Genomic DNA, 72089 nt, shown 5'->3' on the forward strand with positions numbered 1-72089 from the left:
GATGGGAGAGAATACTTCTCTTTTGTGAGGAATGTGGCATCCTAAGTTGGCCTCAGATTGTTGCAATACTGAGTTGAATCTGCTGAAATTGTTATCTCTTGTCCGTTATAAGGGAATTTAACACATTGGTGATATGTCAAAAGGACTGCCTGCATATCATGGATCCATGGTCTTCCCAAAAGAATGTTATAGGATAGATTCAAGTCCGGGACTTGACAAACTATATCTTTTTGAACTGGTCCTATTCTACGTGGTAATACCATTGTTCCTTTAGAGGATTGCTCTTTTTCATCATATGCTTTAGATGTTAATTTCTTTCTGGGATCCATTGCTTCTTCTGAAAAACCTAAGGCACATACTAAACTCAATGCACAAATAATTAAGCTTGCTCCTCCATCTATGAGAACATGTTTGACATGTGTTTTGTGAATAAACACTTCAATGTGTAGTGGAGCATTGAGGGGATGTTGCATTTACACATCGTCATGTCCTGTGAATGATAGGCAATGAAGAGTTATAAGGTATCCCACTAGGGTTTGGAATTGATCAACACCCAAATCTTTAGAGACTGTGGTTTCAACTAGAGCCTTCTCTAATATTTCCTTATGTGTTGGTGAAATTTTTAGGAGCTCTAGTATTGATATTTGTGCGAGGGTTTTTTGTAATTAATCCACTATGGTATACTGCCTTGAGTTAGATGTTACATTATTAATCACTCCTGGGAAGGTTACCTTATCCTTACTTTGAGTAACGATGTGTTTTTTCTCTACTGGTGTTTTCTCTTTGATGATAATGACGTTTACTACATTATCATTGGTGTGAGCATAGTTTAATTTTTCTTTCCCTTTGTTATTTTGAGTATTTGATGATTCACCTTTTTCATAATTGGGTAGTGGAGTTTTGAAGGCCATATGTGGTTCATTTGTTTTGTGCCCATCCACTGTGATGACCTCATTTTCAATCAAATCCTAAATGAAATCTTTAAGTCTGTGACAATCATTGGTGTGATGCCCTTTGTTCCGATAAAACTCACATAAATGATTATGATTCCACTAACTTGGTTTAATTTTGGGCTCAAAATCTCTTGCCTTCGGTAATGTGATTAATTTATTTGCAAGAAGAGTTTTTAAAGTTGATTGTAATGGTTCACCAATGTTGGTAAACTTTCTGTGAGCATTGGGAAAGAATGATTTTGATTTAGCATTATTGTCTTGATTATTCGTTGGTGCTCTACTTGATAAATTGAAAATAGGTTGTTGTGGTTTAACATTATTGGTATCGACTACTCCATCATTCATAATATTTTTAATTCTTGTCCAAAATTTTGGTTTATCATTATTGTGATTGTTGTTGTTGTTATTGTTGAAGGAGTTTGAGGAATTATTTCCTTCTTTATAGAGTTTCAGTTCTCCTTTCTTAACCATAGAATCCTCTATTTTGAGATCATTTTCAATCATCTTTGCAAAAATAGGAGTAAATTACAATTTGAGCCTATAACTCATTTCACTTGTGAGATTACCAATGAATATGTCCATCTTTTCGTGATCTGGCACTAGTCTAGGATATCTATTGAATACACGTCTCCATCTCTGTAAGAAGGTCATGAAAGACTCCCCACACTTTTGTTTAATATTGCACAAATACAACATACTTATCTCATGTTGTATCTTATAAGAGTATTGTGAAATGAATTTATTTACCAACTCTTCAAATGATATAATCCCAAGTGGTAATTTGGAAAACCACTCCATTGATTGTCCACTCAAACTTCTGGGGCATAATCACATGAGATATGTTTCATTATGATAAAATTCTATGCTCATTGTATAGGACTCTCTGATGTGATCTTTTGGATCAGTTTTTCCATCATATTTATCATAATTTGGGATCTCACAATGTTTTGGAAATGACACTATGTTCAAACTCTTGTCAAAAGGATATGGACAAATATCTTCTAATGAATATCTTTTGGCACTTGTTCCATTCTACATATCTTGAATCTGTTGTTGTAGAGTTTGTATTTATTGAGTGAGATTTAAAAGAGGGTCATTAACATGATTTCTTCTTTTATGATCATGAGTTTTTGTGTCATCATGAGTTATTCTCATGTCCTAATGAGTTTTTTTGTCGTGAGTTCTTCTTAAGTCCTCATGAGTTCTTGTGCCATCATGAGTTTTTGTGCCATCATTCATGCGATTGAGAGTTTAATCATTTTGTTCATTGTTATTACGAGTATCATTTGATCCTTCCTTTTGTCTTAAGTTGTTTATGTCAAAATCTTGGGGAAGTTTAGCACTAGATTTTTCTAACATTAGGAAGTATTTCTCTTTTTCACCCTCCAATATTTTCTCCATGAATTTATCAAATTTAAGAGCTTGTTGGATTTCTCTAATGTTTTCTTTAGTTATCTCTTCCTCTATTTCATTTCCTTATACCATTCCCTCGTCATCTTCTACCATTTCAGGTGTTTCTATTTTTGTTTCTTCAATTTTTGATCTCCAAGCCTTGGATGAAATGGGCATACACGTGATCTAAATGCTTTGTGAGGTTTCATTTTTCTAAAATGTGTCTCAATAAGTGATCATTTGTTGAGGTAAATATGATAAATTGATGTGACCACTTCTATTGAGAGATTGAGACAATTCTGATCTTTGTTGTAAGGCATCCGTTCTTAGAGGTTTGTTGTCAAACTCATTTCCACAACCATACAGATAATCATGATAGTGATGTAAGAATGTAATGTTTCAATAAGAGTTTGCAGATTATATAGAGAAATATTCTCTTTTTGACTAAGCTTCCTCTTTTTTAGATGTCACGAAATGGCCATTCAATTATTTGGGAGTTTGCAAGTTTTTCGATCCTAGTTTGGAGTGCAAATTTTTATGATTTTGATATGAACAAGTTCACTAGGAATGATATATCCTATGATAGAGAATGAGGTTAGTCTGATCAAGAGTTGTAGTTCTATGATAAAGGATGATAGATCCTGATGAGAAACTATGTTTGAGAGATCATTTTATCAAAGAAAATGTGATTATGTACTTTGAGATGTTAGATCTTAAACTTGTTGGAGATGGATACTTGAAAACCTTAGTGTGTCTAGTTTTGAATCTTATTTGACAAAAGATAACCTAACTGAGTGCCTCGAGAAGATGACCTAGTCACTATGTTTAACTATCTTAGAAATGGGTTTTTTTGTTTTCTGATTTTGATGTAGTTTACCAGAAACGCTAACAAAAGGACCAAAAATGCTGCTATACTGACCAGAAACGCTATGAAACTGACCAAGGATTTTGAGAAATAGACCAAAAAAGTTGTGAGACTGACCAAAAACATTGCCAAACAAACCAGGAACGTTGAGAAATAGACCAAGTACGATATGTTTCATACCAAAAGAGCTGTGAAACAAACCTAAAACATTGTGAAACAAACCTAAAGAGCTAAAATTTGGATTAGAAGAGATGCTATCTAGACTACAATAGTTGTTGATCGGACTAAAAGTGTTGTTCTATTGTTTGGACCAAGAACTCTAATGTTTAAACAAGGAACTCTTAAGTTTGGACCAAGAACTTTGATGTTTAAACTAGGAACTCTAAAGTTTGGACCAAGAACTATGAAGTTTAGACCAAGAACTCTAGTGTTTAAACCATGAACTCTAATGTTTAAATGAGGAAATCCAATGTTTAAACCAGGAACTCTAAAGTTTAAAATATTGATGTTGGAACTTAGACAATGGTTGTTCCAACTCCAAGAGTTGATGTGCAAACTCAGACAACTGATGTTTAGACTTAGAAAGTCAAAACTTAGAGAGTTGATGTTGAAATTGAGTACCTTCAAACTGAGAGAGTTGAAGTTCAGACTAAATGAGCTACTGTTTGGACCAAAATTGCTACTGTTTGGACTGAGAGAGCTATTGTTTGGACCAAGAGAGCTACTATTTGGACTAAGAAAGCTACTGTTTGGACTGAGAATGCTACTTTTTGGACTGAGAGAGCTACTGTTTGGACTGAGAAAGCTATTATTTGGCTAGACAGAGAGAGATAATAAATGTGTTGCTAAAATTAGTATCAATTATAATAAACAAGCACATAGATGAGAAAACAAATAAAATTAAGAAGCAAATGGAAAACTAAATAAAAAGAAACCAAAGGCCTCCTTTAAGATGTCCCATCCTCCTCTATTTTTGAGAACCTTGAAGGTGGTAGATAGTTGTCTCTTAGCAGGAAATGACCTCCAAAGTGATAACTCAAAAGTTGAGCAACTCTATGATCATGATAATGCAAATGCATGTGGCTAGGATGATTTGATGCATGATAAGCTAAAATGAGATTAAGCTACATGGTTGATAATGGAAACTACAATAACATGATTATTGCTATACTAAACATGTTATCATTTGATCTAATTGCCAATTATGCTAAATGATGAAAAATATAAATATCTATAGTACCTATGCAAAAAGATATGATAGAAGGTATTTTAGGAGGATTGATCAATGAAAATGAGGAGTATTTATAGGATTTCCAAGGTCAAAGATGAGGTGGTAGAAATCGATGGTCAAGATTCGATCTAGAGATATCAAAGGATATGATTGAGGAAGTTGGAGAAGAGGTTGGAGGGAGGGACACATGTCATCTCTGTGGTGACAAGTGTCAAGTAATCTCTAACAAATTGTCCGCAAGAAGGTAAGTGTCAAAGGGGAGAAGACATGCGACAAAGGTGTCATGTGTCTCCAAGAGGGAATATCTAGCCTATAGGAGGTTAGGATAAGGAAGTTAAGATGTGCAAGATAGGATAGGGTTAGCTAGAACCAAGATTAGATAGAATGGGTCAGGTTAGAAGGTAGTTAGGCTAGGTGGTTAGAAGTTAGGAGCCATGTGCTCAATTTGAATTTAGAAATTCAAATAATTAGAAAAATGATAATTAAACTCAACAAACTTGGAATGTTTTAATTTTAATTATGGGATTAGAAGAATTGAATTAAGTGGGGGGAATTAATTAATTAGTTTGGATTAATTAATAAAAGGGATATGCAAACTATATAAATAAATTATTTATATTTATTTATAAGTAGATGAATTAGGGAAATTAATTAAATTTATTGTGCATACAATTAATTGGGAAGGGGTTATTAATTAAATAACAACATATTTAATCAATTATCTAGACCATTTTCAGGTATATATAGTTCCCACATAAGTGTTTCAGTAATCATTTGTATACTGCATCATTTCATTGAACCTATGGGTGACTAGTCCTGCCATCATGTCATACATATTCTTTGTTCTTTGTTCTTCCTTTTTCTTCAATTTATTCTGCAGCTTCTCTACCTAATACCTCCAATAATTTGTGTCTTTCAGTTCTTCAGTAATTTGTCGCTTTTGTTCATAAGAAAATTCTTCTTTGTTAGGAATCAAACTCAACTCCTCCTCCAACTAATGAACTCGTTCCTCTACTTTCTCATATTTTGCCTTATAGGCATCTCTTTATTTTACTACATGTTTTAAATGGGCCTTGGTGAATTTTGCCACATTCACATAAATAGGTTTGTTGTTTCTAATGGATCCATTTCACCAACCTTTTGGACCATGAGATGACCAAATACTTTATTAGTCTCCACTAAGGTGGGCATTTTATTTAGTGGATATAAGGCTCACTACAACACCACCTTCTTGTCCAGGTCAAAACTAGAACCAAAGTACATTTTGTCAATACCTTGCAATGACATTTTATTTTGAGTGTCATTGTTTTTTACAAAGCTATCAAATAGTAGAGCAAAACTCATATCCCTTCTAGGTACAATGAGTAAATTAGCATTTGCAGGAGCTATCTTCCCCTAACAGGAGTCATGGTAGCAATTTCATTATCTACATCTTCTTGCAATTTTTCAAGTAATTCACCCTCATTTTCCTATGTAACTTCACCAGCTTCTTGCCTAAGCATTTTTCCTTTGTACTTATAAAGGAATGTCTTGAACTCTTGAGAATGAATAAACTCGTCATCATAAAGAAATTTTTCACCAACAAGATATCTAATACCCTCTCTTTCTGCTATAGCTTCTGCAATAACCTCCCCTCCTTTTGAGACATGAGATGGATCCCGCTCTCTGATTTCCTTTGTATCACTTTGTATTAAGGGGGTAGGCTATGGTGATATATGCAAAAGAGGTGTTACAACTTGTAAATTTCTTCCTAAGGTCCTTCTCATATCTCTATCCAAAACACTCAGGGGGACTCCTTCAATTACTTCATCCAAATGAGCAATTTTTTCATTGATGCGAGCGATGGGGTCTTGAATATCTAAATAAACATCAACCTTCAACTATTTGTGATTCTGTTTCCATTCTTTGGCCCTAGTCACCATGTCATAATCTTACAACTTATCCATAACTTGTGGCTCACTCAAGTCATCCTGTATAAGTGGAACATGCACATAAGAGTGTATCTTCTATGATTGTTTTGTTGAAATCATGAACCCTTTAGGATTGAAATTGACCCTAGGTTCATCTTGTGATAGGCCATAGTAGGACAACTTATTTTGTATGAGATCATAACCTTTGGTGGAGGAAACTATAAATTCGCCAAAGCATAGGTACCTAGGCATAAGGGACTATTTCGAATGAGCTCCTAAACAAGTGGAGCTTGCTTCAACAAGCTATCTTATAATATCCAAGTAAGCAATCCTTTTTGGCACCATTTTGGGGAGCAACAGAGGGCTACCTTTGAATCCATACACTCTATTTTTGTACAATCTTTAAGGGAATTACCAATATCCACAATTGTAATTGACCAGCTGCTGCTCATCATAGTCTTTAGGCCTAAGAAATTTCTAAGTTTCCAGAGTTATGGCATAATTGCATGGTCTACCAAGGAGATGACACAAAGGTTAAACAAACTACTCTTCAAAACACAAATATTGGGACCAAGAGCACCTTTGATCCCATACAGTTGTCCACATCTACACTGGCTTTCTCATGCCCTATCTGTCATACTGATTAACTTTGAAACTATCAGTCCACATATCCAGTCCTTGCCCAACATATAGGAGAATATGCATAAGCACATAATAATGTTTGAAGTGAATTTCATCAAGATTAGATTTTATTTTCTTGAATCCATGATTTATCTAGTCGGCTATCAATGACACATAATCAAAGGGTCGAGTATCCTGCATTTGCATATCCACAACCAACACCATATGAGATACATCCATAATAATTCTATCCGCAATACCCATTTTTTGACAAATTGAATAATATGTGTTCTTGAAGTATTCTTCAAATAAATATAACTCATATGGGGGATCTTCATTTTCACCAAACACCCAAAGATTATTTCATCTCTAGGCCTATTAGCCAAAAATCTCCACCTCTTGTACATGTCCTTAAGTCCGGAATACTCATTTGTCAACGGAGTAATATCAACAAGTTGTTGTAAGGTCAAGTCTACGTCAAATACTCTAGACATATAGTCCCTTTTATAGGAAACAATGGCTTCCCGGTATCATCATAAATCACTTTAGTTATAGGATCATAATTCTTGGGTAGCAGAATTATTAACACAAAATTAACAAAGACATTAGGAACTACTAATTTTATAACTTTAAATACCCATGGGTTACAAATAGGTTTTGCCCTGTTTAATTTTCTGAAATGATACAACATCAACTCATACCCTCTCATGGGCATCCAAACATCCCCTAGGATCTCACACTTGTCTCCTAAAATATCTGATTGAGATGATGTTTTTGACTTGGGGCCAGAATCAAGAAATTGATACATTAAATCTTGATTTAGGTGCTTTCCCTCCTTTTTATTTTAAGGTTTTGGTTCCAGGGGATTCTCTATTTCAGTTGCCTTTTCCTTTTGTTTCCTAACCCTAGGATTTTTAGATGGACCCTCCATTGTGACAAAAACTGAACAATTGAATTTAAAAATATGTTCTCTTGAATTGGGCACTTACTTGTGATGGAATTACCAACTCTGAATTTGTTGCTCGTTTCTTGTTTTGAATTTCTCTAGCCTTCGTTATCTAGATATCCCACAATGACATAATGAATGCAAAGTATACCTTTTAAATTTATTAATCGTCACTTTGAGTGATAGTTGCAGATTGGTCATTAAATGCCTGAATTCAAAATTTGTGTGGCATAAAGTCAAGTTGGTACATATTAATGTCAGAGGACTGTACACCTTGTTTCACCACCACTTAGGCTTTTCAGTGTAGGTAGTAGTTTTGAAGAGATCATTTTTTCTTTCTCTATTTCCTTAAACTATGTTGAAACAGAAACTCTTATCAGTGTAGCATCTTTCAACTCCTCTGGTATTTCAATATACAACCGGCTTTCGGTATAGTGTTTATACTTTTTATCAATTTACACAGTTACATCGAAAATGAATGTTTTTGCAATACAATTATTGGTCTTTATTGATAAGATATTTCGGCTTCATTTCATAGTTATTGATCCCACCTGGTTTCTAAGATAGCGTGCTATTTCAGTGAAACAATTTTGAGCTTGATAGACTTCAGTCACCACCAAAAACCAATGGTTTCGGTAAGAAGAGCAGGGAGCTTTCCTGATGTCTCATAGTCATGCTTTTATACTTTTGGTATAGCCTAGGTACCTTACCCTGATAAGATTCTTTTTTTGGTAGCATATGCTTTCGGCGGGACATTTTTCTATTTGGTAGAAACACTATGTTATACTGACATATGATCTTTTGATAAGACATCAAAGAAGTTATACTGATAAAGGGACCTTTTCGGTATAAATGGATTTTTCAGAGAAAATTATGTTTACTTTTCCAGTGCTACTTGCTACCTCAAAATGGTACTCTTTTTGCTGAGTTGCACACTAAGTCCTATCAAAAAATGGCTTTCTCACCAAGAACACCATAATGTTCTCCTTTGAAGCTATATGCTGAGCTCTACCCTTGTGGGAGCCCATTTTACCCCACATATAGAATTTTTTGTAGTATCATGTCTTTAATTAATGAACTTGTAACAATAAGAACCTTACCTGATAGACAAATAAACCATTCTTCTCAAACCAGTATCATGGATGCACAGAGCTGAGTGTCAGTAATATAGAGAATATTTTTCTAGGTTGATGGAATATAAGGACCTTAATGATGGTAGGTTTCAGGAAAATGGTTACTTGAGAATTTTAAGGAAGCCTGAATTTTGTCAAAATTTAGGGTTCCAACAGTGGCTCTCTCTAGGGATGTATACCCCTAGTTCGTATAATAAGAATCTATTTTTCTCTAGGGAAATAAACTAGGAAGGAATATTTTTTAAGAGAAAGGAATGGTATAATACACAGGGATAAATCCTAAACTATTGCACATGGATAATAATTAAGAGAAAAATCTCTTCAAGAATTGTCCATGTGCTTGCAATTTCAAGTTTTCACCTTCCATATTTTGTAAAAGATATGAGTATCATCTTAACATATAAGTACTTTTGCTTTCATTACATCCTTACATTCCACTTTTGTGCTTCTAGTCTGACCTCATCTAGTTTTGCAAGTTGCTCCATTATTTCTTCCATTTGTTCAAGGATATCCAAACCTTCCTCGATTATGAATTTGTGCATAGGAAAGAGATTATGCATAGGCATCATTTATTGTATTCCATAGATTAGTTTAAATGGAGACTTGCCTGTGGCCTTCTTAATTGTGATTTTGTCTACCCATAATGAAAGTCTGAGTTTTGATTCCCAAGATCTTTTATTTTATCCTAATATTTTCTTAATTATTTTAAATATGTTCTTACTACTGGATTCAACCTATCCATTTTCTTGGTTGTAATAAGGTGATGAATACAAAATATTAATTTCATAGCTACCACAAAATGAAGTGAACTCATCTAAACGAAAAATCATTGCATTGTCCATAGTAATCCTAGCAGGGACTCCAAATCTAGTTATTATATGATCGTCCATGAATTTTATTACTACCTTGCTTGTAGCATGTTTAGTAGGGATTTATTCAAACCACTTGGTGAAATAGTCAATAGCAACCAAAATCCATCAATGTCATCCACTAGACCTCTCTAAGATTTCTCCCATGAAATCCATTCCCCCTTGGATGAACAGTGCCTCTGTATGTACTGGTCTTAAGGGCAGCACTCCTTGGTAATTTATCGTTCCTAATAATTTTAGACAGGGTTCACATTTTCTCACATAATCATATGCATCATTGAAAACACTAGGACAATAATACCCTGATCTAAGTATCTTGTGAGAAGTGGTCTTGGCAAAGAAATGTTCTCCATAGACACTAGAATGTATCTCCTCCAAAACCCTTTTGGACTGATATTCATCTAAACATAGGAGTAAGATCCCATCCCTATTCTTCCAGTACAAATCTCCTTCTAGTATCACATACTTTGGAAACTTACAATATCCAATGCATATGCAGACCAAAAATAATTTTCCACACACTTCCTAGATGTCGGCTAAACATCCTAAATCCCAAAAAAAATACCAAAATTACTCCACCAATTCTGCACAATGATCAGCTAACCAAGATGTCCATACCACACTATTCAACCCAAAAACCTATACACCTGACCTTCTAACTCACACAACAATCATTACAGGAGGATAAGAATTTAGAATAAGGTACTCTAGACATCTAACTATCTTCCTCTAGCTCTACAACACAGGATCTTCAATTGAAATTAAATGCCAACCAAAATGTTGCATTTTGTTGGGTGTTTTGTTCTAACTCATCAGACTTAACCAAATATTTATTTTGACTTCCAATAAGATCAAATCACACACTATGGATAGCATATATGACTTCGGTTGCCATCAATGACAACGTCGGATGACCAGTATAATGTATCTTGCCAACAATCTCTCCCTTTGGCATTGATGTCAACACAGTGAAAAATGACTAAGTGTTGGAATCAGTGCCAACATATATACACTGCAAAACTTTAAAATTCCAAATTCAAAATTATGAATCTCCCCCTAAGATGAATACAACATTTTTGACTAGTCTACACTCCACCTTTGACATCAATGGAAAAGGTAGGGATCCAAAAACCAAAATTTTGCACAAAATTCTATACAGAGGCATATATACACATAGACCTAACTTATAAAAACTTAAAGATGTCTAACTTGGGATTATATAACTTTGAAGTTCACCAAATCTGCCAATAATCCTCTCCTTGTCATGGTTCAAACTCCTGATTTTTTTAAGTAGGGATATTACTTGATCTTCTTGACTGCTCATAGAAACTAACAAAGGATCAAGTGATAGAGATATTCCAGCTAATTGTCATTCATTCTCTTTAGGCTTCTCCTCAATATCCTTAGTGAAATTTGACAATGATAGGCATGATTTGTAAATGTTACCACCTTCGAATAATGCATCCTGAATGCTCTTAATACAAGTATATAATGTAACTCTGTTATCGACAATCATTCTCTTCAATGTCATCAGCCTCTTGGCATTAAATTCACTATGAACCTTCATTTCAAATGACTTCTCCAATGACTCAAAATGAGTATCCATCAAATTGATCAAACTCTTCAACTATCTGGACAAAGTGTTAGATGCATTCTTCTGAAATGTGGGCATTAACTTTTCAAGAACACCAGATGTTAGGGTAAGCAACTCATTGTCTTCTGTGTGAGATTTCAGCAAATACTCACTTGCCTTGGCTTGAGAAAATGAAGTTGATTGAATCTTCTAGATAGGGATAGAGTGACAAGGTTGATTGGGCCTTGGAAAATTTCTAGATTATGAATAATCTACTTCCCTTTCACTATCCCTGTAGTGTCTCTTGCTTCAGTACTTTTTCCCTCAATATCAACTTCAATTTTAACCTCAACCTTCTCCTTCTACTTCTCTTCTATCTCTCTACATCATCCTTAGGTGGGATTGCATCCTTCTCAAATGTTTCAATAGTGTCAACCAGAGGATTCTGAGATCCCATAGCCGCATCCACATGCATGGATTCATCATCTTTCTTCTTCTCTCCCTCTCCCTTATCCACTGCATCCTCATCTCTGGCATCTTTTGGATCACTCACTTCTACCTGATCAACTGTTTGGACTTCTGAAATAGGAGTATCATCCTTTGTCTGCTCACTTTGGGATGTCATGCTCTAAGTTTTTGGACCAAATTTAAGAGCATCATCCTGAGTTTTCTCAAGGATAATCTCATACTAATCCTTTACCAAAACTGATCTCAAAATATTCTTTGTATCCTCAATTACTTCTTTAGTCTTTCCAATCATGATCTTATTTACTCTAGTCTTTCTTGCAAACTCATTCTTGGCCTCCTTGAGGATTCTTCAATCTCCTCATTTACAATTATAGGGTAGAGTTCAACCAACACATATTCCCTTAATCTTTCTTTTTCCTTATTTGCAGTTTTCCTCTTCATCTCCAAAATATCATACAAGCTCTTAGGTATTTTAGACATTACATCTATTACAGATCTATTATACACATTAGAATACTTAACACTAGATTCCTCTAAACTCCTTTTTCCATTATCATCAAAATTGTCATATTATTTAGACATTGGCTTCAAATTTCCATTCTTTACAATCTTATCCACAATTTCATCTAATGACATAGGAGGTTTTACTATGAATCTTACTTTCTTAATTACCATGTCTATTCCTGAGGTTTTTGGTTTCTTTCTTGGCTTGTCTCCACCGGATAGCTTCTCCTGAGCAACTTTAGTGGCCTTAGTTGCTTTGGTCTTTACCTCCTTAACTGTATCATTAAATTGTATCTCCTCATCATCACGAGCTGCAACATATATTATAGATCCCATTTATTTCTTCCTCTTCCCTTCACCACTTAATGATTTGCCTTGAGGTTTTAAGACCTTATTGGATTTTGAGGACCAAAGGAGGGTACAGAGCTCCTTGACTGCCTTGGCTTTGGAGAAAAATCTTCTAGTTTAACTTTCTTTTCCTTAACAATCTTCTCTTCAGATATGATAACATACACTTCTACTTCCTTCCTCAATTTTGTCTAAATTTATGGTTTTTTGAACTGCTTGTGCAGCTTCAAGCTCTTCTCAACATAGGTGCTTAATCTCTCTTTAAAAGGATCTACCAACTTGATTAACAAGTGTTGAGCATTTAGATCCAATATTTTCTAATCAACCTCATACCCCAAGGGCATGATCCATACAATTCTAGGCTCAACTTCTTCCATTAGACATTGGTCAGTATCCACCATGAAGCAAATTGTATCTTGATACTTCTCAACTATAGTCTTGGGGAACCTCTCCCTACCATGCATCTCACTCTAAAATTTTTTTAAGTAACCCCAAAGAGTGGCATTCCAGACCTTAGCATCACCAATGTTGTATAAAATTTCTCTAATTTGTACTCATGCAGGTCTATCATACACCCATTAGACCTGACCTACTCTCGAAACTTCACTCATGAAGTAAAAGTACAGGCATATGATTAAGGTGCCATACTTGAATGTGTGCTTCTTGTCCTCCTTGATCTTCTTCAGGTTCTTCATTAGTTCACTCTGGAGTAGTTCACACAAGTCATACTTCTTATCTTCCTTTATCATCTCATATGCAACATAAATAGTTGTTCTAGACATAGAGTTATCCATGTTGAAGTAATATATCTTATACCATATCACCATAGAATAAAACTTAACATCATACTCTAGAATATCATTGATTGTCATGACTCTTTGGTCAAATTTTGATCCACTAGCATATGTAACCATTTGGTTATTCACATCCTTAAATGTAAGGAAGTCATTGGTTGAGCACAGACCAGTAACAACCATAATAGTATTCTTTGTGATCTTGAATGACTTGTTCAACAACATAAATTCATCATGCATTCTACTAAGTACATATCGGACCCACTCAAGTTCATCAAACATTAAAAATTTGACATACTGTGCAAAACCCTTTTCCTCCACAACTTTGAATTTGGGTTTCAAACTACCAGCCTCATTAGTCATTTGCTTGGTGTATAAACACAACATTTGTGCACTTCCAAGCTCCTCAATATTGGCATCGGTATAAACCCTAATCCTCTATATGAAAAACACCAATGTGGTGCTGATGAAAATGCACTCTTTGGATCACCTTCCATGGATATAAATGGGTGTTTCTTAAAGTCTGGCTGAGTTCTCTTAGTGGTATCTATGACTAGTCAGGTTTTAGTTCTAGAGGTAGCCATTTCAGAAATTTCAAACTTCAAACTTAAAAGGTTTCATCAAAAAATACCTTGACCACCGGATTAGGAAATTTGCATGGAAAATCTTCTTCACGCTTTGATCTCTGAAAATCCAGCTTTCACGACTCTCTTCTCTTCTTCTCTTCAAATGCACAGTGAGAAATAAATTGATTAAGTTGCTTTTTATCTTCACACACCTAACTTTTAGGTGTAATAAATGCACTTTTCCCTAATACTTCCAGTTACCCTACATACACAGATAGTTCTTTTATAAATCTTTTGTGGCTCTTCAATTTCATCAAACTCTTCTAGAAATCCTTCAAAAATATTTGCACCACCATAATTTAACTACTAACAATCTGTCAATCTTCTAGCACCAACATCTGGTAGGGGCGAAAAGATCTGCATGAAGACTCCCCTTAGGCTAGAGGCCTCAATCTAATTCTCAGAGGAATTTGCAGCACCAAAATCAGGCACAGGCCCATTTCCAATAACTAAATCACTCTTCTTCACCCATGTCTTCTTCATTTTATCTATGATCTCCTCCACTTTCTCTTTCCCCTTTTCATCTAGCTGCACATTCTTATTCTTGTATATCAGACCATTTCTATTCACATTTCTATTTCTACATAATCTTTCAATGTGACTGGGTTTGCCACAATTATAGCATACCATTTTTCCTTGTCTATGCCTAAAATTTACTCGATTTCCTCTTGATCTGCATTGGTTAGCAACATGTCCAAACCAGCCACATGCATAAGATCTGACATTTCTTCTATTTGGAAAGTTATTCATCATACTTCTGCATTTATTTTCCTTATGCCCATACTTGTTGCATTTAAAACATTGACCGGAGAAAGATGGGCCATTATGATTCATTCTATTTATGCATTGACTAGCCATATGACTCAATTTATTGAAAACAAAATAGTTACCATTTAACTTATGAGAATTAGGTTGTCTTACTAGAGACCATTTAGCTTTGTTCTTGTGATGTTGAGACTTGGGGTTCCCTTGACCAGATCCAGAGCTTTCACCTTTGTCAAATCCAATACCTCTTCTATCATCTGCATCTTTTTGGCTTTTAAGAATCTCATTAAGCTTGGCTAAACTGATCTGAAAATTCAACTTGTACTCATTTTCAGCCTAAAGATCATATCTAAGAAGAAGAATCTACTCTCCAAGTTCTTCTTTGGTTTCATGCAGATCATGCTCTAGTTGGCTAGCATCACAACCAAGTCTTCTACATTTATCAAATCTTTCTTTCAGGGATTGATTAAGAATATCTTCATTCTTCTTTCTTTCCTCAATTCCCTTTGTCAATTTCATCACAATAGATTCCATCTCATTCTTCTAAACTACATTATCTCTACCAAGTTTCTCACATTCTTTTGTCTTCTCTTTCAAGGCTTGGTTATCAATGCTTTGGATTTCTTTCCCCTTTAACTTATCAACGATTTCCTTCCTATTCTCTCTTGACTTGCTCTATTGATCTTTCAATGACTGCATGAAGTTATCAGCATCCTTAAGATTCTCTTTCATTTGTCGGACCTCTGCTTGGGATTCATCAAGATCCTCAAGTGCCACAATAAGCTAATGTTAAAGACTACCAAAATTCATTGATTCACCTTCCCATATCCTCCTCAAGATGTTAGCCTTCTTCCAAGGGACTAGGTTCTGATACCAATTGTTGGAATCAAGGAACACTGAGAGGGGCGGGTGAATCAGTGTTCTGCAATTTTTAACATTATTAATTTTTTCTTTCAACCACTTAATGCAAATGAACAAAAGAGACACGCAAAAACATAAACCAATCAGGAACAACACCATAACACCAAGATTTATACGTGGAAAACCTGATTAAGCGAAAACCGCAGTGGGGATGAGACCCACAATATAAATATACTCTACAAAGGTATAAAAATATTATTTTGGGAATGCACATGCATTTAGACATACTTCCTAGAGCTCACTACTCAAAAGAAAGAAGGGCAACAACCCTGAAAGGCTCACTGCCTTACAATATCTTTAAAAAAATATAATTGGATTGTTTGAACTAAAAAATAGCATCTACAAATGCCAAAGTATACTTCTAGTTAAGGATAAAACACTTATTCTCTCGCTGCTCTACTACATTGCTCTGTTCTATTGTTCTACTTTATTCCTGAGCAGAAATATTTCAGCTGCACGAGTGGAGCTACACACATTCAATCACAAAAAAATTTACACACCACTACTGATACCAAAATGATCATATCCATTGGTCTTATATATCCACAACATGAAATTAGGTCTTCTACATGTCGGCTTCAAGAACACTATCCAAAAAATGAAACGTGCATACATAGGCGGCTCAATTCAAACTCCAATGCATATGCAGACCAAAAATAATTGTCCACATGCTTCCCAAATGTCATCTGGACATCCTCGATTACAAAAACAATCACGAAAATTAATCCACCAATTCCGCACAATGATCAACTAACCAAGACATTCATACCACACTGTTCAACCCAAAACTTATGCACCAGACCTTCTAACTCACACAACAATCATCACCAGAGGTTAAGACTCTGGAATAAGGTACTCCAGACATCTAACTATATTTTTCTCGCTCCACAACACAAGATCTTCAACCAAATTTAAATGCCAGCCAAAATGTTGCATTGTATCGGGTGCTCTATTCTAACTCACCGGACTTAACCAAATCTTCATTCTGAATTCGAGTAGGATCAGATCACACACTGGAAATAGGATATTTGACTTTGGTTGCCATTAGTGATAACATTAGACAACCTCTATAATGTCTCTTGCCAACAAGTCAAAAGATGGTGTTTTCAATTCTGAGACCAAGTATATCAAGGAGATGTTGAAGAAGTAGAATTGTAAACCAATTGGAACTCCTATGGCTATTGGATGCAAGTTAAATAAGGATGATGGATCTTGAGAAGTTGATAAAAAATAATATGGCTTCAAGACCAAATATTGCACATGTTGTCTATTTGGTTGCTAGATATCAAGCTAATCCAAAGCAATTTCATGATCAAGCAATCAAAAGGATATTTAGATATTTAATAGGGACTTTGGATTTAGGTTTATGGTACAAGAAGAATGATAATTTCACTTTGAAAGAATACACAAATGTTTATTGGCTTGAATGTGTTAATGATAGAAGACTTGTACAAGTGGTGCTACATTTTTCTTTGGAGACAAATTGGTCTCTTGGTTGAAAAAGAAGTAGGATTTAGTATCAATATTTATAACAAAATTAGAATATATTGTAGCAACATCTTGTTGCACTCAGGTCATGTGGATGAAGAAAACTCTCAAAGATATCAAGTTGATATATGATGAAGCAATTCTTATTTTATGTGATAATACAAGTGTAATTAACATTTCAAAGAACCTGGTGATCCATTCAAGGACAACACATTTTTATCTGGTATCATTTCTAAAGAGAGAAGATTGTAGAGAAGGAAGCCAGATTGCAATATGTGTTTACAAATGATTAGATTGTAGACATATTTATGAAGGTACTAGTGAAGGAATCTTTTGAGTATCTCCAACAAAAGTTAGGGGTTATTTCATCCCTTTTTCAAAATAGATGCATAGAAGTGGTACATATTTCCAAAGAAAGATTAAAAGTTCATCTTTTCTCTACTAGATTGATGTGGTGGTTATTCTCAAGGGGAGTAGGCGAGGATTGTGATTTCTTAGTTGTTTGAAAATAGTTACAAAAAAGAGATATATGCATCAAAGGGAAGTGTTGTAGTTATTAGAGTCGTACTCGAAAAGGGGAGAGAGATTTATTGTTGGGGAGAGTTACTATTACAAAATTCAGTAAGGAGAATCATTTATTGCAGTATTGTGCCCTTTGTCCTTGATGTCAAAGGGGGAGAGAGATACAATAAGCAGAGAGATACATTTAGAAAGAGTTTATTGTTGATTGGTGGTACAAGCATTGCCATCAATGACAAAGGAGGAGATTGTTAGAAATTTCAGTTGTGTTGTTTGTGTTATTATTGATACCAAACTTGTCTAGTTTGTGTCATCTATGATTATGTGTTGAGGTAACAAAATAAATAAGGAATACTATTCAAAAAATCCATCAGCCATTTAGTCCACCCTAAAATAACCAAAAGTTTGTAAGATATCCTTAGGGACAATGTGAACATATCATAATATTTGAATGTGTCCAATTTGATAGGAATAGATTTATCCTTAGAGAACCCTATGGAATAAATGGGTTCCATAGAAATAACAATACTATTAGAAAAATTACTACCACTCTAAAAAAAAATCTGTAGGAGAGGAAAAGAAGCCCAATTGAAGGATTCCACCACTAATGAGGATACCAATGAAGACAATGAGAAAGACCAAGATGAGCCACTAAACCTTATCCCCAAGTATTCACTTTCCCACTCCACACACTATGAAACATAGTTCGATGAAGCCCAAGAGGGGCTTAGATTATGACAATGATGATGAGGAAGAACCTAAAGATAAAGGGACCACCAACAAAGAGAAAAATCCTCAAATTCAGCAAGTTCTAGTGGTGAAGTTTGAAGATCTTAAGGTCAGGAGAATTTAGAAACATCTCAAAATTTCCTTGGTTGTGAAAGGAACAATAAAAGAATTTTAAAACTTGAGAAAACTGAATTTCCCATAAGGCTATTAGCGTTTAATGCAAAATTAGTAGTCAACTATTATTTTTCTGGCACGCCCAGTGGGACCTAATTTTTAACAAGCCTAAGCAAGTTTATGAGTCGTAGACCTGTTACCAAGAGTCAAACAACATCAAATTCCAATTTTCTTCTATCACCCCTGGTAAACGTCCATTCGTCTACAATTACTTCTTCCCAGAATTCACCTATTACCCTTGCGGTACCTGTTCCCATACTAATGGCTCAAGTTCCTCCTAGAAATTTCATGACTTGGAATAGTGGTAGTCCCCTCATTCCTCATGTTCCACCCCCAGTATGGGGGCTAATTCCCACCTCTGCACTAAGAGTTGTCCCTAAATTCACCAGAGAATGTTCCAAGACGTCGAGTGAACATCTATAAGATATAGTTTATGTTTGCACCGTCCATAACATTACAGAGCAAAATGTAGCTCTAAGATTGCTTACAACTTCTTTTTAAGGAAGAGCTTTAGATTGGTATAGATCTCTTGCTTCTAATTCTATAACTGATTGGACTTTGAGATATTTTCCAAGAAGGCTAATAGATCATCTCTAAGGCAATAACTGATTACCATCAAAAGGGCTTGTCAGGAAGCAGTGACATAATTCAATATGAGGTTTCAAAGGACTTGGCAAAGGATACCGTTGTACATTCATCCTCCCGCAGATATGGCGTTTGTTTTTTATCCAAAATTCTTCAATTCATATATATCTGTGATGATTCAATCTCTCGGAGGAAATACTCTCTCGGATGTGTATGACTTGGCGGTCTGAGCAGAAAACAATCTAATTGATGCTGGAAAGCTTACATGACGACCGCTCATGTCGGTCTTCCCTGAAATATCAAATCAATTTCATGAGCTAGTTGTGCCTAGCACATCTACACCCCAATCCATGTATATGTATCATGGATCCCAACAAGCGAGTATGTCCTCCTGTTCGTCTCTGGCTGTAGAAGTCAATGATATGAAAAATTTGTTGAGATCTTTCTCAAATGAAATCATTAATTTGAAACGATCCCAAATCCCCTCTGCTAGACCTCCCTTCCAATAAAGTTTCCAAGAGAATAGACCCCCATATCATCAAAACCAATATGCAAATAACCAAGCTTCCTCAAGTCAACTGAATGGCTAGATAGTTCCAATGCCCAATCTGTTGAAAACTATCTATCCTAGCACCAATAAAGAGTTGACAGTAGGACAAAATAATCTAGAGGATGACACCAACTCTTGGTGTTTTCAATGTAACAATGTACATGCCCCAAGAAACTATCTGAAAGGCAATTTGCAACAAAAAATTACAGATAAATGCAGTCAAGGTGCTACCTCAAATGATTTAGTTTATACTTCCCTTGACATGGACAATGCAGCTCTCATTGCTCAGATGCAAGGTATGTCAATGGAGAAAGAAATGAAGATATCTCCACACCATGCTTTATTCTCTTGGATGGAAGACGAGGATGTCATACTCACAAACGGCTTGGGAGCTCCCCAAGTGCAGCTAGACTACAACCTTCGGTCAAAAAGACGGTTCATGGGAAAGCATGTAAGCACACAAGGGAGGTTCATCTCATAAAAATTCTCGAACAACCCACAGTTGCTACCACATATCAGAAGGAGTTTATCTCCTATAAGTCGAGAGAACCAAAAGCATATGTGCCATTAGTATTGGACATGGTGGAGCAAATAAAGAAAGCCCCAACTAACATCTCTTTATGGGATCTCTTTAGCATCCCAAAGCAGAAGACTTAGTTAAAAGAAGCTCTAGTAGAGGGGGAGAGACTTACTGACAGGAATGTTGTCATTTCTTTGCGGGCTAATGAGGAAAGATCTATGACCCCCGCAATGCAATCGCGCTTTCCAGTTGTGTTGATAAATGAGGCCGCACTACCTAGATCCCATGTGGAAGGTAAGCCTAAACAAAACCCTTTCTATTTGACCCTCATTATAGGGGACAAGCTGTTGCATAATTCTATGATAGATTTTGGTGCTAGCACTATCATCATGCCTAAGCAAATAGCTGAGGTTTTCAACATCAAATATGAGCCTCTAAGTAGGGGCGTTATACAACTAGATGAAAAATAAAGTTCAGACTATGGGTATTATTAAAAGTCTTCCACTGACAATGTTCACATGTCCTAGTGTCACTGTGTCCCAAGAGGTAGTAGTTATTGACATCCCCTTGTTTTCGGCCTCTGCCTCTACCAAGACTTTACCACCAAGATAGGAGGTTACCTATCTTTAGATTGGTCCCACCTAATCCTCCAAACCCAGCATGGTGCTAAGCTCAAAATTCTTTCAAAGCCCCTACACACCGAGCATGTAGCTAATCAGGCTATGCTCAACTTTGAGCCTACCCATACCTCCATCTCTAATGAGGAGAGAATAATTGTAGAACTTCTAGAGGATGAAGAGGTGACTAGCGATATTACACCAGAGCAAGAGGTTTTCCTCAATGAATTCATAAATTCTGATCCATATTCAAATTACCATGCTACGGGTCTTGGTACCTACTATATTTTTTATGAGGATCAGTGTAATTTCCCCTACTAGGATTTGGCCTATTTTAACCATAATTAATCCATCCCAACATCCTTATAATTTAAACTAAATTGATTAGGAGACAAAACTATCTTAACATGAATCCAAACAAGGATAATAGAGAAACATAAGCTTCTTTCTAGTATTAACTAAAGGATTCTATCTGATTTATATTCTAATATTTATTATTAATATACATAATTATATCTTTATATATATTTTATACGTTATTTATTCTCAGATGTTATATTATTGTAGACTCTCAAAATAACTTTTATTCTCAGATATATATATATATATATATATATATATATATATATATTAGTTGTTATATATTAATATATTATTATTATCACTATCAAATTCTGCATAAGAACATTATTGGGCTTCATATATTAAGCAGTCATAGCGAGCACATCATCGTGCATACCACCAAGAACACAAATGTTACTGCCTGTAACTCAATAACAGTTATGTTCTAATCTGATCAATGGCCCATTCAATGGTTGTAGATGATATAACTTTTTCCTCTTCCCATATTGAATTTATTTTACCTTGATCTGATACGAATTATCATGGTTCCTAAGATCAATTATGCCCTTGGTAACCCATCATTTGTGACAGTGAGGAAGATGTTCAATATATCGTACCCAAATTGACCATCTGTTGAACCCCACTTGGTGGATGAGTTTGATCTAATCCTTATCTCTCTCGAATTGAAGAGTCGCATCCTTTTGAGTGTGAGGAATCATGCCTCTCTTGATCGAACCTCTTAGATACATCTCTTATGTTGCCTCCTCATATCTGATCACAATAATAATAATATTATCGATTATGACTGTGCTGTTAGATGCCTTCGATGATCTTTAAAAGGTCATTACGATCGTTGTTGATTAGTCTCTTTACTTGACATCAATTAATTAGTCTTCCTTATGGCAGAGATAAAGATATCAGCGTATTGGAGGATAAGTCTTCAATATCTCAATATTATAGCAATAATAATGATTGCTCATATTACTCGCTCCTTTTTCATACCACAACGATATATACTTGTATGGTATCAACCATAGGGAGATCGGTAATCATATTTTTCGTTCTTCCCATATTGCTCTGCATTCATTTATATCTGCCACATTCGTTCTTCCCATATTGTTGTTGTGATCAACCTCCACTTATATCTGCCACATACCACAAGTTTTCATTGTGTTCAGTATGTTCTATACAAGAATCAATCTCAAATTGTTGTGCATCATAATGTACACCGTCTTATTAATATATGAATCGATGTTCATATACCAATCATAGTTGTTGTAGTAATCACGAACACTCATGAAATTGTTACCACCTTTTATTTGTCTTCGTAATCACTGCTTTACTCAAATGGATTGTTACCTTTAAACATGAGTCAACTCATTTGTGATGACTTTTACTTGTTTCTAATTACATTGTATTTGTTTATAATTTATAATATATTAATTATGTTTATAATATTATTAATAATAAATATTAATAAATAAATAAATTTCAAATAATCATTCATTGTTAACTATAATATTAATTAATAATAATAATTGTTTCATTTAGGATATATATAATGAACAATGAGGGGACATGACAATCAGATTATCTCAAAATTGACCAAGGAGCTACTAACCAAGGACGAGTTGTCTTCCACGTTCTGGACCTTGCACTTTGATGGTGCAAGATGCAAGGTAGGTTCAGGCACTAGAATTTGCCTTACTTTGTCTTCTAGTGAACATGTCCTGAGGTCTTTCTGCCTACAGTTTGCTTGCTCCAACAATGAAGTGAAATATGAAGGGCTAGTCCAAGGCCTAAGTTTAGCAACACAAATGGGAATAAAATAGCTGGAGGTTTTGGGAGATTCTGAGATGATAGTGTACCAGGTCCGAGGAATCTCAAGTGTCAAACAAGTCCGCATGAAGTTCTATCACCATAGGACATGGGATTTGATCGAAAGATTTAATGCTTTCAACATCTACAGGATTCCTCGAAAACCAAATGCAGTCGCTAATTGGATGGCCACTATTAGGTCACAATTCGACCCTGCTGCAGATTTGCTTACCAACCCTCAGGCGGTCTGCATGGTCATTCGACCAGCTATTCCAGACAATGACACTCATTGACAAGTTTTTGAGAGTGGTGAACAAATTTCTCTATTCATTCAAAACTCTAGAGAGTTTGCTAATCAAATGCAGTCCAATGTAAATGAAGCTTGCATGGATCAAATCATCCCACTAAAATCCAATAAACTCCCAAATGGATTGATCACCCTGGAGAATTTATTTCATCACGATGATGCTAAAAAAGATAAACAGAAATTCACAGCCGATAAGGGTGACTACACTAAATTGTCAATAGGGAATGGGAGAACACTTAAGGTTGGAAAGGGAGTTTCCCCAAAAGATCGAGAAAGGTTGGCTTGCTATTGTGATGAATACATGGGCATGATAGCATGGTCATATGAGGATTTGAAGGGTTACAACTCTAGCATCATCCAGCACACCATTCAGCTTGCCAATGGGGCCAAACCAGTTCGATGGAAGCCAAGACCAATCAATCCAAAAACTGAGACTCTCATGGCACAAGAGTTGAGGAAATTAATAGAGTCCAAGATTGTCTACCCCATCAAGCATAGTATATGGGTATCAAATTTGGTACCAGTCAGAAAGAAGAATGGGGATATACAGCTTTGTGTGGATTTTTGTGACTTAAATCAAGCTTCTCTAAAAGACCATTACCCCTGGCCACCAATGGAAAAATTATTAAGCACTGTGGCTAGGTCTGAGATGTTTTCGATATTGGATAGATTCTCAGGTTATAACCAAGTTTTGGTAAAGCCAGAAGACCAACATAACACCACTTTCACAACCAAATGGGGAACATTTATTTACCAAAAAATATCGTTTGGATTGTCAAACGCAAGTGCAAATTTTCAGAGGGTTATGGATCTGCCTTTTAAGGAGTTGATCAATAAAATTATCCTCATCTACTTGGATGACTTGACGGTGTTTTCAAAACATAAAGAAGATCATTTTGATCATCTTGAGCTATTCTTCTAGAAGTGTTTGGAATTTGGTATTTCATTGAACCTAAAGAAATGCATCTTTAGGGTCCCACAAGGGAAATTATTGTGAAACATAGTGTCAAAAGGAGTCTCAATTGATCCAGATCGGGTGAAGGCAATAAAAGAGCTCCCTCTTCCTCTCAACAAGAAGGACGTTCAGTCCTTCCTAGGCAAGGTCAACTTTGTTAGTCATTTCATCTCAGACTTTGCTGGAATGGTGAGGTCTATCATGCTAATGCTTAAAAGGGACACACAATTTAAATGGACTCCTAAAGAAAAAGAGGCATTTGAGAAAATTAAAGACGCAATCTCCTCCTCTCCAATACTCTCAAATCTCGATATGTCTAGAGATTTCATAATGTATGTTTTCTCTAGCAATTATAGCATTGTGGTGGTGTTAACCCAGAAAGATTCAGACTAAAAGGGTGAGCATCTGATAGCCTTCCATTCCAAAACTTTAAAGGAGTATGAAGCTAAATATAATTTTGTTGAAAAGAAAACAATGGCCATTGTCAAAGGCCTCAAAAAAATTTGGTATTTCATTGCCTGTAATAAGACTACTGTGTATGTCACTCACCCTTCAGTCAGAGAGTATATAATGGAAGGCGACATAATAGAGAAAAGGGAAAAATGGATTACCAAGATCTTAGAGTATGACATCGATGTCAGGCCCACTAAGGTAACCTTTGTGAATATATAGCTCAAGAATTTGGCCCTCAAGAAGCTGAGACTACCGTGGATGAAGTTGTGATGGTCACCTCTGAGAAAATGGAAGCATGCTAGATCAAGAACCGAAAACATTTCATGGAGACTGGAATCTTCCCAACTTACATCTCTCCTGAAAAAAAGAGATTCTATAGGATACACAATAGAAGGTTTTGCCTTGTTGAAGGAGTGTTGCATAGACCAAGACCAAGCTCGTAAGATCTTACATGAATTCCATAATGGACTCTCAGGGGGCTATTATTCAGTGCAAACCACTATCATCAAGATTACCTGTGCTGGGTATTTCTAGCCTTCAATATTTAAAGACACACATGCTCTAGTGAGAGAATGCAAGGAGTGCCAATACTACAATGGTAGGTGCAGAAAGGAAGCAATGCCACTTAGGCCAATAATGGTGGAAGAGCCCTTTGCTCAATGGGTTCTAGATTTCATAGGGATGATTAATCTACCAAGCTCAGTCAGACACAAGTGGATCCTTACTGCCACTTACTACTTCACCAAATGATCTGAGGCTATACCTCAAAGGAATTCATTTGCCAAAGACCATAATATCGGACAATGCGCGAGCATTCACAGGCTCCCATGTAAACCAATTTTCTCTCAACCAAGGTATATATCCGAAGACTTCCTCAAATTATTATCCACAAGGAAATGGCCTAGTTGAGTATACCAACAAGAACCTCATAAGACCCATTAAAAGGATTGGGTTTGAACACAAAAGGGAGTGGCATCACCACTTGAGAAGCGCATTATGGGAAGACTGGATCACACCTATGAAAGTTCTAAACAACTCTCCATACAAGCTGGTCTACGACAAGGATGCCCTATTCCCCGTATCTATGGAGATCCCCGCCTTGTAGCTCCTCAAGTCCATTGAGGTGGCTGAAAATGAGCCCATGGAGGTAAGGCTGGCAGAACTTATGGAGTTAGAAGAGGAAAGGGAAGCGGCATTTGAATCACTTCAAAACCATCAACAAACCGTCAAGAGGTGGTTTGACAACAAGAAGAGTTCTAAACCAGGGCTCAAATAGGGTGATCTTGTTTTAAAATATAATGAGAGGGTAGCCAAGACAGGTCAACACGCAAATTTTGATGGTTTATGGGAGGGACCCTTCTTCATCACCAATTGTAAGGGGTTTAATGCATTTTACCTTGAGAATATGCAAGAGGAGTCTCTTGAAATTTCGGTTAACGGGTTTCATCTGAAACCTTTCTTTTAAAGCTTAGCATTCCCAATGTAAATAATTATTTTTAGCGTGCCTTTATTTATTTAATTATGGTTCTCCATGCATTGTAAAGAAAAAGAAGTAAATCATAAGATATGCCATGAGCAAGAAGAAATGATATCATTATATTATATAATTGTAGCTTTGTACAATGCATAAAAAAATGGCTTGTAGCCTATAGATTTTTGAAGCAGGGTGTCATTCTTTCAGTTATCTTCCTCGTCCTCCTCCTTGTCCATGAGAAATTCAGAGTCATCATCTTCTTCATCATCTTCTCCCATCCACTCATGGCCAGAGTCACTATCAAATTCCTGAGATATCGACACAAGCACTAGGTTTGGAAGAATATGCAACGTTAGGATCCGAGGAAAGATATAGTCTCAAAACTTAGTATACCACGTTGTGTTGGCTGGAGCAGGTGCTATTAGATGGACTCTAAGGAGGAACTCCACAGCACGCTCTATGCGTAGGCCATGAGAAGACAATGACATAGTCTTTAAGCCACCTATAAAAGGATACCAGGTCACCTCCTCTCCAAGGGTGATGAAGCACTATAAGTTTGAGGCCAAGGGCAGACCTCTGAAAGGGACGAAGTATTCCATGACATCCTTAAGGCCACCTAGATACTCTGACCAGAAGAGTGTCTTAGTCAGCTCCATCATCAGATAGTTGTTTGTCCTAGCATCCAGCAATGAAGCCACGAAGCGGGAGCATATATCTATGTTGACACGATATCTATCAACATCGTCAATAAAATCTTCCTCGAGCACCCATTTAATGGTAGCAATTATCAAAGGATTTCTCCATTGTGTCATGCCTTGCAACCTCCAATATGAAATGTTTCCAAGGAAAACAACTTGTGCTTTCCTCCTAGTAAGCCTAATGGGAGTATCCATAACTCAAGAAACTTCGTCATTGAGCCGGCTTTTGTGAAAAGGAATGTCTAAAAATACATATTTATAGCTGATTTTTAGCTCTGAGTAATAAATAAAATTAAGAGCCAATGCCCTCAATCTTCGATATAGTTGTCTTTTCTCATTACTCGCACAAATGAATGGAGTCGAGCCTGAAGGTTGCATATGTCTTGTCTAGAGCCTTGAAAATAAAAATAGTGTACTCAGACGCCACACTTATTTTCAAGTATGTCATGCCTTAACCCAGTAGTCCGCAGGTCTGTCTTGGCTCATGTGAGCTTTGTTGGTTGTATATTTTCTCCTTAATAAGGATATCTATCTAGACAAGCAAATTATCTCTAGTAGATTGATATGACGGTGTAGTGGGCTAACATCTTTTCAAAAAATGCAAATGGTGGTGCTTCTTCCCATTCTAGCATTAATGTCGCCTGGATAATGAGGTGACATACATGCCGACAAATACCTATCATAAATGCCCCCTTTTCATGCACAAATCTAGGCATGCAATACATTTAAGGAAGAAAGCTTCAAAAGTGCATGTCATATTTTTCAATTTGCATTCCTAGTGCCAAAGCCTTTCAAAAGTGTCAAAAAAAGCTCACTTGCAGAAAAATGGAGATGGAAGCAACAACCTCAAATCCTTTCTAGGGTGAAATGTGGGCAGATGTATACAGGGAAAATTCATATGCGTCCCACGCCATGCCCCCAAGCCAGAATATCCCAGGACTAAATCCAAATAAAAGATGGTCACCTGTGATTCCATGGCGCTAATTGATTCATTAGAAGAGGTCATTGAGCCCGATCTGCACAGGTATCCAAGAGCCCTATGGAAGGCTACATGTGGAAGAATGATAAATCACATAAATGAGTCGCAGTCTACGACATTCAAATTTTTGAATAGAGGCACTCTTCAGTTCATGGTCCCTATGGTTCCACATTGTCAAAATTTATGGCCGCATGCACAAGCAAGTTTGTGCCAGACTCTTTTTCGATATAGGGCTCATCTTTGCGAGTCATTATAACCTCATAAGCTATTCAATACATGTTGTGTTGTCCCATAATTGACAGCACAAAGGTCTTTGATAAAGATGCTATGGAAGACTATTGGCACTCAAGGTAGGACATTGTCCCATTTTGTCAAGCTGCTCTGAATCAGAGTTCGGTGATCGAACCTCCAAAGCTCCCTTTCCCCTATAGTGATTTAAGGCAAGATGATCTCAAAGATATAACCTCTACCATTGTGTTCCTATGCGATCATGACAATGACCAAGAGATCACCTCTCCTATGATGGGTTTCTTGTTCAAATATCGGAAGAAGAAGGAACCATTCTATTTTAACTTCTCTCTTTTGATAGCCAGAGAAATGGTGAGGTAGTGAGCTGAATTTGAGAAATCACAGCGGTTCAGGTTTGCCTCATTCCTTGTTCATTTATTCATGCACCAAAATGTCACTTTATTTAGTCAATTCATGCAATTGGCTACTCGTGATGAGTTAGGAAACATAATGCCTATGTCTACCTAGACACCTATACTATTAGCCACTTATGATGTATACCAGTTTTCAGACTATTTCCTAGCTCCCGTCCTTCACGATTTTGGTGTCATCCCTAAGGAGCCTCTTGCTCATTTTTCTCAAATCGAAATAAATTGGATGTGTAATGAACGCCCCTGCTGCAACTAGTTCTTGGGTAAGGATTTTTATTTTATCCAAATACATGGCTTCTCTAAGGAGCCCTTCCACCTTCCTACCTACGTTATTGAGAGAACCCTAGCCCTCGATATGTTCTGGTAGCTAGTAGAGGTTGAAAAAGCTATAGGGTCGAGAAAACACGATACATCCATTACTGAGGACCACAAATTTATTAGCCCCATCATTCTCAAGTGAAGGAGCATCACTGAGAGGGCCCTGACCTCCAAGCTAGTGCAACTCGGCTTGGTAGTCATTGATGATGTATGGAGCTATGACCCTGATGGATATCTGTCTAGCAAAAACACAAAAAATGCTATTAAACATGTGTCACGTAGCTCATGGGAGGGACACATTAGCCCACTGGTGAATGACCCAAGACTTTTATGTGGGTCCTAGTGATTTTCCTGTCATTAAGCGCCCTTCATGGTTGAGTTTTTACCCTCTCTTTCAAAGGAACTATCCAGCTAGGCCTATTCCTCGGAACATGTTGCAAGCCATGAAAGATAATTTTTGGTTGAGGAAGAAGAGGGAGGATTTCTGGATCTACCGCTAAGAGACTAATCAACCTAGGGCTAATGTGGGGAATGCTCCTTTTGGTGAGCATTTTGAGGATGAATGGCACAAGCACAACAAATTAGAGGAAGAGACAAGTGACAAGTCCCCACATGACTACTCATCCCCCGAGGAGGCTCAACCCTAGGAGGTAGAGGTTATAAATGTAGAAGAGAAAGGTACCGAGGCTAACATTTCGATTCCTCTCACTAGCTCAGCATGGAGGCCTCGTTCCCCAACCACCAAGAGATTAGATGAAAGGCAGACACTCGATTCCCCTTCCAGGAAGAAACAATATTTGGGTTCTTCAAAGAAGGGTTCGTCTTCTCAAGTCCCTGTGGTTCCTCCAACCTCTTAGCAATCGGTGACTTCCATGGTTTAGTTACGCTCTAGTATTCCCTTCCTCTTTGCTCAATTTGTAGTTTCCTCAACACCCCAAGTTGCATCTATATCTACTCAGGTCCCTACTGCTCTTACATTAGCACCCGTCAGAACGTCAGTTGAGCCCCTGATGTCATTTTTCCTACAACATTTTTCCTGTAGATTTCTGCTACAACTTCTATTTCATGTAGGCTTGGTTTTGGAGAGTCCACTCCTCCCCCAAATATCGATATAACATCCGTTGATCCATCTTTTTCAGGAACCTCTCCTTTTGTACCATTATTCTTCCCAACCATGCTAGCACAACCCATTCAAACCACTTTGGGCGGCCTTGTTTCCCATTTCCCCTATGCTATCCCTCCTAGTGTACTATTTGCAGGTCAATCTATTTTGGCCCTAGATACTTATTATCAACAAGTTTCTTAATCCAAATCTATGCGGATTAGCCGGATACACAAGAGAAAGGAGAAGGATGGTGCCAAGCCAGCCCAGTCGCATGTGTAGACACATTTCAGTGAGGAGAATGATATTCTCCTCTTTGCAACTATGTTCCCAAAGTTCAACAAGTCGAAGGCCTAAATGAGGCCCAATGATTACACCCTACATGTTGTCGGGGTTAATCTCTCAAACGCTATGGCAATGGATAAAGTAGAAATAATGGAAGAAACTTTGAAGGCTGTGTCTTAGGATTTCATAAAGAAAAGTCATTGCCTAGACAAGATGCAAGAAGAGCTCATCCACCTTAGAGAATATTTGGATCATCAGAGGAAGGAGGACAAAGCTAGAAGTGCTGAAATAAACCACTTGCAGGGCCTGTTAACTCAAGCCAATCCTGAAAAGGGGAAGTTGCAATCTACCCTGAACAACATGAGTTCTCAGTTGAAAGGGCAAGAGGTGATGAGGAATGTGGCATTGAAAGAATTGTAGGAGAAGGAGAAAGAGATACAACAACTGAAAGAAGCTTCCAGAGATGCTACTTAGATTCAAGCTAAACTATGGGAAGAGGTCCACCTGAAGGAAGAATATGCTCGGTAGTTGAGCGAGGTGTAGGTCACACTTGCTGAGGAAAGAACAAAGTTAGAAACAAAAGTGTGTGAGATGCAGAGTAACCAAGAAGAGACCACGAAGAAATTATTGGATACAAAGGGATTATTATATCAGGAACAGAATTGCATAGCGCAGATTCAGGAAGATTTTCAAGATGGAGGTACCAAGATCCTTGCTTTGGAACATCAGGTTGCCCATGAGCATGATAGCTGCAAAAATATGCAAAACGAGATAAGAGAAAAGGACGATGAAATCACACACTTATCTTATCTTCCTCCCCCTTCGAAAGTTCCTCAGGGTCTCTCCCTGGTCATGGAAGAATTATATGTTTCTCATTGGGAGAAGATTAAGCAGTATTTCCCTTCATCGTAGCCTATACTGAGGTTCCTAGGTGAAGCACAATCTCTCTATGCTAGAGCAGGCGCTCTTATTGACAACATTACACTTTTCATTGGTCCTAAGCTCCCTATGGCCCAAAGTTTGATTCAGTTGTTGTATGCTACTTCAGATGAGGAATTTAGAGCAAAAGGATTTGCAGATTGCAAAAAATTGATCAAGAGAGCCAACATTTTCATTAATCAGCACAAGGCAACCATGTAAGCATCAACAACACTTGAGTCCTTGAGGATTTCAATTCAGACATCAAGCGACATGTAGAGAAGTTTGTGTTCCTAGGTCTGCCTTCACCTTTTCCCATAGATGGCTGTGTGCTAGGGATTGAGCAAGTTGTGAGCCAGATTGAGCAATTGCAGCAAGATCAAACTTTCTTACAATGCCTTAGCAGTCCTATTTTGGCAGAGGAAGTTGATCGGCTCCTACACCCCCTAACCCAGCTCTATGCCCTCCTGAGAATGGTCCATGATGAACCAGTGAGATTTCCATTTGATGAAGTGAATTGTTTGGACCAGAATTGCGAGAATCTGGAAGCTCAGGTGTTACCCTCCGTGGATGATTGGTTTCTATTGCATCAAGTCTTTGATCTTCTTTTCCCTATTCAAGCATAAAGTCTGGTCTCCGAACCAGCAATTTTAGGTCCTAGCATTTCGTAGGCAGAATTCCCCATTGAGTTGCCAAGAAATATTAATATTCATCTAGAGTTGTTTGTGAGTAGCATTTTGGTGAAGTATCGGCCCCTTCCTTTGTTTTTTGGCCCACTCTCCCATCACTCGTGCGCTTGCCAAGTTGTGTCCCAATGTTGCTCTAAGTGGATCACTTTTCTCGCCTAGTGTTGAGAGAACATGGAGCTTCCACGTGGCGCAGGTCTTTTCCTCGGTGCATGTTTCCTAGCCCCACCATCTTCTATGTGCTGGAAATGACACTTGGCGTCTCCATGTTCCATTTTTTGGTTCCCTTTTTGCATTCGACTTAGGGTCTCCCCCAAGTTTCTATGTGTCTTCTTTGATGGTTCATGAACCAGAATGCTATTTGCATCGCGATTTTCTTGTTCTGGCAGGTGTAGGGATCACCCTCATACAATTAAAGTAACAACATCAAAGATCATTTTTGCTTGCATGCGTCTCTGTGAGTGCCACGTGGGGAGATTCCTGATCAGGAGCGATTGCTGGGATTTTTCTAATGCTTTCTTGTTGTTTGTTGAGGGCCGATGACTATTTATATGCTTTGTTTTTGCTTTTTTAGGGGTTCAGAATTTTGAAAGAATTTATTAGACTTTGGCTAATTGAAGAAGTCTTTATGTTAATTAATTTTTTGTGAATGATAGACATATCAGATTCTGCCTATGGCCTTTATTGTTGTTTTATTTTAAGCTTAGTAGACTAACTTTTTTGCTATATTCGAATTCAGTAACTTCTATGATATATGTTGTGAGACTACAAATTAAATTATGTTTTAGGACTTGTTATATGTTGGATGAATGCTGAATAACATATTATGTTTAATAAGTTTTCTTTAGTTATCTTCTCAAATGGTGTTGAGCATGTAGATTGTTGAATAGGCCTTAAAACTGCATGTATCTGGGTTTTCTGTGTTGCAAATGTCCTAAAAATATTCTGGCGTATCGCCTAAGCAGCGTAGCTTTTTAATTTTTCTTCTTCCTCTTTTCTCCCCCAATTGTATGAAGAGCCAGCTTCTCAAATCCGGAGGTTATTCAGTGAATCTTACGCAAAGGTCCCCCATCACTGAATTTCCCATAAGGCTGTTAGCGTTTAATGCAAAATTAGTAGTCAACAAAAACCATTGAACAACTTGTTTGGATTAACAACAATTTGATGCGTAGGACTGCTATTGGCATTGTTACTGTGAGAAGTAAAATTGATAGGAAGACAAAGAGCAGTGGCCCTATGAGTAGAGATGAATACAATTGACTAAGACGAAGAATATGACTACTTCAATGGCTTGGGAGGCTACTCTGGACTAGATGGCCAAAGATAGTTATTCATCTTTTAGAGTTGTCATGTTTAATACGTTACTCTCATTTTTTGTTTCTACAATTTTAGTTATGTTGTCCCTAGACTCTATTTATGTATATCTATCAACACATTTAGTCAAAATAGACACAAAACAAAATGGAAAATTGGAAGGGTATGTGCAAACTTCTCCCTTATATTTTGCCACTTTGAGATGTATGAAAATCCTAGAATAACTATGCATTCCAATGTAATACTCACAAAATTGCATATAAGTAATAACTCAAGCATCACAAGATATGAAAGGGGTTCAATGTAAAGTAATGCACCCTATAAGATGCCATCAAGTAATTGTATCCTTTAGTATGTGCTCTCCATAGGAACCAAAAAAAGAAACAAAAGGTGTACAATTTATCATCTAATAAATAAAAATCTATTACAAAATAAGTTTTCCAATTATCTTTGAAATAGAAACAATAATAAAAATGAGAAATGATGAAATTTTGATTATTTAAAAAGGTGATAATGATATGATTTCCACTTGGTTCAATGCCCATAAGATGACAAGGTGAATGGAGCACAAGGCATGTCATGTAATAATAATCTATTTCAGCATGGTACTAAGTATTTGTAGCAACTGTTATTGCTTGAAAAATAAACATAGGAATTAGTGACAATATGCATTTGTGTTCAATTGGTTGTGTATGTAGGATGCAAATAATTAAAGGAGAGGAAAAATCACATATAGAAGTAAATGAAATCTATAAATAAGCATGTAATTATATGAGTCATGTAAAGGAATAACAATAATGAATACATTGTGACATAAGCATGTGTAGAATCCAAAATGATAAAGTGAGACATGAACATATATGTTCATTATAGATAGGATATCAAGGCATTATGTTATCCCTAACATGGGAAATGTGAAGTTGGATGCAACCATCAATGGCCAAACACAATTATGTACGTACAAAGGGCACTAGAGAAAGATTCAACTCTAATGTGGTAAGGAAGAGAATGATCACATGATAGTATACAAGAGGTATAAAGGCTATGTTGAATGCAAGTATGAACAAGGTAATTTGCAAGTTACCAATTAATTCCCCAAATGTTTAAGGAACATATGGTAAAGTATTTCATGTGAGGAGCATTTTGTCCTTAATGGGGAGGACACAATGCTCCTAAATATAAAGATGTAACTATGAAGTTGAAATATATAGAGAGGAAATGAATAATACCCTCTAATGTAAGGATAGATACCATGGATACAATAAGAGGAGCACACATGGTATAAATGATATACTCTAAAAGCATGGTACAATAAAGTAGGGTTAATAAGTATCTCTTCAAGTTTATTGAATTATCAATTTAGGCTCAAAATATAAGCTATCATATATGTTCCTTAGAATTCATTTATTATTTATCATCTACAATTATAATGAGGATTTAGGATTGTAAGTTAAATCAAACATATAATCATAACATATGGTTAGGTACAAAGGCTAGAAAAATTAGCCCTACTTAATATAAGATTACATTGTTTAATATGTACAAATATGAGGGTAAGTGCACCAAGATGGTGGACCAAAAAGGGGTCTTAAGATGTCACTTTTTTTTTTAAATCAACAAAGTCTAAACTTTGATGAGGAAATGAAGATACTTACACTCAAAAGTTGAAGATGCAATAAGAACAATTGTTGCAGTGCTCCAAGTCTACTTCCTAAATTACTAATTGGTTTTAAAAATGGTGGAGATTAAGGGTTTCAAAAAGAGGAAGCACACAAAGTGGTCCTATTTTTTTTAGAAAAATATAACATAGTGTGCTCCCCCTAAAATGTCAACTAGTTTTTGGAATTTCTAAATCTTCTCTAGTGAGAAATTAACCAACACTGTGTGTAGTTTATGCCATATTTTTTGGCTAATTTTTTAATTAAAGTATGATTTTTAACTAATTTTTGAAGTGGACACATCTTAAAAAATATATATTTGATCATGACCCCCTAAAATTTGTGAAAACTAATTAAAAATCATTTTTTACTTTGTTAAATTGTGTAGAATGGAGTCTAGTTTCTAAAAATTTAATTTGTTTCAAATTTTGATGAATGAATACAATTGTATTCCCAAAATATAACATGTTGGTTTTGACAAAAAATGGAGACACTACTAAAAATAAATTGGAGATGAAAACCTTAACATATTCAAAATGTGAAAAAAAATTATATGGTTGGATAGCTAAGAGAGAGCTTAATGGTGTCATTGTGTTTATTTTTGTTTGCGTTGAAACATGTGCAAACCTAATGGATAACACAAACAAAAATGGGAGAAATTTTTGCATGTTTTCAAAAAAACATGTCTCGAGCCTAAGAAGGTTGTCAAAGCCTTTGGGTTGGATGCCTAAGGCTTAGTGTCTCCCAAGGAAAATATTTAGCATGCACCAAATTCAAAAAATGCATTTTTTGAAGTTTGGTGCATGCCAAAAGTATTGCATTAACAATTCCTCCATCTCACTCCCTCTTTGTCCCTCTCTTTATTCGTTAGTGCAATATACACATAAAATATAAAGTATAAGTCACATTTTAATATAACTTTTCCCTTTATTATACTTTAAGTTATATTTTATGTATATATTGGTAGGATGTTTGAGAGTGGTTTGAAATCTCGAGGAGATATATTATAGATTATAGTTTTTAGATTATCATATAAATTTTAGATAGTCAAATTTTAGTAATAGGCAATGCTCATATCAACATTCTCTCTCTCTCTCTCTCTCTCTCTCTCTCTGGTATCTCTCTTTCCCTCCCTCCCTCTCTCTATCTTGGTCACTCACTCACTCTCTCTCTCTCTCTCTCTCTCTCTCTCTCTCTCTCTCTCTCTCTCTCTCTCTCTCTCTCTCTCTCTCTCTCTCTCATACACACACACACACAACCCCTCCTTTCCTTTGACCCTCTCAATCACTTGGTATCTCTCTCTCAACCCCTCACTTCCTTTGTCCTTCTCAATCACTTGGACTCTCTCTCTCTCTCTCTCTCTCTCTCTCTCTCTCTCTCTCTCTCTCTCTCTCTATATATATATATATATATATATATATATATATATATATATATATATATATATATATATATATATATATATATGGTATATCCTTCTATTTGCCTCCCTCCTTCTCACTTGGGTTCTCTCTTTCTAAAGGTGAGAGACCTAGATCTTAGGGAGAGATGAATTAGAAAATTAGGAAGGTAGATAGAGGTGAGAGAGATAGAGGGGTAGAGAGGTGGTTAATGAGATATGGAGGGAAAGGTAGAGAGAGGTATAGATGGTGAGAGGGAGAGAAATATGGATGGGGAGAGAGAGGTATTGAGGTAGGAATAGAGATGGGTGTAAGGAAGGAAGAAAAGGTAGAAAACAAGAGAGGGTAGGAGAGTCCTAGAGAGGGTAGATATAGAGAGGTGAGGGAGACAGTGAAGTTGAAAAAGAGATAAAGAGGTGTAAGGAGATAGGGACAGAGATGGAGAGGGATGTAAATAACTTGAGAGGGGAGAGATATAGAGATGAGAAACCTAGAGCCTAAGGAAAGAGGGGTGATAGACCTAGGGATGGGGAGAGATAGAGGGTGGATGAAGAGGTAGTGATCGAGTGAATAGAAAGGGAGAGGAGAGAAACAATAGGAGAGGAAGAGAGAAGAAGAGAGTGGGAGGGAGGGAGGGATAGAGATGGGGGTAACAAATGAATGTTGGTACAAAGGGAGTGTTGGTGGGAGATACCTAGAGAAATAAAGAGTGAGGGAGTGAGGGGGAGGTGTGTAAAGAGAGAGAGAGAGAGAGAGAGAGAGAGAGAGAGAGAGAGAGAGGAACCACCATATAGTAGAGAGTGAAGGATAGGAAAGAGAGGTAAAGATGTAGTGATAGATATTGGTGGAGAGAGTTAGAAATGGGATAGAGGAAGAGTGATAGAGAGAGATCTATGGGTTTAGAGTTTGGGGGAAATAAAAACATTGACATATAGAGAGAATGCTAATAGGAGCATGTTGATTACTAAAATTTGACTAAGTTTAAAAATGAAATGATCATCTAAAACCTAGAATCTATATTAAAACTCCTAGAGATCTAAAACCACTCTCAAACATTCTGCCAATATATACATGAAATATAACTTAAAGTATACTTATACTTAAATGTTATCTTTCATGTATATATTTTATAGGGAGAGAGAGAATGAAAGAGAAATACAATTTTTCAGTGCTAAACATTTGGCTAATGCCAAATTCGGCGCTCACCAAATCGGTTTGGCATGTCACCAAACCTTAAGCTCAACATACCAAATATGGCGAGTGCCCTATTTGGCATGTACCAAATGGCTTCACTTGGGCAAAAAGAATGCCAAATTTTTCGTCCCCCATCTTGGTGCACTCACTCATGAAGATAATTCCTTAAAATTGGCACAAAGTAAAAGGAAATGGAAAGGGTATATGCAAACTTTTCCCACAAGCTTGGTGGAACATGAACCCTAAAATAATCATATATCTCACTATATACAACAATCAAAACCATGAATGCAAAATATATATTCAATCTTTAAAAGATATGAAAGGGGGTCATTATAAAGTAAAAGATCCTACAAGCTTTCATCATGTAAGATTATCTTTTAGTATGTGCTCTTTATAAGAACCTACAAAACAAAGAAAAATTATATGAGTAGTTTTCATCTCACAAGTGAAAATTAGGTTTAAAATAGGAGGTTTTCAATTTTCTTTCAAAAAATGAATAAAAATGAGGACAATTAAGAAATTTTGGGTATTTAGAATGTGATAATGGTGTGCTTTCCACTTGGTTGAATGGTTGGATAAGGTGACAAGGTGAATTAAGCACAACATGTGTCATGTGATAATGCTTTCTTTGGTAATGGTAATGAGTATATGTAGTACTTGTTACTACTTGTAAACTAAACATAGGAATTAGTGAAAATATGTTCCCCCCTTTTAGTTAGTTATGGATGTAGGAAGCAAATCATTAAGGGAGAGAAAACATGATATATAAAATTAAATGAAATACACACATAAGCATGTAAGTATATGAATTCATGTGAAGGAATAATAATAATGAATACAAAGTGTGATAAGAATGTGTAATATCTAGAATTATCTTTTATGACATGAGAATATATGAATTAGTGATAAGATGCCATCATATGATGCTATTCTCAACATAGGAAAGTGCATGATGTGGCCCTCAATGGCCAAACAAAATTAGGTAGGTACAATGGGAACTAGAGAAACATTTTCCTCTAGTATGGTGTCGAAAAGCATGAGCACACAATGTTGTTGGTAAGGTAGTAAAATTTCATATTGAATGTAGGTAGGAACAAAGTAATGTGCAAGGGACTGAGTGATGCCCCTAATGTGTAAGGAAAACATGGTAAAAGATGCCATGTAAGATGCATGATGTCTCCAATGTGCAAAAAATATGGATATAAATCCATGCATGGAATAAAAGGGAAAACATGATGCCCCTAAATGTAAGGATGTAACCTTGAATATGAAACCTATGTAGAGGGAAGGTATGATTTTTCCCAAAAGTAAGGATTAATTTCAAGGATATATCAAGTGGAATGCAAATGGTATAAAGGATATACTATAGAATAATGATATAATGAAATAGGGCTAATAAGCGACTCTATGTAAAGACATCAATCTAGGATCTAACCCTAAACTACTCTTTATTCATAAATAAACTTAAAATTTCAATCTCTAAGCATATTTTATACAAGATATAAGCAAACATCGAATATATCATAATAATGCACATGAATAATACAATATCCAATACTAAGAAGTTCTTATTTCCTACTTAGGCTTCCAAATTGCCTTAAGAATATACAAGAAGATGCATCCGTCGATCTTTGGTCTGAGTCACTTCCTTCTATCTTTTGAACGCAAACGAGAACAAGAATCAGGCACTTTTTCCACCTAACCTTGAAGCTTACGCTTCCCCGGAATTCTTGGTCAATCAAGAATACTCGACCCTACACGAATTGGTTTAACCAAACAATTCAAAAGCAAGAGGGAATCTGGTGCATGCCTAGATAATATATGCATTTTCGTTTTTCCTACTTCAATCTAAGAAACAAGCATTCGCTATCATACTAGGATGTGGTAGAGAGTATAAATAAGGAATTTCCATCTTTTTCTATGGATAATCCAAACAATAACTCGGCCGAGTATATGCCATGCGTAGAAAAATAATAGTTGGAAAAATCAACTATTCTCCCTAAAACATCCACATTCAACACCCGTCCCGAAAGGCAAATTTTCTAACTCAAGCTTAACCCTAGCTTGATTCCCTCAAACACGAATTCTATTGAGAATACAATCTTTCTTTTAAAACAAAAATAGAGATATCATTTTTGCTTACTAATCATTACTTGTCTAATATATCTATCGAAGACAATCTTTCATATTTTGGAAAATGATAAACTTTTATAAGCAATTATCTTAAAATCAATCTTTCGTCTAAAATAAAGTACATACAAAAGAAGGTGTTAAACATGTATGAGATTAATCTCATATGTAACCAAAAGTACACAAACACATTCTAAAAATAGAATTAAAACTAATTATTTTTGTGCAAAATACGATATTAACAACATCTTTTCTCTAAATTGTTTTCTTCTATTCCACAATGGTTTACAAAGTATTTCAAATATGATATTAATAATTGATACCCATTTGGACGTACATATCTATTATCTAAACTTCCATTTCTACACATTTTATACCAAATTTAACAAATAAAATAAAACATAAACAAAGGATTCTAACCTCTTGGAAACTTAGAGTGGATTGTAAGCTTTTGACCTTGTCGTTCTTCGTCAAATGATTCCACGCCTTGATCGCAAGTCTCTCTTTCTCTCCAACTATTCTTATCTCTATCCAACTATCTCTCTATCGCTCAATCTCTACGATATTATCCAACTATCTCTCTATATCAAACTATTCTAACCCTCCCTTCAAGAAATTATCGCTCTTCTAATCTCGTGTGAGAAAGAATGCCCAAAGTGTGTGTGTATACGTCTATTTATTCTAATCTTTAGCTATGTTTGCTGCTATCCTTTGGGTCTTATTTACTGTTCCACTATTTCTGTTGTCATGTGGTTGTAACTATAATCTCCACGCAGTTCTATGAATTAAATATCACCCTCATTTTGTGGCAAGTTTGAGTCTTTTATTGTTAAAACTTCCAACCGTTTCAGTTGGAGCTTGATTGCTCCATGGAATCTGTCGACTTCTCAGCTTATCCACTAAAGAGTCACGTTGCATGCTAAGTCATGTTGCATGCCAAGTCACCCCAAGGGGTCATGGGAGTGTTTAAGTCTCCATCATGCTTTGGTCTGCGTAATTGCTTTATATATATATATATATATATATATATATATATATATATATATATATATATAATGCATATATATTTTTAATCTCAAATGATTACGTATATGTATAGACAAAATTCTTGATGATGTCAAATTCACAATAATTGGATATTGATATATGTATATGATTGAATAAATTTCCCATATATATATATAATTCAATTTACAAAATTAAACTCGTAAGTACAATTTTCATACATTTATACATATCTAAAAAGAACATTAAACCTAGGGTTAATATTCATTTTTGAATCGTTTATACATTTTATCTCTTTTAACAATAAAGCATAATATTTCACAATTACTCAGACAACTTAGATTTAATTCAAACACTACTCACATCATGCAATTAATGCACATGTATAAACATTTAAATCAATCTACTTCTCATTCCAAATTCATCATTTCAATTTGAACAAACACTCAAATAAGGTCATTTAAATCATCCATATTTTCAAGATGCAAATTATAAATGCTAATGTGGTGTGTGAGAGATTCCCTTTTCCATCGAAGTTGTTCAGTTAAAAGAAATTCTACCTGATTCATGTTCTCGCCTTCGACCTCCTTCTCCTCATCCTGCATTACTTGCACTCAAATTTTTATCAGTATTGACAAACCCAAAAGAATATTAAATGTCGAATTTCATATCAATTGCAGGAGTAAAAAGCATACTATATTTCCTCATACTAGATTATGAATGATCTAATCTATTTTAAATTTCAAAATCACATTACATCTTTAAATTGCACATTATTAAATAAAACGATTCGTGACATCCTTCCCCTCTAGGAAGAGACATCGTCTCGATGTCTTGCCACTCATTAATAATCACAAAACATAATATCTCACAAAATATCAATCTTACCTCAAATTCAAATAATAATACCAAGAGCACACAGGCTATCCAAGTTTACATCATAAAATATTAATAATTGTTTCAAAATATCCAAAATTAAATAGCAGTTATTTCCTAAGAAAGCAAATGAGGAAAATGACGGTCAATCATCTCAGCATCCTCCCATGTAGCACTATCCTCAGAATATTGGTCCCACTGAACCTTATACTGAGTGAAATCTTTGCTACGTAGCTTCACACTACGCTGATCTAGGATTCGGATGGGCTCCACTAGCACCACCCCTAGATCCTGAACTTGTAAGGATTGCCAATCAAGAATATGAGATGCACCAGCATTGTAAGGTTTCAATAAAGACACATGAAACACATTATGGATTCGAGCTAGAGCAGGGGGTAAAGCTAATCTATAAGCAACTGGATTGATAACCTCTAGTACATCAAAGGGTCCCACATATCTTGGAGCCAATTTTGATGATTTTCCAAATGAGATAGAGCTCTTATGAGGTTTGACTCTCAAAAAGACTTTATCTCCTGTAGTGAATTGTCTAAAAGTTCTATTTCGGTCTGCATAACTCTTCTATTGGTCAGCTACTTCCTTCAATCTACTCTTAATCAACACCATTTGTTCATCCATTTCTTTGAGTAAATCTGGACCAATAATGATCCTATCCTCTAGTATATCCCAACTGATAGGTGTGCGACATTTTCGCCCATAGAGTGCTTCAAAAGGTGCCATACCTAATTATGCATGAAAGGAGTTGTTATAAGCAAATTCAACTAAGTGCAAGTACTCCTCCCATTTGTACTCCTGATCCATGCAATACATTCTCAAAAGATCCTCCACTACCTGATTAACCCTTTCTGTTTGGTCATTAGTCTGAGGATGATATGTTGAGCTAAAATTTAGCCTTGTTCCCAATGTTGCATTCAATGTTGTCCAAAATCTGGAATTCATCCTAGTATCCCTATTAGATATAATAGTTTCTGGAACCCCATGTAACCGAAAAATTTCTTGCACAAATTTCTTGGCAAGAACAAATGATCCATCTTTTAGATTACCAGATATGAAATGTGAAACTTTAGTCAACTTGTCCACCACTACTAAGATAGTGTCATGCTTATTCTTACTCATCGGTAATCCTTAAATGAAATCCATACTGATTACCTGCCACTTGTATTCTGGTATAACATGTTGAAATAGAAGTCTTGTTGGATGAACATGTTCAGCTTTTACTCTTTGACATTCCAGACATTGTGCTACATACTCAACCACTTCTTTCCGGAGTTTAGGCTAGAAATACAATGTTTTCAAATCAGCTACCATCTTTGTTATTCCAGGGTGTCCTGAATAAGGTGTATTGTGCATCTCATGTAAGATCAACTTCCTCAACTCTCCTCCTTCAGGTATATACATCCTTCCTTGATATCTCAAAATACCCTCTGGCTCTATCTCATATCCATCATAGCGATGGTCTGAAGAGTCTCTTTCCAAGGCTTGTTTAACTCTTATATAATGTTCATCTTCGAAAAGATTCTGCAACACTTGTTGCTTCAAATTTGTCCTTGTTGTAACCATTGCAGATAGGTGTCTTCTTCTGCTAAGAGCATCTACTACTTTATTTTCCTTCCCTTGGATATATTCAATACCAAAGTCATACTCACTTAGAAATTCAAGCCACCTTCTCTGTCTTGCATTTAGGTTAGGTTGTGTAAAAATATACTTCAATCCTAAATGATCCATTTTAAGCTCAAAAAGCTTCCCTAAAAGGTAATGCCTCCACATTTGTAATGCATGCACAATAGCTAGTAGTTCTAAATCATGTGGAGAATAATTCATCTCATATTGCTTTAGCTTTCATGATTCATATGCAACCACCTTTCCTTCTTGCATCAATACTGCTCCCACACCTTCACCCAAGGCATCTGTAATTACTAAAAAATGTCCATTGGGATCTAGTATTTTTAATACTGGTGCTGTTGTCAATTTCTGCTTCAGGAGTTGAAATGATTCCTCGCATTTCTCAGTCCATTCAAACCTTTTTTCCTTTTTCTGAAGTGAGGTAATTGGTGCCGCTATCCTATAAAATCCTTCCACATATTTTCTATAATATCCTGCAAGTCCCATAAAACTTCGAACTTCTGAAACATTCTGGGGCGTTGGCCAATCTACTATTGCTTCTATCTTTGCAGGATCAACTGAAATTCCTTCGGCGGATATGACATGACCTAAGTATTGCACCTTTTCCTGAAAGAAGGCACACTTAGAGAATTTCCCATAAAGTTTATGATCTCTCAAACGTTGCAAAACTATCCTCAGGTGCTTCTTATGTTCTTCTTCATTCTTAGAATAGATCAATATGTCATCAATGAAGATTAAAACAAAGTCATCCAAGTATTCTCTGAAAATACTATTCATGAGGTTCATGAATGCTGCTGGGGCATTAGTTAAACCAAATGGTACAACTGTGAATTCATAGTGCCCATACCTTGTTTGGAATGCGGTTTTAGGAATATCTTCATCCTTAATCCTTAGCTGATGATATCCGAATCGAAGATCGATCTTGGAGAATACAGAAGCGCCTTTCATTTGATCAAATAATTCATCTATCCTTGGTAGAGGATATTTGTTTTTGATGGTTACTTTATTCAACATCCTATAATCAATGCATAACCTCAAAGTACCATCTTTCTTCTTTACAAAGATCACTGGTGCACCCCACAAGGATACGCTTGGTCTAATAAAACCTTGCCTAAGCAATTCTTGCAATTGAGCCTTAAGCTCATATAGTTCTGTTGTTGTCATTCTATATGGAGCCTTAGATTGCGGCTCCGTTCTAGGTAAGAGTTCTATAGAAAAATCGAACTCTCTCTTAGGTGGTAACTTGGTAAGATCTTCTGGAAAAATATCTAGAAACTCTGCAAGGACAGGATAATCTGTAGGACTTTTCTCTACACTATTCAAATCATTAACCATGATGGCAATGATGGAACATCCTTTTCTTTGGGCCTTCTTGAGTTGCATTGCTGAAATGTATCTCAATTCAAGAGGACTTTGAGATCCGAAAATTTCAACGGAATTCCCAAAATCATCCATGCAACTAATGACCTTATCTTCACAGTTCACTATGGTTTTATGTTCAGTCAACCAATTAATACCTAAGATCACATCATATGATCCTAGTGGTGCAACATAAAGGTTAACTTAGGTTCGGAAACTAGGAAGTTCTAATTCACTGCAAAATAGACAAGTATCTACCCTCTTTTCTGCTCGATTTCCATACTGAACCATCCATGAATTTGAAATATAACTAGGTTTAACAGATATTCTAGAAACTACATGTGGATCAATAAAACATTCAGTAGCTCCCGTATCCATTAAAATAGAAACTGATTGTCCAAAGAGCTTACCCGTGATCTGGATAGGTGCGGCTTGGAAATCAGCTTGACGATTGTCGACAGCAGCGTGAATTTGATGTTGAGGGGCTCCTTGCTAATATGATCCTCTTTGTGCTGGGGTACGTTGTGGACAATTGGAGGCGTAATGACTCCCTCCACAATTATAACACCCATCCCTAGGACCAGGATGGCCACCTGACCTTCCTCTGTCCATATTTTGTCGAGCATTGGTGTTATTGTTTGCTTTCTTATTTCCATCCTGATTTGCTCTTCCTTTTTCCTAGGTTTTGGGTCCCCTCTTAAGATTTCTTATCTATCGATTGTTGCTATTGTGATTCCTTTGGAAATTTCTATTCCCAAAATTCGGTCGGTTGTTCTCATTCTTTTGGAGGTTCCCCAACTGCTGTAACTTCTGCTCTTGCTTAGTCGCCTTTTCAAATACCTCCACCATAGCTAATGGATTATGGATATCCACCTCCACTCCTATATGGGTTCTTAGTCCCAAAATGAACTTCCGAATGCGGAACCTTTCATCCATCTGGTATTGCGGAACATACTTAAGGAGATTAGTAAATTTCTCCGAATATTGTGTTACCGACATACTACCTTGAGTAAGGTTTTGAAATTCTATCATCTTTTTGTCGAAGGATAATTGTGGAAGCCACCTTTTCCTGGAGGATTGTAAAAACAAATTCCAAGTGATCTCTCTTGGTTGTAGTTTCCTTTCTGACTTTTCATTGTCCCACCAAGTAGCAGCTTCACCAGACAACTGATAAGCAGCCCAAACTACCTTGGTTTCATTTGACATGTTGCGGAGACCAAAATATTTCTCCATTTCAATTACCCATGCCTCTACAACATCGCCAATTGTTTTTCCATCAAACTTTGGCGGGGCTATCCGTTTTAAATCCTTTGCTAGCTCTTCTTTTATTCTGGCTTGGTTGTTGGGTTGCTCCTCAACCCTTGGGGCTTCCTGTCGAACTTCTCCGACCCTTCGAACCTCTTATTCGAGATCATTCATCGTTGCACTTTGGTGATTGAGCAGATCAAGAATTTGATCTAACCTTTCATTCCCATTACTTGACCCCACCCTTGTGGTTCTTGAGGCCATTTCTATTTATTAATTCTTCAATAGGGAGATATTGATAATTCTTAGCGATAAGAGACATATTTGCTATGTTACGTTTTTTGTAACTTTTATAATATTCCCTAACTTATAGCCTTATAAAGCAACTAGAGAGTTTAATACTCCTATTGAATAATTAAGAAAAACAATATAAATTTAAAATATAACAATATCAAATAATTTCATTCTACTTCTTTCCCATTTACTATATAAGTTAGGTTCCAAGTATATATATAGATATCACTAAGGAATACACAATTTTTAACTCAAAATACAATAGAAGACATCTTTATTGATAATAGAAGAGGATACATCTTTATTTTATAGTAGAAGGGATTACATCCTTATTCGGTAATAGAAGGAAACACATTTTATTGAAGTGTTGTAACACATTACATCACTCATCGAGAGGAGTTAGGGGAGTGGATTCTTCCGACTCATTTGGACTTAATGGGGTATATCCTTCCGATTCAGTCTCACTTAGAGGGGTATAGCCCTCAGATTCCTCATAACTGATCACTATTGGCCTGATAGGTGAATATTCCAACTCAGGCTCTTTTTCGTTTTCAGGGATATTCTTCTTAGTATGACATTCGGTAGGGTCCTTTCCTATTACAATACTCTTTTCTGGGACTGGTTTTTCTTCAAAAGGGGCATCATCCAAAACCGGCTTAACAGGTGATTGAGGATCCTTTTTAACCCTCAAATAATGGGCATACCCTGCTACTAACTTTCGGGCTGTCTGCTAGGTACGAACCATTTCTATAAAACATAAAGCTATTAATTTCCAGTTTTATCTTAGCGAAGTGACTCATATAGGTCCTAGTGTTATAAACTTGGCTCTGATACCAAAATGTAAAGACGTCAATCTAGGATCTAACCCTAAACTACTCTTTATTCATAAATAAAGTTAAAATTTCAATCTCTAAGCATATTTTATACAAGATATAAGCAAACATCAAATATATCATAATAATGCACATGAATAATACAATATCCAATACTAAGAAGTTCTTATTTTCAACTTAGGCTTCCAAATTGCCTTAAGAATATACAAGAAGATGCATCCGTCGATCTTTAGTCTGAGTCGCTTCCTTCTGTCTTTTGAACGTAGACGAGAACAAGAATCGGGCGCTTTTTCTGCCCAACCTTGAAGTTTACGCTTCCCTGAAATTCTTGGTCAATCAAGAATACCCGACCCTGCATGAATTGGTTTAACCAAACAATTCGAAAGCAAGAGGGAATCTGGTGCATTCCTAGATAATATATGCATTTTCATTTTTCCTACTTCATTCTAAGAAACAAGCATTCGCTATCATACTAGGATGTGGTAGAGAGTATAAATAAGGAATTTCCATCTTTTTCTACGGATAATTCAAACAATAACTCAGCCAAGTATATGCCATGCACAGCAAAACACAAATTTTCTAACTCAAGCTTAACCCTAGCTTGATTCCCTCAAACACAAATTCTATTGAGAATACAATCTTTCTTTTAAAACAAAAATAGAGATATCATTTTTGCTTACTAATCATTACTTGTCTAATATATCTATTGAAGACAATCTTTCATATTTTGGAAAATGATAAACTTTTATAAGCAATTATCTTAAAATCCATCTTTCGTCTAAAATAAAGTACATACAAAAGGTGTTAAACATGTATGAAATTAATCTCATATGTAACCAAAAGTACGCAAACACATTCTAAAAATAGAATTAAAACTAATTATTTTTGTGCAAAATACGATATTAACAACATCTTTTCTCTAAATTCTTTTCTTCTATTCCACAATGGTTTACAAAGCATTTCAAATACGATATTAATAATTGATACCCATTTGGACGTACATATCTATTATCTAAACTTCCATTTCTACACATTTTATACCAAATTTAACAAATAAAATAAAACATAAACAAAGGATTCTAACCTCTTGGAAACTTAGAGTGGATTGTAAGCTTTTGACCTTGTCGTTCTTCGTCAAATGATTCCACGCCTTGATCGCAAGTCTCTCTTTCTCTCCAACTATTCTTATCTCTATCCAACTATCTCTCTATCACTCAATCTCTACGATATTATCCAACTATCTCTCTATATCAAACTATTCTTCCTCTATATCAAACTATTCTAACCCTCCCTTCAAGAAATTATCGCTCTTCTAATCTCGTGTGAGAAAGAATGCCCAAAGTGTGTGTGTATACGTCTATTTATTCTAATCTTTAGCTATGTTTGCTGCTATCCTTTGGGTCTTATTTACTATTCCACTATTTCTATTGTCATGTGGTTGTAACTATAATCTCCACGCACTTCTATGAATTAAATACCACCCTCGTTTTGTGGCAAGTTCGAGTCTTTTATTGTTAAAACTTCCAACCGTTTCAGTTGGAGCTTGATTGCTGCATGGAATCTGTCGACTTCTTAGCTTATCCACTGAAGAGTCATGTTGCATGCCAAGTTGTGTTGCATGCCAAGTCACCCCAAGTGGTCGTGGGAGTGTTTAAGTCTCCATTGTGCTCTGGTCTACGTAATTGCTTTGACAACGACCACCGTGGATGGAGGGAGTTCTGCTAACAAACCGGTCAAAGCAGCTCTTCCGTCGGCTTCAAATGGTCGACTACCTTTTCAACCCGCCACCTTTATTAACATGTTTAATAAAGTAATATATAATATTATATTTGTAATATGGTATGTTTTATAATTTATTTATAAATGACTTTTCATTAATATTAAACATTAAACTTTGTTTTTAATAAATTCTTTGATAAACCTTTTCTTTGATTAAATAAATATATCGGATTTTCATTACCTAATTTAATTTCATAAATACATATACAATATTTACAAATAGATGATCAAATTATTATTAGAATTCACACACACACACACACACACACATATATATACAATGCGTATATATTTTTAATCTCAAATGATTACATATATGTATAGACAAAATTCTTGACGAAGTCAAATTCATGATAATTGGATATTGATATATGTATATGATTGAATAAATTTCCCATATATATATATAATTCAATTTACAAAATTAAACTCGTAAGTACAATTTTCATACATTTATACATATCTAAAAAGAACATTAAACCTAGGGTCAATATTCATTTTTGAATCGTTTATACATTTTATCTCTTTTAACAATAAAGCATAATATTTCACAATTACTCAGACAACTTAGATTTAATTCAAACACTACTCACATCATACAATTAATGCACATGTATAAACATTTAAATCAATCTACTTCTCATTCCAAATTCATCATTTCAATTTGAACAAACACTCAAATAAGGTCATTTAAATCATCCATATTTTCAAGATGCAAATTATAAATCCTAATGTGGTGTGTGAGAGATTCCCTTTTCCATCGAAGTTGTTCAGTTAAAAGCAATTCTAGCTGATTCGTGTTCTCCCCTTCGACCTCCTTCACCTCATCCTGCATTACTTGCACTCAAATTTTTATCAGTATTGACAAACCCAAAAGAATATTAAATGTCGAATTTCATATCAATTGCAGGAGTAAAAAGCATACTATATTTCCTCATACTAGATTCTGAATGATCTAATCTATTTTAAATTTCAAAATCACATTACATCTTTAAATTGCACATTATTAAATAAAACGATTCGTGACACTCTGGAAGTTTAATATATCCATCTAGACTCAAAATGTAAATTATAAATAAGCTTGATATAGCAATGTAGGATCAATAAGTGACTCTATAGGCGAGATCAATATAAGTTCAGTATTCAAGCTCCAAAAATGATGATTTAATAATGTAAGGTCAAAGCCTACAAACCAATCTATAATAGGAAAGATGAAGGCCTTGTAGTAAAATGGGATACATAGAATATATAGGTAAATCGAGGCAAACATGAAGTATAATTAAAAAAAATGTAAGAAAATAGAAAGCAATGGACTAAATGGATCCCACACTAGTGTGTGCTAACTCATTGGCACAAATGGGCTATGGATTTGAAAACATGTCTATCACAAATATTTTATAACAATTTTTATGGTATGGATTCCCTTGATTGTTTTATAAATCTGATTTGCTAAAATGTGTTAATTACGCCGAAGGCATCTCTTATATGAAATGCACCGACTGGCCTTATAAATCAATGATCTATAATGTATCTAGAGAGTTGCAAGATCATCACAAAGATCATGACCATCAAATTTTGGATGGGTTGAAAGTACTGCAGCATTTTTGTACACTAAGCGCTATAAGTATCGTGGTCCGTCGTCACCATTGTCCATGTAACCCGTGTCTTGTTTTAACGACTTTCCTGCTTCACCGTTTATTCTTATTGTCACGTCACAGTCTTCATGCAAACAGATATGTATAATAAATATCAGGGCACCACTTCTCACATCTTACCATGTAAGGAAATGGTACCACGTGAGAAGTGGTGCCCTGAAATTTAGTTTTCATAGTTTATATCATACTTTACATGTTAATATCTAATGCATTTAACTTTTCATAGTTTTTGAAAATGTAAAATTTTATTTTGAGTTTTAAAAATTATTTTTTTAATTTTTTTCTGTAAAACTTTTATCTATTAATTTTTACTGTTTTTTAAGTTTATAATATTAAAATGATAAAGATAATATATTAATAATTAGTTATATATTTAAAAAATTGATAATAAATTATATGTTTTCTTAAATTTTGTTTTTTTACTTATTTTAATAATTATTGTATGATACTTATATTATATTACAATCATAATAAAAATATAATATTATATTATACATTTTTTTTAATATAATACAAATTAAATTAACATAAAAAATAAAAATAAAAATTCTTATTAGCAATAATAAATATTTTACATTCTATCTAGTATATATAATCATTTATAAATTATATTTATTTTATTTTATAATCATAGAAACAATCTTGTTATATAAATTTTATTGTATTTATAGTAATCAATAATAGATATTATTTAAATTTTATTTAATATTATATAATAATTTTTTATTAAATTAGTTCAATACTATTCTGTATTTATTTACTTATCAATGGTAATAAAGTTATATGTTAAACTAAATTAAGGCAAGTACAAATATAAGGAAAATAATGGCATATAGTGCAATTTAAGACTCTCAAAGACGAGAAACAAGTATAAACAAGAGAAATGATAATGAAGCTAAAATAGATTAGTTGCAAGGAAGTCAAACTGATAAATATTCTATGAACATCATACATATTCAATGAAAAATGACACCTATGCAAATTCTAAGTAGCTTCCTCCCTTGCCACTCTCTCTACAAAATTCCTCAGAATGTATTTTGTCTTAAGAAGTATACATGGACAAAGGCACTAAAGGACTCTGCATGTGTGACAATAAAATAAAATAAGGTTATGCATGTCAACTAAAAATAATTCAATATTTTGTTAAAATTGTTAACATTGGTTCAAAGATTATTTTGTCTCATTTCTTTTTTTAGGTTTTTATATGTAAGGGATAAAAATATATATTTCATATTTTTAATTTTTAAATTTATATATCATTTGTAACCATAAAGTTGTGTTTTATTTGTTTTTGGTATTTATATTAATTTGTATTTAGAGTTTGTTATCCAAATTTTATTATATCCTATTTTTATCTAAAATGATCCACGCATCTACATCATTTGATATCTTGGATTAGGCCACTTAATGCCCTCTTCATTACAAATTTGAGTCATCTAGGTAGGATAGGTGCGTCTAGGATAAGTTTAGTAGCATCTGCGAATGTAATTATGTGTAGGTTTGATAGGGATGTGTCTATGTGAAGAATGAATGTCTATGTAACAAAGGCACGTTTGTGTGGAACAGTGGCGCGTCTATGATGTACAGGCGCATTTAGGGCAAACAAGCACATCAGGGTTAATGAAAACCATGTTTGCGTTGTAAAAATGTGTTTGTGTCTAAGTAAGGTTAAATTGACAATTTTGTGATGAACATACGTTGTCGATTGGATAAGCTGCTGAGAGGATACACTCAAGCAGGTGCCCTACAGAGACAAACTGAGAGATAGGCTAGAATTGACAATTCTATGATGAACATACGTTGTCAATTGGATAAGTGTTGAGAGGATTCACTCAAGCAGGGCCTCTAAATAGGATCAAGTGCAATGGGATGAACATATACACTAGGATGCAGCGCCGTGTGATAAACATAAGCACTAAGATAGAAGTAGCACTATGTGATAGACATGAGTACCACTAGGATTGACATGATTGGTTTACTTGTATGCAGAAGTACTTGCCCCAGATAGAGTCACGAGAGAGATTCCCTATGACACAGAAGTTACGACCAGAGTTGACCTTTGAGGAGCAGGCAGTTGTCGAGGGTATGGGATTGAGACACATCATGTATCTGCTTGAGATTTGGCTGAACATAGGATTATTGACTGCTCTAGCAAAGAAATGGCACTCTAAGACCCATTCGTTTCATTTGTCGACTAGCAAGATGTCAACCACTTTAGAGGATGTTTATAGGATTCTGAGGATACCTATCCATGGCAAGCTGGTGTCGTATGACAGAGAGAGCGACAAGGATGCACTGAGATGAGTCTTTGGTGACTTAGAGTTGGAGATGAGATCGAGTCATGTCAGTTGGGACATGACCCAGCTATATCTATATCTCTTTTCCTCTCTATCTATATATCTCCATATTTCTTCTTTTATCTCTCATTCTATGTGTATCTCATTATCTCTCAATCTCTCTCTACCCCAATATCTCTCTCTACCTTTCCTAATTTAGAGACTTTGTTTTAATCATGTTTGGATCACTAGCACTATCTCCATATCTCTCTCACTCACACACTCCCTATTTCTCCCTCCTTGTTTCTAGATCTGTATATCTCACATATACACACTCACTCCTTGTTTCTTCTTTCTTGTCTCTATCTATCCCCCCCCTCTCTATATATCCCTCACTGTCTCTATTTCTTATCTACATCATCTCCTTTATCTCTCTCTTACCCCCTCTATTTATTTCTTCCCATCTCTCTCTACCTCTTTATCTATATATCTCTTTATCACTTCCTTTGAATTTATATATCTCTCCATCTCCCCCACTCTCTCTCTCTACTTCTCTCTGCCTCTTTATCCATCTCTTTGTCTCTCTTCCCCTTTCCCTCCATATCTCCAATATGTTCATCACTCTATCTCATCATCTCTATATCTCCATCTCTCCCTCTCCATCCTCTATATCTCCATCTCTCCCTCTCCATCTCCCTACCTCTATATTTATCTCTCCATCTAACCCTCTCTATCTCTCTATCTATTTCTCACCCTCTTCCTCCATCCCTCCATCTTCATCTCTCCCTCTATTTTTCCCTTTCCCCCTCTATCTCTAGACATGTATCCCACTATTTACCAATTCATCTCTCTCCCTCTCCCCCCTCTTTCTAAACCTCTATATCTATATCTCTTCGCTCCTTTATCTCCATCTCTCCATATTTCTTCTAATCTGTCCCCTATTTCTATCTTGTTATATTTTCATCTCTATATATATAGTGTCCTATATCTTTATTTTCTGTCTTTCCCTCTCTATCCCTGGCATTCAACTGATTGAGCAACTTAATACATGTGATTGTGGAACTGGGAGTTATGTTCAAGTCATCAGTTATCATAAACGTAACAGTCCCCTTAACATAACCATTGCTACTTCCCCCATCTGTAACTTGGATGTTGCTTTGACAAGCTTTCGAAGAGAATTCCATAGGGTAGTTCAGAGCAAGCCCACATACGCAGGTTTCGTCAGGGATGGTGCTGACAGAGTGAGTACCATAGGGACGAAATTTTTTACATATATAAAATGAACTACTCAAATTCTCAATTAGGAGATTTTGGGTAGAGTATTTTGACACAGGTTTTGGGTCTAGCAGCTTAGATTTATCGCCATTCATGTACTGGGCAGGAAGCTTTTCCAGAGCAACATATAGACTGGTAACTGAGCCAACTTTCCTTGAGCTTCCTGATGCTGAAAGTAATTTCATCACCGAACCTAGCGGCATGGTGAGAAAGCTTAAAAGCAGGTCCACAAAATCCTTTCCAGCCTCGGCATAAACTATTTTACTATTTTTCTTGCTAATCAGAAGCCTCACACTCATGCATTGAGAATTCTTGTCTGCCATTTAGATTTGCTCGTCGTAAGATTAGAGGTGACAAATAATTAGATGCCTAAGCATGCAAACGATCCAACCAATATATGAGAGATGCCCATTTTGTTTAATTGAGAGGGGATGTACATGTTCTGTTCATGTACAGAGTGGCCATTAATTTGGCTATAAATTGGCTCGAATTTCCTGTCAAAATAATGTACGAGACGGAGTACTTGCAGAGGAATTTACACCAACTCCTTGCAATGAATTTGTGCTGCTTGACTTGCAGATTTATCTTTAAGATTTGCATCGTATCACTAAAGTATTGTGAGCGGAATTTTATGAGATAAGAGTGGTAGAATTTAATCGTTGTACGAGGGATGGAGCAGCATGATGTAGAATCATGTTAACAAACTACAAGTGTTAAGAAAAAAGCTTATTCATCCGCTTAAACGTCACATCGTCTTCGATCGAAAATAAACAATCTCTTGAATAAACTTGATTCTAAATTGGGATATACTTGAAACTAATGGAACCAATTGCATAGGTCATGTTTAAGAATTGTATTGTTGAAGGTATGAGTTTACGTTTTAGACTTTCAAGAGGTTGATTTTATGGATATGGGTTTGCTACAAGGTATAAGTTATAAGTTTTTGGTTTTCTATGTTTATGGAATTTAAGTTTAGTGTCTTGAGTTTAAAGTTTAACTTTATGAAGTACAACACCTCATTTTTAATTGTTATAAGGATCTGTATTATAAAATGAAGTATTCTAATGAATCATCTAACATGTGGAATACAACGTATAGGTTTTAGGTTTTCTATGTCTATGGAATCTAAGTTTAATGTCCTGAGTTTAAAGTTTAATTTTATGAAACACAACACCATAGCTTATTTATAGTTGTTATAGGGATCTGCATTATAAAATGAAGCATTCTAATGAATCATCTATAATGTGGAGTACAAGGTATAGGTTTTAGGTTTTCTATGTCTATGGAATCTAAGTTTAATGCCCTGAGTTTTAAGTTTAACTTTATGGAGCACAACACCCTAGCTTATTTCTAATTGTTATAGGGATCTGCATATTAAAATGAAGTATTCTAATGAATCATCTATCATGTGGATTTTTTTATAGAAAATAAGATAGCTCAATGAAACCATTGTTATTTGGATATGAAAGAATTTAGTTGTAAGGTGTGTTTTTGGATCTTGCACATTATTATATAATTATAAGAATGGAGGATCATAGATTGGTATCATTGAAAATTATGATGGTGTGATCAAAAGAGTAAAGAGATTATAGTTCAATTAACATTATCTATAAATAAACATGAATACAATTTCTATCTAGATTCAAGAGCATCTAGATATTGCTCGTAATATTTAAATACATCTTGAGTATGTAGCTATAGAAAGATAAGAAAACTTTGATAGTGCAAATTGTTTAAGTACAATACATATTATTCACATAAAAAAAAATCAAATTACTATGACTATATAACTAGTTTTTTATTTGTGTGAAAGAAACAAAGGTGTGATCCATTTCTTTGTTTAATCTTTTCAAAAAAATCAATGAAAGAAAGATTGAGATGTTCCCTTGTAGCTTAAAATAGAAGTTCCTTATACTATGAAAATCCCATCTTAAGATTTCTTCAAATTTACTTATGCATAATTATAACCCAACACATTTTCTTAATTTCATTATTCACCCTTTATTTTTTTCCTTTTACATCCTCAATTACCCAGCCTAACCACCACTTATCTTTCCAATAGATGTCATTTGTTATGATTGGGGTTGATCACATAAGAATGTACATACTTTTATATTTATAACAATATGACATTGCTTGGAACCACATCTTGTTGAAACTTACTTTGCACATTTAGCACTTACCAACATATTGCAATTCTCATGGAAATAACTTTATAGTAAAATCAACCACTTTCTATCTCATTATACGTGAAAATTATCCAGTGTTCTAATGCTTCACTTTCTACTTCATGGTTGATTAACATTATCTAATGTTCTTTTGCTTCAGGTTTTCTATAGTTATTGAAATTTTTCTATAATTATTTCCCTCTAGTCAATCCAAAAAGAATTCAACTAGCATCCCTACAAGAGATGTCCCACTAGGATAAACACTTCTATTCAACTTTGTTTATTGAAGATTCCCCTATTTTTGACAACAAAGAAACTTAAAAAAATATTATTGACCTTCCACACATTTTCGGCGTACCCATTGCACACAAAGGTGCAATTGGTAGTTTACCCTCTACAACACTTTCAAAGGCGTCGAAGATTGACCTTGGGCTTTTGTGGATTTAAAAAGTTCCTGGAAGTTTCATGGGTTCTAGAAGTCAGCCAGCGTAGCTTGAAAATACTCTCATAATACGCCACATACATGAGAAATCTCCAGTTTGACCACATTCTGATATGTCAAAAATACTCTCATAATACGCCACGTACATTAGAAAAGTCCAGTTTGACTTCTTCTCTCCTTCTCACAACAATCTGATACGTCAAAATATCTTTCTCACGTTTTCCTAATGTACCTGGACACACGCCTTACTTCTTTAACTACAATAAGGACGGCGACCGACGACAGGCAAAAGAAAATGCAATCAAATTCTATGAGCGGACTGCCTACATGCAATTTTGATATGAATGGAAATGCTACATTCTGCTCAAGACTTTGTAATGGAGGAGACTTGTGATTCAGATTCTGTTTTAGAATCCTCTGTAACAACTTCATACTGCTCAGCCAGATTCACTCAATTGGGGAGTTTTCTTATTGCAGATGATGTGCAATCTACAACAAGTGATACAAATTATGAAGTATGTTCAAACCAAGAGCTATGTAGAGTATCTATATGATGTAAAGATTAAAACGAGCAGAGAATCGAAAACAAAACAGCAGAAAAGAAAACACACAACACAAGGTTTAACGTGGTTCACCACTAAGTGGCTACGTCCACTAGAAATGCGGGAATTATCTTATTAACCAAATATCCAATACACAGTACATCCAGTATGGGCTGCACTCATCCATTTATATAAACATATCAGATATGAAATGAACAGTCTGGGGAGAACAAATAGTCATGTGACCGTTGGGCTTCATATACCCAACAATCTCCCCCGTGAAGGCCAACCAGTACAACCATGCACTGGCATCCCTTCTTTCATGTTCGATCTTACATTCAAACCAAACCCAGCGAAGATTTTAACATCGCCAAAATCTGTTCAAAAAACTTCGAATGAACCTTCTCCAAATTCTATCAGACTTAATAAAATTTAAAAGCTGAACTTCTTCTATTTGAAAAACAATTTCGTCCTTACAAAGGCGAGGATACTCTGCCTCTTCCTTTACGACAGTTGTCAATATTGCCTCCTCCCTGTTCACATAAAAAAAATTCTTCGAAATATTATTCCACGATTCCAGCGTGTTCTCCTCCATCTGCAACGATTTGTTTACCTCCTTCACGTGAGGCTGCTCATTATCCATGTTGATACTATCATCCACATCCATCCAATTGGGTTGGCGAGTCTTAATGGATTCTAGTCAGGAGAAAACATCTTCCTTCTCTCCGTCTGATGCCTAAAACCGCTTGGAGCAATGCCCATTTTCCTCTGCTCCTGTCAATGACTGCTTTCGCTTTAAACCAAAAAATCGTCTTTGCACTTCTTCATCTAAGTCCATAGGTTCATAGTGTTCTATGAAATTATTTGTGCAAAGGTTGTCCTCAGCATCACGGGAGTGCCTCTTTATTTTTGTTCAGCCCATGCCATCTGCAGAGCCCTCCGAAGCGACAATTTCTCCTAGGCTTCCTTGCCTTGCTACCTCACTCCAATCTGCACCCTCCTCATCCTGGGAGTTTACAATAGATTCAACTTGGGTCTCCGATGGCATACACTCTTCCTCCCGCACTCCGATCGAGACATCAAGACATTCAATCTTCACCACACGAATACCAACAACTTCCTAGCCATTAATAGTTTGGCTAATAAGTGCCAAAGCTGGCTCAAGAGGAGAGCAAATGAGAATCCCAACATCCTTCTCTTTCGCTGGATTCTTCTCTTCAACTAAGTTCCCCTCTTTCTTCCAGCCATCCCACCAATGTACGCGGCACTTGAAGCATAGTTTTACATGGAACGTAAAACTGCCATAGAAGTTATAAATTTTACCTTCTCCTTCTTCCTCCATCTCTACTCAAGGCAACATGGCTCTAATACCAATTGTAAAGATTAAAACGAGTAGAGAATCGAAAATAAAACAACAAAAAAGAAAACACACAACACAAGGTTTAATGTGGCTCACCACTAAGTGGCTACGTCCACCAGAAATGTAGGGAATTATCTTATTAACCAAATATCCAATACACAGTATATAAACATATCAGATACGAAATGAACAGTCTGAGGAAGACAAACAGTCATGTGACCGTTGGGCTTCATATACCCAACACGTAAAGCCTGAGATGATAAACTTGGCCTTCCTCCCTCTATAAATTGGTTTGGAGATGAAGTGCTTGTGACTTGGACTTTGATTTGCAAGAGAGTGAAAGAAATCTTGATCAGAAAAATGATGATTCGCTTTGTTGGCTCTCCCTCTTAAGAAGTTGATTGAATTTGTTGGGCATTAAATGCTCGATTGTTTTATCTCCTTTAATACATGCCCAAATGTTTCATTTGTACACTGTAAATTGTACACGATTTGTTCACACATAACATTTATTGACAATGGAGATAAATTATTCAATTCTCAGTTACGTTTGGGATAATTATCTTAGAGAACACAAATGCTTTTGAAATCCCCTGCTATGATGAAGAATGTTCATTCCTTGAGTAAATGCTGGATCAAATCGATTTCTTTGCGTAAGGGAAAACTGTTTTGCATACTAATTATGTTGTAGTATCTTATCGTTTTTGAACTTATTGGATTGGTGATCTAAAGTGGTATCTTTCCCATTAAAATGGTCTCATATCAGACAAGTTTGTTAAGAAAATTATAGAGCATATAAAAAAATGTATTCCAAATCGCGCATTATTTAAAGTAGTAAGAACGTGTACTTCATTATGTATACCAGTAAGAACATGCTTTGCATGATATATATAGATTAAAAAAAATAGAATTGACGTTTGTTCATTATTACAAAATTCATGGAACTCCTTCATTAAAAGTTTCTAAACTTTTTTCCGGCCACAATCTATTGTCCCATTTACTATTAAGATAGATATCTTAAATATTTTTATTATTAAAATATCTGGAAATATCAATTTCTAGTTTTTGATTAGATAACAAAGTTTTGAAAGGATCCTGAATCCATTTACAATAAGAATATAGTGTCAAGTACAATAAGACAACACCCACAAAATAGCGATGAAGCAAAAAAACACAAAACAACTAACAACCCAGAAATAATAGAGAGAAACCAAAAGCTACAAGAGAAACATAGACAAAATTATGGAGGTTTAAAGAAGTGATTCAAGGATTTTTGGTTAATTGTAGCATTGGGGTCCATCTCCCCCAAACTCCTTTTCTTGAGACTATTCCCCATTTTTGCCTTACTCCGTTGATCCAAATCCCCCATACATTTTTTTTTTATAACAATCCCTTTGCATATTTGCAACTTCTAGAGGAGGGTGAGTTTCTTTCCCCTTTTTAGCCACCATATGATCAATTACTCCAAGAGAGGAGGACTACGTAGAAGAGTTCATCTTTTCTTTTTTTCTCAAAATAAATTTGGAATTCTTATTTTTCATACAAGACATGTGAGAATGGCCCACCTGATAGCAATGATGAGAAATAATCAACAAACTTTTTGAAAACAACTGTTGAACCCATTTACCCAACTTTGAAGAAAGAGTAAGATGAGAGGAAAACACTTCATCCTTTTCAACAAGCACACAAAATCTTGCATGCATCAAACATTTCTTAGACTTAGTGAAAGGGTCAATAGCATAAACTGTCCAAAGGAATTGGCATTGGACTTGATGATCTTTTCACTCCAAAATTCTAGAGGCAAACTTGGTAGCTGGACCTACACTAGGAACAAGAAGTAAGTCCAAAGGTTGAAACCAAAATACCACTTAGACAAACAAATCTGATTCAAGCCAAGGAACCAAGGTCTCTCAGTAATAATCTTTAAACAATCTTCATCATCATAAAAGGAGAAAAGGAAACAAGGATTCACCATTACAGTTATGTTAACATGTCCTTTCAAATTCCAAACACAAGTGACCCATCTTCTAACTATGTCAATATGAGGCATATTACCACAAAAAATCCTCATAAGAGAGCACCTCAAGCAATCTAAGGATTCAACAATCCACAAATCAAGAACATCCACTATAATCACCTGCCCAGAGAGAGAACAATCTCTAGGAGGAGGCACCAAGGGCTCAACAAGATGCTAATCGGAAGTCCCATAAGAGTAAGATCTCACATCATGAACAACACCATCTCCAAGCTTATGGTTTTGATGGATTTTGATTCTACTTTGTAAGGTTTGGGGGTCCTTACTCTACTTATATTAATAAAAAATAATTAAATTGCATAACCAATCAAGAATTCATGAAGTCATCACACAAGTAATGGAATTCAATAGTTAAGTCCCACTAAGTTTAATAGTTAAATGTAATGAACCCCTCTATTTTTATAATTAAACTAAAATAAGTTTAAATAATGAGTAATAGCAATCACCAATGAACAATATGCTTGAAAATATACTAAAGAACTCCAAGACTAATGTAGATATATCAAATAATTTCATGTAATACCACCTAAGAGTAGACAAGCTTGCACATACACAGAGAATATTTCTCCTATAGATCAAGATGTTCTTCATCAAAGTAGGTTGGATTACATTGCATAGATATTGATCATGCAACCATAGACCTACTATGGAATTCTCACCTATTATGATCTAGATTAGATATCTTTCTAGTTCTTAGGTTTATGATGTATTTATAATATTCAATGTCCCTATTGAAGGAGACATGTTGGCATTGACTAATTGGGAGTTAAAGGATGATATATTAGATTAGGTTGTCGTGTCATGTGCCCCTCTTTTATATCTACTTAAGATAGATTGATATTATATTGGGACTTCGATTTATGATGTATTATTATTTTATGACCATTGTTGTTAGTTGTGATGTACAAGAAACTCCTGTTTTGACATTGTGATAGGTTTAATTTTTTTTGGATGTCTTTTGTACATATAGATATTTATCTAAATATCCTTTATTGAGAGCTTATTTTGATCTAGGTTTTCACTCTACAAAATTAAATAGAACATAATTTTTTTTATTAATATAAAGGTTATGTAGTGAGATTTATGTAATGGATTATAAATGTTTAGTTTCTTCTAATTTGGTGTTTCTATTATTTGTTGTTTGTTGTAGTTTTTTTTTTGCATTGTATATATGTGGTAAGTAGATGCATTGTGTGGTTAATTAATCTAGAGTTTGGATTTAGTGTTTCATCTTAAATTTTTGTGTAGGTTTATAATTCTTTTATTAGTAATTGAATTTTAGTATGTATATAGAAATATACATGAATGTTTACACACACATATATGTATGTATGTATGCATGCATGCACATGTATTACCATAAACTTATTAATGTCGAGCATAACACTATTGACAACTAAAATCAATTATATTTAAATCAAATGAAGTACTTTTCTCATTCAACTTAACATTGAATCCATCTTATAATGTATATTGTGCATATCATGTATGGTTGGGGTATAAAGACTATTAATAATATGCTATCCAAGGGGGGCTCCATTTCTTTAAGCATCCTTGTACACAAAGAGATTATTTACACAATTTCTATCAAATATTTTAAAACATATAACTTCATCAGATTTTCACAATCTATAAGGTCTTGGTCTGCTTTTAAATTCAAATTATTTTCTATGATCCACCATCAAAATGTTAGAAAGTTAAAAAAGATTAAAAATTGTTAAATTTTTTTTTTTTAAATTGTAAACCAAGTTTGTTTTTTTTATATTCACTATCGTGGAATCTGGAGGTGTCCTCGCCAAAGCGAGACTAATCCCCCAGTGTGTACGAACTCAAGACCATGGGGAGCATACCCACGCCTTAAATTGCGATCCACTATTGAACGAGCTAGAGCTGAAAGCCTAAACCAAGTTTCACTAAAAACAATAGAAAGAAAAAGAGACTACACAAATATGCTATGCACGTCTATCACAAATGTTTTATAACAATTTTATTGTATGGATTCCCTTGATTTTTTAATAAATCCGATTTTCGAAAATGTGTGAATTTACCCTCTGCAACGCTTTCAAGGCGTCGAAGATTGACCTTGTCCCTTTGTGGATATAAAAAGTGGAAATTTTGCTGGAAGTTTCATGGGTTCTAGAAGGCAGCCAGCTTACATTCAAGAAAGTCTCATAATGCGTCACATTGATTAGAAATCTCCAGTTTGACCACATTCTGATATGTCAAAAATTATCTTTCTCACGTTTTTCCTCAGGACGGCGACCGACAACAGGGAGGGGAAATTGCAATTAAATTCTTTGAGGGAACTGCGTGCATGCAAGATTGATTAAAGCAATGGAAACCTTGAGTTCTATCAGTTGCTCCGATCAAGACTTTCTAATGGAGGAGAGTTGTGATTCAGATTCTGTTTTTGAATCCTCTGTAACAACTTCATACTGTTGGGCACATTCAATGAATTGGGCAGTTTTCTTATTGCAGATGATGCGCAATCTACAACAAGTGATATAGATTATGAACAATGTTCAAACCAAGAAGAATTCGAGGAACCCATTTGTAAGAGCTATGTAGATTATCTACAGCAAGCCTCAGATGATGAGCTTGGCCTTCCTCCCTGTTCAAATTGGTTTGGAGATGAGGTGCTCGTGATTCGACCCTTCGACTTGGACTTCGATGTGGAGGAGAGTGGAACAAAACTTGATCAGAAAATGGATGATTCGCTTTTCTGGCTCTCCCTCTTAAGAAGTTGATTGAATTTGTTGGGTATTAAAGGCCTAAATGTTTTATCTCCTTCAATACTTGATATATGCCCAACTGTTCCTTTTGAGTCCTCTGTAATTTGCAGAGGATTTGTGCATACACAACATTTATTGACAATGGCGATAACTAATTCGATTCTCAGTTACGTTTGGGATAATTATCTCAGAGAACACTATAGTTTTTGAAATCCACGTTGATTCGTTGAGTAATTGCTCGATCAAATCGGTTTCTTGGGGTAAGGGGAAACTGTTTTCCGAATGTATATATATTGTTATCCTGCTATGACGAAGAATGTTGATTCCTTGAGTAAATGCTGGATCAAATCGGTTTCTTTGCGTAAGGGAAAACCGTTTTCCGAATTAATTATGTTATCTTATCCTTGCTGAATTCATTGGATTCGTGATCTAAAGTGTTTTTTTTTTCGTGTAAAATGGTCTCATATCAGACTGCAAGTTTGAAAAGAAAATGATAGATTAAATAAACAAAATGCATTCCGAATTGCGCTTTATTTGAAGCAGTAAGAACGTGTAGTGCATTATGTATACTAGTATGAACGTGCTTTGCATGATATATATATTCTTTTATTCTTGTGAAGTGGGATCTCTTTGGAAGGATAAAAATATGGTGAATTGGAAGTCCCATCTTTACTTCGTTTCTTGACATGACAGTTTTCCTGTTCCATGACATTTATCTATAATTTTAAAAAAATTATAATATTTTTTTAGATTTAATTATACAATTGAATATTTAGTATTTTTTTTTTTAAATAATCAAGAGACCACCAAGGTTTTTGAAATTTTGAGATTAAAATTTTTAAGTTTGTTCATTATTACAAAACTCATGAGACACTTTCTTTTAAAAAGTTTCCCAAAATTCTTAGCGACACTCACTAAGATAGATATATTTAATGAACTATTTTTAGGAAAATAGACAAACATAATAATAAAGAATTAAAAAAATTACAAAAATATTTTCAAACAACAATAGTTATTAGCAAAGTCTATTGTATAAAAATCCAAGGAGGTTTTATATAGATCCCCACCTAGAAATGAAAGGAGATAGCGACTCCCAATATAGGGACTCTCAAACAATGACATCTCAACTGTGATTAACATTAGAAGCCCATTTGACTAAGCAATTTTGCTATAGTATTCCACTTTCTAAGAATATGAATGAAAGAGATACAATGAAAGTTTCACTAAAGGAAAAGAATAAGCTCTACTAAAAATGTTGAACTCCAATAAGACTCTTCAAAACCCCCATTATTCAAAGGGATACCAAAAATCGTTGAATTCATTTCATGAAATATCTTTATCTAACCCAACTTACAAGCTTTCTTCAAAATCATGAGGATGGCTTAAGCCTCCATCTAATTATTAATGTTAAACCTTGTAAGAAAAGATAATTTGATAGATCAACAAAATAATATTATCCCACCCAACTCAACCAATTCATGTTGGATCCACGTTTCCATGAAAAGAGTCATCAATGTTAATTTTAAAAAACTTAACAGGGGAGGAGACCATTTACTTGATCTATTAATCTTATTAGAAGATTTGATCCTAGACCCAAGCAAATGACCCTTGAATCTAATTGCTTCATAATCATAATGTCATTGGCATCTATGATTTCCTCTACAAAACACTTAGTCACAAAATTTCTTTCATTAGATCCAAAATCTTAGAAGTTTGGCCAATGCCTTTAAGAACATAACAACTAATTTTCTTAAACCTATAATCTTAACAAGACTCCATTTTTTAAAGTCTAAATTCCTTACCTAAAAAAATTTCCGAAAAATATAATCAAACTCACTTAGAGAACTTTTAGGAGCTTAAAAAACCATATTCATTTATTAATTCATCTATAATATCTTTAATTTATCTACTCCTAGATCATTATGTTAAATTTGCATTTCAAGAATAAGTTCAACCATTATGTCTAAGGTTCACTTATTAAATCGAGTAAAAGAGGGATTTAAGAAAGCACTCTTAAAGATGTAAAGTTTGACGAAGACTACTAATCAATTTAAGAAGCTTTTGAATTTAGAAATATTCTCATTGGATTGTCTGGTTATAATCTTTTATCGTTTAAGAAAATCTTGAGGATTGAATTTTAAAGTGGTTATTAATATTATAATTAGTTTAAGTTATTTCTCCACACTATTATTAGTATTGTTAGCTATAGTTATAAGGTTGCATTTAAAATTTAAAATAATAAATTGGTATAAACTTAAATATGGTGTATATTGCATAGGGATTGAAAATAATTAGTATCATCTAAATTGATGTTGAAGTAGAGTGTGAGGAGTTTACATGAGCTTTATCATTGTGGAAAATCTTAGAATTTGTTGTCAGAAGTGCAATCCATATATGTATTTAACCCATGAGAAGTGAATTTACTTACATCCTCTTTATAGATTCAAAGAAATACTTTAAGCTTTTTCAATTAAAGCTAATAGATATAAATACTTATTAATGTATATAGCTAGAGTAAATATTATTGCTTGTATATACATATATAGTTCTTTCATAACATTTATGTCCATGTTCACACTTGTTGAACACATCATTCTCCAATACAAATAATATTTGAATGGGTAAACATGGGATCATAAGATTTTGGTCTACCATCAAAATGATAAAAAAATTCAAAGATTAAAAAATTGTTAATCTTGATTTTCGTTAATTGTAAATCAAGATTCACAAGAAGAAAGAGAGACTGCACAAATATGCTATGGATTTAAAACCCACGTCTATCAAAAATGTTTTATAACAATTTTTTTTATTTTTTATGGAGGCCCAGACCTGCAAGCACGACAGTCCAGCAAGGACATGAAGCCCATGAGCTGACAGTCTCATCCCTTATGATGTGCAAGGCTTGATTCCTGATGGGCTCATTTGAAGCCATTCAACTTCACCAATAGACCAAACACCTACCTTAATTTTTTTATACATCTGATTTATGAAAATGAAAATGCGTTGATTTAACCTCTGTGACAATTTCAAGGCGTCCAAGATTGACCTTGGGAATTTGTGGATTTAAAAAGTGGAAACTTACCTGGAAATTTCATGGGTTCTAGAAGTCAGCTAGCTTACATTCAAAATACTTTCATACATTAGAAAACTCCAGTTTGACTTCTTCTCTCCTTCACACGTTTTACTAATGTACTTGGACACACGCCTTCCTTTTTCAATTACATTAAGGACGGCGACCGACAACAGGCAAAATAAAATGCAATTAAATTCTGCGAGGGGGCTGCCGGCATGCAAATTTGATAACAATGGAAACGTTACGTTCTGCTCAAGAGTTTCTAATGGAGGAGACATGTGATTCAGATTCTTTTTATGAATCCTCTGAAACAACTTCATACTGTTCAGCCACATTCACTCAATTTGGTAGTTTTCTTATTGCAGATGATGCGCAATCTACAACAAGCGATACAGATTATGAAGAATCTTCAAACCAAGAAGAATTCGAGGAACCCATTTGGAAAAGCTATGTAGATTATCTACAAGAAGCCTCAGATGATGAGCTCGGCCTTCCTCCCTGTTCAAATTGGTTTGGAGATGAGGTGCTCGTGATTCGACCCTTCGACTTGGACTTCGATGTGGAGGAGAGTGGAACAAAACTTGATCAGAAAATGGATGATTCGCTTTTCTGGCTTTCCCTCTTAAGAAGTTGATTGAATTTGTTGGGCATTAAATGTCCAACTGCTTTATCTCCATTAATATATGCCCAAATGTTTCATTTGTGCACTGTAAATTGCACACGATTTGTGCGCACATAACTTTTATTGACAATGGCGATAACTAATTTAATTCTCAGTAACGTTTGGGATAATTATCTGAGAGAACACAAATGTGTTTTAAATCCCCTGCTCTGACGAGTAATTGGTGGATCAAATTGGTTGTTTGGCGTAAGGGGAAACTGTTTTCCGAATTGATTATGGTATCTTATCCTTGGTAAACTTAAGGGGTATCTTTTCCGTGTAAAGTTGTCTCATATGAGACAAGTTTGTTAAGAAAATTTATAGAATAAATAAACAAATGTATTCCTATTCCAAATAGCACATTATATAAAGCAGTAAAAACGTGTAGTGCATTCTGTATAGAGTAAGAACGTGTTATCCTTGTGGAGTGGGGTCTCATTGAAGGATAAAAATATGATAGGTTGGACGTCCCATCTTTCCTTCGTTTTTTGACATGACAGTTTGCCGTTCCATTACATTTATTTAATTATTCTTCGTTAGTGGAAATAATCATAAGGCCACTAACTTCATTGAAATTTGGAATTAATTATTTTAGTTTATCTATTATTACAAAATTCATGGGATTCTATGTTTTTTAAAGTTTTTAGAAATTCTAAGCAACACTTGCTGAAATCTAGATTAGGAAGCACTAACTCATAGAAATGATCTGCTATATAAAATGATTTATAAAAGAGGGATCTCACAACTCTGGACTTGCAAACCAAGTCTAACTATTCTTGGGGCAAGATATAATAAAAAAGACTTGCGCAGTGAAGCTAACTACAACCGGGCAAGATACATAATTACAACTTATAAAAGAACTCTATCAAAAAATAATCTTAATATGGGTAAGTGCACAAAGATGGTGGTAAAAAAGGGGGTATAAGTGGACACTTTTTTTCTGAAATCAAGTGAATCTGAACTTGGAGGCAAAATTTGAAAGTCATCCACTCAAGATATGAAGATAATCAAAGAACAAATATTGTAATACTCTAAATCTAGTTTCCAAACTACTAAACTTTTTCAAAATTGGATAAGATTAAGGGGGTCAAATCCTTCGCGCACGAAAAACAGACCCTGATTTTTTCTGAAAAACATAACATAGTGTCTGACGTGCGCATCAAAAAAGTCATAGTTAGATTTAGTATTTTGACAAATCCTTTGGCAGAAAGATAGTTAAGATTGAGCACTAGAAGACATGTTTTTTTAAGTAATTTTTTGTCGAGAATTTTTTTTTTATGATTTTTCCAATCGAGCACATCCTAAAAATTAGGTACATGTTCGTGCGCGAAGCATAAGCTACACTACACAAATCAAAAATACAAATTTATTTATTTTAAATTGTAAAGAATCAAGTGCACTACAATAATATATAAAGTTTTTTAAATTTGGATAAGTATATCAAAAGCTATTCAAAAAATAGTGCACCTATGTCTGTGAGAACTATGGAGACACTAGTAAAAGAAATTCAATAATAATATGTTATTGTTGTTCAAATTGAAAAAAAATTATATGGTTAAAAAGCTCAGAAGATGGGTGAAAATATGGTGGCAATTTTAGAAATACCCACTTGATGAAGTGTAAACCTGATGATGACAAAGTCGATAAACCAAGTTGATAAAATAAAACACGTCAAAAAATGAGAGAAATAGAGGGAAATCAAACTTCCAAACCATAGTTTTGTCATCCAGACCTATTTCCAAACCTAAAGAGTCAAAAGCGTGTATGGGGTACTACAAGTTTAAAAAGCACGTACGGGGTGCTTATGGTGTAAGCAGCGCGTACGCGCTATTGTATAATATGATATTCTATATATAATATGTGTATATACATATAATATATGTAATATATAATATGTGTATAATATGATATTGTATATATAATATGTGTATATACATAAAATATATAATATATGTATATATATAATATATTAAACATATATATACACATGTAAGTGTATTGTCCCCCCCTCTCAAACGCATACAAGGTGCCTCTCTCTCTCTCTCTCTCTCTCTCTCTCTCTCTCCATACCCCATCCCTCTCTCTCTCCCCTTCTCCCTTCCTCCATACCCCATCCCTCCCTCTCTCCCCTTATCCCTTCCTCCATGCCCCATCCCTCTCTCTCTCACTCTCTCCCCTTCTCCCTCCCTTCATACCCCATCCCTCTCTCTCTCGCTCTCTCCCCTTCTCCCTTCCTCCATACCCCATACCCCATCCCTCTTTCTCTTCTTCTCTCCCTCCCTCCATACCCCACTGCAACTGTGTCTGCACTTCTATAGAAGTAAGTGAATTTATTTCTTGTCTGCAACTTCCTCTTTGATTTGTATCATGTATGCTCTCCTAAGAAAAAGATTATTGACCGATGGATTTGTGTGTATATTGAATAGGAGGAATAGGGTTTGAAATTGAACCACGGGTGTATTATCGTGACAAACAAGGAAATCTGCAACAATATTCTTCTCGAATGTGTTTTTAATGAGCAGAGCAGATGTGGAAAATAGTGTCGACAAAGCAACATGATGAGTTAGAGTACCTGCAATATATTTTTCAGAAGGAAACAATAGGTAGGAAGAGAAAGAGGGAGAGTAACATAGATTATGTCTTGTAGAATGATAGTGGTGGGTATGCAAGAGTTCCCATGTTGTTACACAATGCCTGTCATCTAAAGAAATTAAAGTTTTTTGTATGCATGCTAGTGGTAGTATATGATGATCATCACTTGTCAAACAGCTTGGAACGGTACATACCCATGAAAGAAATCAAGTGTGTAATTCCTATAGTCACAATCGAGATCAGTATTATAACCTTGAAAATTTAATAGCATCATATGTTTTAGAACTTAGGCAGTACTCTTAGGGTTAGGTCAAGCTCTTACACTTTCTTTTTAGCACAGCCTCGTTGTTTGATCACTTGGAATCTCATTGTATGATGTTCTATTCATAACTTTAAATTTAATATATCATTTTATTAGCCCACCATATTACCCCTTAGGTGTCATTAGAGGTCGTATTGTTTCCTAAGAGGTCATATGGTGTCCTGTGACCCCTTAAGACCCCTCAGGACACCAATGACCCATAACAACACCATATGGTGTTCTAAAGGGTCCTATGGTGTTCTATGACCCCTTAGGACACCATTTGGTGTCGTTATAGGTCCTATGGTGTGCTAAGGGATAATATAGTGTCATGTGACCCCTTAGGACACCCTATGACCCCTTAGATGTTGTTATGGGTCATATTATGTTCTAAGGGTCATATTGTGTCCTAGATTCGATATCTCTTCCTCTCCCTCCTTCCCCCCTCCTTCTCTCCCTATCTCCTTCTCCCTCTCTCTCTCTATCTTTCCCCTTCTCCCTTCCTCCATACCCCATCCCTCTCTCTCTTGTTCTCTCCCCTTCTCCCTTCATCCATACCCCATCCCTCTTTCTCTTCTTCTCTCCCTCCCTCTTTCTCTTCTTTTCTAGTTCGTATAGTCACAATTAAGACCAGTCATATGGTATCTTGTGTCCCTTCTCTCTCCCTCTCCCTCCTTCCCTCCCCCTCTTCTCTCCCTCTCTCCCTCCCTCTACCTCTCTCCCTCTCTTTACCTTCCCTCCCCCCTCTCTCTCTCCCTCTCTCCCCTTCCCTCTCTCTCGCTCTCCCTCTCTCTCTCTCCCTCTCCCTCCCCCTCTCTCCCCCTCTCCCCTCTCCTCTCCCTCCCTCCCCCTACTCTCCCTCCCCCTTCCTCCATACCCCTTCTTCTCTCCCACCCTCTACCCTCTTCTCTCCCTCTCTCCCTCCCTCATTCCCTTCCGCCCCCCTCCTCTCTCCCTTCCCCCTACTCTCCCCCCTCTCCCTCTCTCTCTCTCTCTCTCTCCCTCCCTCCCTTCCTCCATACCCCTTCTTCTCTCCCACCCCTCCCTCTTCTCTCCCTCTCTCCCTCCCTCTAACTCTCTCCCTCTCTCTACCTTCCCTCCCCCTCTCTCTCTCTCCCTCTCTCTCCCTCTCCCTCTCCCTCCTTCCCTCTCTCTCTCTCCCTCTCCCTCTCCCTCCCCCCTCTCTCTCTACCTCTCCCCTCTCCTCTCCCTCCCTCCCCCCTACTCTCCCTCTCCCTTCCTCCATACCCCTTCTTCTCTCCCACCCTCCCTCCTCTTCTCTCCCTCTCTTCCTTCCTCCTTCCCTTCTGCCCTCCTCCTCTCTCTCTCTCTCTCTCTCTCTCTCTCTCTCTCTCTCTCTCTCTCTCTCCCTCCCTCCCTTCCTCCATACCTCGTCTTCTCTCCCACCCTCCCCCCTCTTCTCTCCCTCTCTACCTCCCTCCTTCCCTTCCGCCCCCCCTCCTCTCTCCCTCCACCCTACTCCTTCCCTTCCGCCCCTCCTCCTCTCTCCCTCCACCCTACTCTCCCCCCCCCCCCCTCTCTCTCTCTCTCTCTCTCTCTCTCTCTCTCTCTCTTTTCATTCACATCTTTTCTACTACCAATAGTGCGTACAGGGTACTAAAACTATTAGTTCACTGCCCTGCCATAACTTTTTTAAGGCAAAGGAGCACGTACGCGGTACTTATTACTTGCACTGAGCCCATTATTCGTTACCCTGTGATAACATTTTTTAGGCTTAGGAGTGCATATGCGCTACTTATTAGTCCAGAATGGGAAAAAAGAATACCGTTGGGCTTGTCAACATTTTATGGACTAACAACATGTACGCAGTTTATAGACATAGTTTTAGTTGCCCAAGAGCCTCAACGGCCTCAAAAGAAGTTTTTGAGGTCATTGAAGGCCCCACTGGAACTGTATGCACTTCTATCATTGTTTTATACATAGAAGTAAGTGAATTTTTTGTTTTTGCATGATTTCAAATGATTGAATTGTTGTTCTTATTAATTTTTGTCAATAGTATTGTGATTTTTTAATAGTTTGATTCCAAAAAATAGTGATAAGATGCATATTTATGGTTATTTATTTGTTTATGAACTTTTGTTTACATATATATGTTGTTGGTATTATGTGAACTGGTATGAGAACATAATG

The 72089-nt window shown here is 35.6% G+C and overlaps 1 protein-coding gene across 1 annotated transcript; it reads right to left on the reverse strand.

The window, feature by feature from the left end:
* Window positions 1-14626: 14626 nt before the first annotated feature.
* On the reverse strand, window positions 14627-54355 carry LOC131858436 (uncharacterized). The gene is made up of 4 exons (XM_059211675.1): window positions 53787-54355; window positions 53308-53329; window positions 15155-15304; window positions 14627-14761 (listed from the first exon to the last, which is right to left on the reverse strand). Exons 1-4 carry the CDS (start codon window positions 54353-54355, stop codon window positions 14627-14629), a joined length of 876 nt encoding a protein of 291 aa, XP_059067658.1.
* Window positions 54356-72089: the final 17734 nt, after the last annotated feature.

The sequence above is a fragment of the Cryptomeria japonica genome, chromosome 9 (genome assembly GCF_030272615.1).
Source record: "Cryptomeria japonica chromosome 9, Sugi_1.0, whole genome shotgun sequence".
Taxonomy (NCBI): domain Eukaryota; kingdom Viridiplantae; phylum Streptophyta; class Pinopsida; order Cupressales; family Cupressaceae; genus Cryptomeria; species Cryptomeria japonica.

Bases quoted from the DNA above. Each gene is read 5' to 3' on its own strand.
- LOC131858436 (XM_059211675.1), bottom strand. From the start codon at position 54,355: ATGGCAGACAAGAATTCTCAATGCATGAGTGTGAGGCTTCTGATTAGC. The intron at 53,330-53,786 runs GTTGAATGCCAG...AGAGACAAAGAG, and splicing joins TGTATTAAGTTGCTCAATCA to ATGGATAAAGAGGCAGAGAG. The intron at 14,762-15,154 runs GTAAGACAACCT...AAGAATGTGCAG, and splicing joins ACAAAGCTAAATGGTCTCTA to CTAGATGAAAAGGGGAAAGA.